The sequence below is a fragment of the Hyalella azteca genome, unplaced genomic scaffold, assembly GCF_000764305.2.
Source record: "Hyalella azteca isolate HAZT.00-mixed unplaced genomic scaffold, Hazt_2.0.2 contig16078, whole genome shotgun sequence".
Classification (NCBI taxonomy): domain Eukaryota; kingdom Metazoa; phylum Arthropoda; class Malacostraca; order Amphipoda; family Hyalellidae; genus Hyalella; species Hyalella azteca.
Window position 1 is genome coordinate 322,736 of NW_025945905.1, and position 71,615 is coordinate 394,350.

The 71,615-nt window shown below is 37.4% G+C and overlaps 6 protein-coding genes across 8 annotated transcripts; 1 reads left to right on the forward strand and 5 right to left on the reverse strand.

Annotated features, from left to right (window-relative positions):
* The first annotated feature begins 3,554 nt into the window (after positions 1-3,554).
* LOC108667707 lies at positions 3,555-20,234 on the forward strand. Its single transcript, XM_018154761.2, has 20 exons — positions 3,555-3,754; positions 5,593-5,722; positions 5,883-6,054; positions 7,326-7,444; positions 7,966-8,080; positions 9,098-9,211; positions 9,526-9,775; positions 10,291-10,406; positions 10,629-10,769; positions 11,066-11,248; positions 12,203-12,472; positions 12,725-13,142; positions 13,313-13,512; positions 13,951-14,103; positions 14,315-14,869; positions 15,280-15,432; positions 15,786-15,893; positions 16,831-17,041; positions 18,957-19,095; positions 19,445-20,234. Exons 1-20 carry the CDS (start codon positions 3,679-3,681, stop codon positions 19,623-19,625), a joined length of 3,804 nt encoding a protein of 1,267 aa, XP_018010250.2. The 5' UTR covers positions 3,555-3,678; the 3' UTR covers positions 19,626-20,234.
* Positions 20,235-21,719: 1,485 nt separating this feature from the next.
* On the reverse strand, positions 21,720-26,923 carry LOC108667737. Of its 3 annotated transcripts, none has more exons than XM_018154800.2 (6): positions 26,719-26,923; positions 24,772-24,896; positions 24,202-24,308; positions 23,383-23,515; positions 22,623-22,717; positions 21,720-22,040 (listed from the first exon to the last, which is right to left on the reverse strand). In XM_018154800.2, exons 2-6 carry the CDS (start codon positions 24,893-24,895, stop codon positions 21,897-21,899), a joined length of 603 nt encoding a protein of 200 aa, XP_018010289.1. In that variant the 5' UTR covers position 24,896; positions 26,719-26,923; the 3' UTR covers positions 21,720-21,896. The 3 variants fall into 3 exon arrangements, with proteins under 3 accessions (XP_018010289.1, XP_018010288.1, XP_047740710.1); XM_018154799.2 differs by lacking the exon at positions 26,719-26,923 and adding an exon at positions 25,477-25,899; XM_047884754.1 differs by lacking the exon at positions 26,719-26,923 and adding an exon at positions 25,403-25,455.
* Positions 26,924-28,075: 1,152 nt separating this feature from the next.
* Positions 28,076-34,762, reverse strand: LOC108667708 (serine/arginine repetitive matrix protein 1-like). Its single transcript, XM_018154762.1, has 5 exons — positions 34,722-34,762; positions 34,427-34,561; positions 34,018-34,184; positions 32,515-32,610; positions 28,076-31,482 (listed from the first exon to the last, which is right to left on the reverse strand). The coding sequence occupies exons 1-5, from the start codon at positions 34,760-34,762 to the stop codon at positions 30,824-30,826; spliced, it is 1,098 nt and encodes a 365-aa protein (XP_018010251.1). The 3' UTR covers positions 28,076-30,823.
* Positions 34,763-34,900: 138 nt separating this feature from the next.
* LOC108667709 lies at positions 34,901-36,669 on the reverse strand. Its single transcript, XM_018154763.2, has 4 exons — positions 36,371-36,669; positions 36,020-36,110; positions 35,367-35,479; positions 34,901-34,921 (listed from the first exon to the last, which is right to left on the reverse strand). Exons 1-4 carry the CDS (start codon positions 36,452-36,454, stop codon positions 34,901-34,903), a joined length of 309 nt encoding a protein of 102 aa, XP_018010252.1. The 5' UTR covers positions 36,455-36,669.
* Positions 36,670-39,451: 2,782 nt separating this feature from the next.
* Positions 39,452-47,616, reverse strand: LOC108667734 (ninjurin-1-like). Its single transcript, XM_018154795.2, has 6 exons — positions 47,442-47,616; positions 45,990-46,075; positions 45,431-45,635; positions 44,072-44,254; positions 43,184-43,252; positions 39,452-42,572 (listed from the first exon to the last, which is right to left on the reverse strand). Exons 1-6 carry the CDS (start codon positions 47,478-47,480, stop codon positions 42,405-42,407), a joined length of 750 nt encoding a protein of 249 aa, XP_018010284.1. The 5' UTR covers positions 47,481-47,616; the 3' UTR covers positions 39,452-42,404.
* A 6,121-nt stretch (positions 47,617-53,737) lies between these two features.
* On the reverse strand, positions 53,738-63,186 carry LOC108667704 (integrator complex subunit 10). Its single transcript, XM_018154756.2, has 14 exons — positions 62,868-63,186; positions 62,432-62,499; positions 61,608-61,819; positions 61,109-61,224; positions 60,877-60,952; positions 60,407-60,555; positions 59,737-60,037; positions 59,089-59,270; positions 58,455-58,548; positions 56,957-57,192; positions 56,143-56,293; positions 55,687-55,838; positions 54,736-54,929; positions 53,738-54,192 (listed from the first exon to the last, which is right to left on the reverse strand). Exons 1-14 carry the CDS (start codon positions 63,012-63,014, stop codon positions 54,030-54,032), a joined length of 2,241 nt encoding a protein of 746 aa, XP_018010245.1. The 5' UTR covers positions 63,015-63,186; the 3' UTR covers positions 53,738-54,029.
* Between the last annotated feature and the right edge of the window lie 8,429 nt (positions 63,187-71,615).

The window sequence follows — 71,615 nt, forward strand, 5'->3', positions numbered from 1 at the left end:
TTGAGATGCAAATTGCAAGCATAGGCTAAACAATTTTCTTTACCTACTTTTTAAGAATAATTTTAACGTTCAAGAAGCATTTTAGAGAATAAATAAGTTAACAAGAATCTTTCATCTGAAAAAATCAAAGATGCCTACCTAAAATGAATTACGGTAGGAGGGTAGGTTAATAACCATTTTGGAATTTGCATAGCCTACTTGGGAAGTTGGGTCCGTGTTGGGATTCATTTTTTAATGAATGAAATTTTAATTATCCTTAACCTTAAGTAGGTTAGAACTTTGAAGATCAAATCATTCAAATGCATTAAATTTGCTGGATAAATTCAGGTCCACTCTTCTCAAATTCTCAATCCAGGCTCTCAGCTCCTCCAACCACTTCACTAAAAAGATTTGAGATAGCCTAATTCATCTATAACAGTAGTACAGTACTAGGCTACTAGGTATTTTCATTCGTCTATTAACAGTACAACTAGCCTAATTCATCTATTAACTCACAAGTTACCTATTTTAACCCCTAACTAAGTGTGAATCCAAACAAATTCACAAACGTACCTTAGTACCTAACCTACGTCCTACAAGCTACAATTAATAACTATGCTGGTATACTCAAATAACTCGATAGGCTAGCAGAGCTGTAACTTAGACTGTAAGTGTAGCCTATATGCAAGGTAAAGAATGAAAGATTAGAGGCACTAAGTGACTAAGACGATGAGTTCAATAACCTATATTTTACAATTTTTCTCATTCATATTAAAATGGTTTCAATCGTTATAGTTCGAACAGTTTCTCTAACATTATAGTACCGGTAAAGGAATATTGTCACAAATTTACTCACAATATATTAAATTGAATGCGACCGGCCGTTTTCGCTGGATGAGAGACCCTGATTTCGTGTAGCAATGTAAGTTCGCCATGAGAACAAAAATTACCCTTAAAACAGAAACGAATATTGGGTGAAATATGTATGGTATTCACTCCGACTACTCTGTGAATATTTCTGTTCCGTTGTAGTATCACAAATGGATTTATTCCCATAAAAGCACTGAGAAACCTGGACTTAGATTCCATGCTGATGACGATCTCATGAAGATTTAAAAAGTTACTTCATTTGATGTCAAGTTCTCAAATAATTACCATGCACTTAACTTTAGATGATGTTACACAGCTTTGAAACCACTCCAACACTGTTACTCCTCCTTACAGCTCGGTGCAAATAAAAATATTTGTTTCAATTAGGTTTTCGGTGTTAATTTGATTAACTAAGATAATACATTGTACGCCGTCAGTCTAATGAAAGTGTGCAAATATAGTGAGCAACTGCTTTGTCAATTTCCAATGCTAAGCTATCAATAATTATGGAGATATTATTTCTGTTATTATGTAAGGATTAGATGTGACTACATAGTGATAGTAGACTTTAGGTGAGGGGTTACTGAATAGTGTGAAAAGGTTGATAATGAAAGCCCCAGGTGGACTCCGGTGGACACATTGATAGGTTAATGGGTTGGATTGCATACATTCGAGGAGAAAAGAATTACAAGAACCTTGACGTAAATATTAGACTAGACAAATGGCTGATGAAAGTTAGTCATGAAAGACATAAATGTGGAGTGGTTGTGGAGGGATTGTGCGTAGTGGTTAGCGGTAAGTTGCTCCGCTGTAAGCGCATGTGACGTGCCGGCGGCACCGAAATGGAGGAGCTAGGCGTGGATTCGAGCTCCGGGAAGCTCAGTTAATGTCTCTGTGTCGCTTGGACGGCGCTTAGTCGCCGTCGGGAGGTGGTGCTTTCAGCATGGCCTTGGGTGTATGTCCCTAAACACTCTGGGTGATTACCGGGGGGATCTTAAAGGCCTATCCAGTTGTCGTGCAAGGGTGCTTAAAGGCGGGTTGCGCCAGAATATCAGACATGTGTAGGCCAAAGGCCCGTTAGGCTAAGAAACGTTTGGGGGGCGAAAATGCGGTGTGTTTGCTGAAATTGAATGGGATGAAAAAGAGCGGCAAAAGAAACATATACGTGAGTAGAATGATATGAATTGGAGGTGAGGAAACAAAGAGTGAGAGAAAGAATACTCTTTAGTTGCCCGAGAAAAATGCATTTGCAAAGTATGTACTATGTATGCATGATGGTAGCAAAGATGGATATATACTGTTTTGTGTGAGAGCGTTAAGAGAGAGACACCGAATGTAAGAGGTGATTCTGTATGTTGGGGTAAGAGAACAAGGGAGAGGTGGACTGATTGTGGGTTTGTGGATTGCAACAGTGGCTGTTATTGAGAGTGTAAATAGATATTTGGAGATCATAAGGAGACCGAGAGGCAGGTGAATTTCCGGTGAATGGAGGAGGAAAAGGGAATAGGGAAGACACAAAGAACGTACAAAACGATTAAGCCCGAAAATGCAAAAACGGCTCGTTGGACTAACGACCGCTCACTTCAACTCGACTTGCTGAGTTGTCGTACCTAATTTCCTACCCTCGTCGGGAGTAAAACCTCTTTCCCTCACCTAAGTGAGGAAAACTGACATTTGTCTCAGTAATTAGTGACCCAGTGGTTACTGTTCAGAGTACCATGATTGGCACAGAGAGGCGCGGGTTCGATCCTAGCTCTGTGTGCCAGTTTCTGTCAGAATCGGCGAGGAGGCCGGGCGGTAAAGCACAGCAGAATTTGGAACAGTGAGTTGTGAGTTTGAGACCGCAACAAGCTGTGAATGTTCTGCGATGTTAAGAATCGGCGATAAGCCTAGGACCTAATGAATGCTGAAACTGCTATGCTATGCTTAAGTGTAAAGGTGAAGGGCCTTAGCGTTTAAATTGCCGAATAGTCTCATTTACGATCTTGTTGGTTAATTAGCGATTACGATCTATGTCGTTCAACAAGTTGGAAGCCTGGAGGATTGGTAGTTTAATTACTGAAACTTATCCAAAAGAGATTTGACTTTGCGGATTAGAGCTCTTTAAGGCATAAAGACTTAATTCTCCGAAAGTTACATGAAATTCGCGTTGATTATCGTTTAACGGCTAACATGCAGTGTAGTTTTAGGTTGTGGTACGTAGCGCCTGTACCAATAAGTACGGCGGAGATTGGGCTCCCTTGCTCGAGCCATTATCTTCAATAATTCCTTTATTGTTGGACTTAGTGACGCAGAACATATAAGCACCAAGTGAATAGTGAAATAATGACGCAAGAAAATACAGGTATGAATTCATTTATTAACAAGAAACAATTGCAATGAAAAATGAAAATTTCAATCCCATTATTGGTAATAAGCCAATGACCTTAATTGCTGACAAAATAACTGGCATCACCTATAGATTTCCTAATTTTATACTAAATTCATCAATTCCGCACTGCAATATTAAATAATGTAAAAATAACGACACAGTAGTCGAGTTCTGGTGCTTAAACTTTCAACGCGACGATTTGATGAGGACTGAGTGTTTTTCGCAGGCTTATAAATGTAAGACCGCGCAGACCGCCGGTTACCATGGCCACGTCCACATCCATGTACTAACAAACTACGCTTCTTTGCGAGCAGTACAAGTGAGACACTTACGGTGGTAGGTGCGTACTTACAATACTCTAGTAATGTGTGAGGGTAAAGTGGCTACTAGGTCAAAACACTGCAGCGGCAACAAAGGTGCAAAATAAATTTTTTGATTTTAAGCAATAAATCTGAGAAATGAGAGATGATGAGAAAATCGAAAACGATAGATTCAATCTTGATTCCGTTGAACGGATGCCCCTTCGTCTCGCAGGTATATATGATGTTTTCCTCTCTATGAATGGATCGAAATAATTATGTAAACGAGTCGAATGCGACGAAATGAAAATAGATAAATTATTCATTAAAACGACGATAAGCCCTTCTAACAAGTAGGGAATGAAAGTAAAGAAAAATGTTTTGAAAATTTCAGTACACTATTTACGAAACTTGTTAATAAAACCGAATAGTGAATGATACTATAAATAGTTACTTCCATTGATTGCACATAATAGAAATGATTCACACCTGAAATTATTTTCTCCGGAAAGTAACAGCATGTCGACGTAGAAGCGCAGCTAATAACTTTTAGCTCCATAACCGAAACTCATGACGTTATTCCAAAAAAATCAGAGTCAAAGGAACCGAGTTTTAAGAATTGAGTGAGTTTTTAAGCGAAACTTGGAAATAGCGCACGAACAGCTGTCAAAAATTGTTATCTAAACGAAGAGTTCATGAAAATTTGATGTATTTGGTTAGATAAGAGAACGTATTAATTAAGTGATGTCTTAAACAATTAGGACAAAATGATGTTTTTTGTTTGTCAGCGATGTCGTCTGGGTGGTGAGTCCATGACATCTTCTTGTAACCGGTCTAGTTTACTGCTATTTATTATCACCGTAAAGCAGTATCTGGGAAAGAGCCTTTCAGCAGGACGATTGGCTTTTTGACAATTTTATGTAAGCTTGCTTTGCTTGGCACAGTTACTTGGTACGGATTTTATCGTCTTGATTTAAAAAGACCCGTTTAGTAATTCGGCATTCGCAATAATTTTATATGCTTTATTTTCCAAATTATTGTTTAAATTAAGTTTTATAGTTTGTTCAACAATTTAGTAGCTTCCTTATCATAATCATCCTAAGTTCATTCAATGTAGATTTAAACTGTGATGACAAGTGTCAATTGACATGATACTGTCATGTTAAGATAAACCTACTTACCTCCTCATGCTGATCGCTATTCAATGGAATATAGAAGAGGTGCCGAAAAGATCTACGTCCCAGCGGCATCGTTTTAGTCTTTCTTGTTTAAACTGAGGCAGCTTATATATAGTCTGTTTTACGTAGAGCTTCTTTGAGGAGACTTGTCTTTTTTCAATTGTCGAAATTTAATTATTTTTCTTGTAATTACAGTGCTTTTGTAATTAATCTTATTTCATGAGACGCCAACAACTCTCGTGATAATTAATATTTTATTCGCATTGTAAATATCGGCTTGTGATCTTACCTTTAAATTTAGTTCAAATATTAGGAAATATAGAGTAGTAACAGGCCGCATATAGTTCGGCAACAGGCCATGGGCCTATTTCTTCAGTGCCGACACTTCTATTCTATTCGATTCTAATAAAAATAATCTTAAATGATTAATGTCGAATTTTCTGATAATGAGTACATGTCTCTCAAATTTCGAATGCTGCTAAAAACATGCTGATTAAAACAGAATTATTTCCCAATTACCGTTCTATAGCGTTCTTAATATTGTAAAACTGTTTCAACAATTTCTCCTCGTAAGCAAATATTTTCAATGCTCTGTTTGATAATTTATTCTTACGTTCTTTTGATGCCCAGAAATTCCGTTCACCTGAATTGCGGAAAATAACAAAAATTTCCTGACAAAACATTAGCTTTAGTTATTCATTGTTTGTTGATTTGAGCCACGAGTCACGATGGAAGAAATTGTTGAATAATAATAATAAATTTAAAATATTGATATTTTTCTTGCATATAAGCGCAAAAAATAGGATTGTGCAATATAGTCTTCGTACGAACCACGTGAATTTCTTTTCCACGACGCACGAAGCTAGAGTTTTATAACATTTGTTTGACGCGCCAGGGGGACCCGAGGAAGCTATCACCCTGAGCAAGATGCATCCTCAGGAGCTGCGGGACCGCTACCTCCAGATCCAGGACGAGTTCTTCAGATTCAAGAAAACCTCGTTCGATCAGTCCAATGAGTTGAAAAGGTAAACATGCTTCTTTCATGTCATTGATTTTAAATTAAGCTTAATTTCAATAACTTTCTCTGCGCCTGATATCATGTAGGTGAGCAATGAGTTATATAATGAAATATTCAAGTGGACTAAATGCTATGAACCCAATTAATTTTAATTCATCGTAAACAAGGGCTCAGACCAGAGTGCGGAAGCTCGAACACGACCTCAAGAAGGAAGAGCGTCTTCGTTCGTCCGTCCCGGCAGCCACCAGCGTAGAACAAAGGCTACAGGAGCAGAAGGAACTAAACGACTTTCAGGCAGCGACAATAAGTCAACTCGCGTACAGGAACGAGGCTCTTGAGGTATGTGTTACGTTACAAACGTTATTTCTATGTGCCTTTGAAAATAAAACCAATAATACCAGTTTATCTATGGATAATATGCCAGCTTCCGTGCTCGGCGTCTACTGGGTGGGGTTAAGTGTCATTTACTTACAGCTGACTGGTGATATTGACTGATATCTGCGATAATGACTTGATGCGGGTTCTTTGCCGCCTGATGTTTCTGGATGTTAATGCTAAGAATTTCAGGGTTACTGGCGGCCGATCAAAATTTCGGACGATGGGACGTTCCTGAAATTAATACCGTTCTTTGGTGCCTTCCTTGGTAATGAGGCGGTCGAGAGACCGCCTCATAACCGAGTTGTCTTTAAGACGTTTTTGTTCTATTTGCCTCTTCTCAAATGACATTATGAACTTAAAGATGATTTGGTGAATTTTTACCATCAAACCTCATACCGATTGCGTGTAATAAACGAAGAAAGCCTTGTGATCGTAGCTTATTTAACGTCTGCACGGGGACAACTTGTCTTCTGTTTCAACCCTGCAAGTCGCAGGAGGACGTCAGTTTCCATATGGCACGTACGTGGAGTCACTTGGCATGATCATCTATGTGGTCTATGTAGCCTCGATTTAAGCTTCAAAAAAATCTGATTTTCTCGATTGAATAAATGGTAAAGGTAAAGAAGCTATTTTTCCATATGATGAATTTTTTATTACATTAATATATTTGCTTAACTTTGCAGTTTGACCCCCAGACTAAATGATCACTTTACATGCGTAGGCTTCATTGTTCATCGATTCCGAGTTATTACGCGACTTACCTAGATTATACGAACCTCAATTCTAAATTTCACGATTCTTCATGATATTTTTGCGAGCCTGCAAGATAGGAAGTGATGCCCATGAAAATCATATTATAGAAATTTAGCACTTACCAGGGCTTCGATATCTTCTGAAGAGCATCATTGTGTAGAAAAATAAGTAATTTAAAAGTAGTTGGCACCGTTGTAGAGCGGATGTAAGATCCTTAATTATCATGTAATGCTATACAAGCGAATCTTAATGCAATGTCCAGTGGCACTTTCATCTGGGACGAGGTCAACCTTAGTCTTCATTGACAGTCTCATGGGATCTTTGAAAGATTAACCATGATGGATGCCCTGATACTATTTAGCGTGAGCTGCAGTTGGTACGCATTCATGCGTGAAGTGAGCCGTAAAGACAAGAGTAAATAGTTATAGATTTGTCGTAAAGAGTAATAATTTAGTCTGCGTCTGCCATGTGCCGCCCAGCGTAAACTGAAATCGGCGAGCATCCAAGTTCTTGCAGCCCGCAACAACACTCCTGTGATGTACCGCGACGTGGGGCCTCGCGTCGACACGTGGCTCAGAGGTCCTCCAGCTCGTCGTAGGTAAATTTTTGGAACATGGAATAGAAATGAAGTGTCGGGACTGAAGAAATAGGCCCATGGTATGTGAACATTTCATACATTTATCTAAATATTTCTTATAAGAAACTATATTCAATTAGCCTATAATGATGCTTTCCATTTCATCCAGTCAAACACGGTAGTGATTTGAAGCTCAAGTCTTCGAAAAACTCAGTTCACAGGTAATTCATTTTAACATTTTATCTCGTACAATAAAAATATGTAGCTAATGTTGACTTGACTTATGTGTTGCATAAGTTGCATCGTTATATCACTTCAACTGTTTTTAGCGCATTTTCTCATTTATGGAAAAAATGCTCTATTATGCTCGCCATATCCGTCCGTCTGTCTGTCCGTCCGTGACTTCACGTTTTCGTCGACGAGAAAATGCGCTCTCTGTCACTCACTGCAGTGAGTACTGGGTTATATTTTTTCTTCGTTGTATATGTAGTATAAATAGTACATTTTATATATTGGCTATTGTAAGTTGTGTGTATGGACAGATACCGCACACCGCCCCCCTCTCGGCCCCACACCCCCGCGTCGCCCTACACCGCAAGACGCAGTCGCGCTCGGTCCCTCTCCCCTACTCGGCGCTCGCTGGACACTCCGGATGAGGTAGCAATATTGCCGCCAATTAACATGGCATTGCCATATTATTGCAACATTTGCATAGTAATGGCATACAATCTACTCATTCTAAATTTTCTGCAAGGAGAGTTAATTTTTCCGCAATGATCCGTACAGCCTTCTAGTTGTTATCATGTAATTAATAATCGTCATTTATGTATTGAAAAAATAACTATGCTAACTGCGGTAAAATGTGATGTCAGTCATTAAGAGTCCAATTTTAGGAGGACGTGACGAATGTTAAGTAGACTTTTTCATAAGTGGAGGCGCCAGTGTTTCTTCTCTGTAGTCGGGCTAATATGACGAGCTAGCTGCCGTTCGCGAGCCAAACTGTTGAGCGTTCTTACCAGAATAACATGTTTTTATAATTGATTAGCGCATATTACTGTTGCAATATAGGTCATTCTGCCGTAGATGAACATTTGCTCAATCATCACTGAGAGATAATTTAAGGATTTATGCCCAACTATTTTTTCACATCAACAATAGTCGTAACAACATGCATGATATTTAAATGTTTCGCTTGCAATATAATTCGTCTCTTATGTCAGAATCATAGAATAAAATCACTCCGCATTATGCTGCAATGCATTAACATCGAGTTATATCAATACTATATGTATAGCATGCATCATCATTGAATAAAATCATTACAATACTTGGGCTCAGTAAAAACAACGTGGGGGTTCAGAAGAGAATATTTTGCTCTTGCTAAGATGCCGTAGAATATTTTGTTAATAACGTTGCATTTACTGGCTAGTGAATCTCTCAAAATCAAAAGTTTTTGCGCTTCCTAGTCGGGATTACAACTCATTCAAACGACGGCTGAACGCCAGTCCGATAAATGTATCCCACAAGTTAGTATAACAATAAGTGCAGTAACAATGAGAGCAGAAAGCACGTGAGAGTTTTTTTTAAACTTCAAACGTTTTTGACTCAATTTAAATATTATCTTAGCATATAATGTATTTAATATCACCCAATTGTAAGGGCTAGTTCTCACAGGCTCTGGTGGTACCGGCAAGCATTCGCAGTATTCTTGAGGAGGCCAAAGAAAGAATACAAAACCTCGAGGCTGAGAAGGCAACCTTGCAGAAAAGCTGCAATAGAACACAACAGGTAATTGGCAATGTTGTCTGAATACTGCATATCCGTCCAATTAATTAAGGGTAGCTGATCACAGAAACATTCCGGAGCATTTTTTTTTTGGCAGACATGCACATCCTCTAGCTGCTGCTGATCACATTATTGAATGCACGATTTTCACAGCTTGGCTGTTGTAGATTCTGAAACTTGAATCAATAATAATTTTGAATCAATGAATCAATCAATAAAATCAATGATTTTAATTACAATATTACACAAAATTTCTTATAAATACTAATTTGCATGAAGTAAAATAAATAATTCGTGGCTAAAATGAAAATTTTCAGGAGCTGCAGGAGTGCGAAGAGGACCATCAAGCGAAGCTCTCGATCCTGGAGGCGGCGCTGCAGCAGCTGCGACAGCGACTGCGCGATGCCGGCACGAGGGTCGAGGAAGAAGCTACAGACGCCGTCATGGCGACTCGTGAGGTGCAGTCGCTCAAAATACAAATTCAGGGCTTCCAGGAACGCTGCAAGACGGCCGAGGACATGTTGGTGGTGGAGCGAAAACGGCGTATGGAATTCATCACAGAGATCGGTGAGAAAATGAGAACACCATGCTACGAAAATCAGGAAAATCATTTGAAAAGATAACAAACGTTTAAACAAAAAAATGTAACAAACAAAAAACGTAACGTTTTTCGTGTACGAATACCAAGTTAGACGTGTTCAGGTGACTTCGTTTTTAAGGACATTATCGAGGAAAATATGCTGAATTCTTATAGGCTGTTCCTAGTTTGAGTATAATGGAAAAAATATTTTGAAATAATAAAATTAAAAAAACATGAAAAATTTGCGATCCAAATTTTCGCTTCACCGAGTGGGTGTCTTAAAAACAAATTTGATTGTATTTTTGGCCCCTAGTTACATGGCGTCTATACTTTGCAAGTAGCCAAACGTGAGTGCGATGCGGTATCTGAACACTGATTGTTGATGGATGACTGTGTGCGTACAACTCTTTAAAAATAGCATATCACGCCTAGATATGAAGGGCGCATTGTTAATGTTATATATACATTTTACAATAAAATTATTTATGTTTTATCTGCGCAGATGAGCTTCGCACACAGCTGCAGACGACAAACGACCTGTTGCGCACCAGCCAGCAGGAGTATCGTCGGCTCACCAGAGATGTTGAAGAGACTACCATCAAGCTGGACGTGCTCGCGGTCAGTCAGAAGTCTTCGCCGAGCCTCGCCACACCAGTTTATATTTTGAATCATCATAATTATGATATAATAGTTGAGCAATTGAGATAAAGGGTCATCACTTGAAAAAGTTAACGGGAAAGTTTAAATTTCGTAGAATTTAAATTCATCCAAAGCTACAGATGAAGTTTGTATATGCATGATATGTTTACAAAAAATTCACTTTTTATTCATATTCCACAGCAACAGCAAAGACAAGATCATCAACAGACACGCAGTGCTCCTGAGCCGTTACAGGAGCCGCAACGAGCGCCCCTCCAGGCAGCGGAGGCCTCGGCTGCTCCATTACGAAGGCGCATTGCAGATCTCGAGCGCGCCGTGCAAGTGAGCAATTACTCGTTACATGGACGGTCTTCCAAACGGCCAAATACTTGACTGCCGAAATAGTTGTGTCCTCATTAAACTACTTTAAATAAGATTTATATTTAACCGATAAATCAGAGACCGAAGTAGAAGTCATGTTTTTATAGATTTAAATTGTGAAACACAACCCTCATCAGAATATTGGGAAGATGATAATTTTGATCGAAGTGTGGTTCACTACGGCAGAACTCAATTTAATCAGCGACATGTTGGTTATAAATAAGTTTAAATATGGATCTTTATCTGCTATCAAACAGTCAGAACTGGCAGAGAAGCAGGATCTGCTGAAGAAGCTCAGTGAGAGCGTGATACGTGAAGAAGGTTCAGCCGAACAACTGTCGAACAGTCGCAAAGAAGTCGACCAATTGAGGTTGTTGGTAACTGAGGCACGAAAGCGAACAGCTGCTGCCGAGGCTGCGCTCTCTAACAAAAGACATCAGGTGATAAATGTAAAACTATTAATAATAAATTTAAAATATGTAATCGTGAAACTCGTTTTTACTTTAACGAGGATGAATGAAATCTCTTCTTGCGGTTAACTCATGCCGAAAAAATATTATCTATTTTGATGTGACAGCGAGTGTCGTAGACTCTAAAACAGATTTGAAGGTTTTTATAGAAGAAAAGTATACGGGTGTTACATCCAACATTTAGCTATCAATCAGGATTAGAAACACTATATATATCTTGAATGTATATCTGCTGTTAAATTCACGTAAAATAACTATCGTGCACATGGATGCTTACTTGAGCTCATGCAAGCATAATAACGGAAGCACGAGATTGTTAGCATTAGATCAGGATATTACTGGTTCCCCATCATGATCGAACTGTGTAGCAGTATTAAAGTTCGATTTTTTAAAGGAGCCATAAGCGACACAGAAAGCTATTTCGTTCTAAAGTAAAAATGAGTAATTTGTGACTGTCTAGAGCTATCGACGAAATTATTCGTAAATCTCTTTTCAATGTTTACTTGAACAACTCGAAAATTAATGACTGTATGAGCCTTAAGAGTTGATTGAACTAAGCAGTAAGTAATAAGGACAATGAAATTACATTTACAGAAGAAAATATAATTTCAAACGTTTTGATATGCAAAACTTCCCCAACACCTTCAGACACAATTATTCGTACAGTTGGAAAATATTAAATAATTGCAATATGCAATAACATAGTTGCAACATATGTCTGATGGTGCCGGAAAAATTTTTATGTTAAAACTTTTTGAAATTTAATTTTGTTCTGAAAATGTAGTGTTATTATACCTATTACACACAGCTTAGTTCAATCAAATCTTAGGCTCATACATTCATTAATTTTCGATTTATTCAAAAAAATATTGAAAAGAAAGGGGTGTACGAATAATTCCGTTGTTAACTATAAACGTCTTCCAGATGATGCCCTCAAGCAAGACAGTGGCGGACCGCTCAACTCAGTGCGCTGTGGTTCCTACAACAAACTCGTTGGTATCTCCACAACACCTTCAGGAGGGACTTCCTATACGAGCTGCAGGAGACGTTCAAGCAGCAGCATCGCTGACAGCAACAGAGAGAGAAAAGTTGGCCAAATTAGAAGCCTCGTATCAACAGAAATGTCGGGACTTGGACGAGGCCAATGGGTTCCTGGCGGAACATGCACGCGCCTATAGCGACCTCGTTGCAAAGGCAAAAATCAATTATTCACAGTGAATCATAATTAATCACAGCGTTTTCAAGAAATGTTTATATTAATTTTCTTCAACCGCTTTCTACGAGTCATGTTTTCTCATGCATAGAATCCGGCACTAGCAAGCATTACTTTACATTAAGTGCAGACATGAAACATTATTTTGAATACAATAAAGTAACGTTGGCAATTTTAAATTATATTTAAAAAAATAGGAAACAAAGCCAAAAATAACCTTTTCGTTTCTACAGAGTGAGGCCAGCGCCAAGGAGAACGCTGCTCGCGAAAAGGAGATGTTGGAGAGGGTGGCGCTGCTGGAAAGCGCTCTCCGGGAACACGAAAAGAGTCCTACCATGAATTACTTGCCGACTGCAGATGCAGAAAAAGTTCAAAAAAATTCTGCAGATGTAAAAATGTCAGATTCTAACTCGCAATCTCTCAAACTAAACAAAAAAGATTGCATGCTTGAGTTTCACATAGAGAAAGCAATATTCGATTCTTCAGCTTACGATAAACAGAAGACTTTCGTGTCGTGGATAATGCCCTTCAGCGTGGAGGACCCTCTTCAGCACACCGACCTGGCCATTGGGTCTATTGCAGCATACAGACATACGTCGCTCTATAAAATACCATTAAAATCCTTGAAGCAGATCGAAGGAAATATAGCTCGTAAGTACTGCTGAAACCCACATCAACAGACAATAAACTTAGTTGATTTTCCGACTTTGAACGCATGCCAAAATGCAAAAATATACTCCTCAATCTATGCGGTGACTTTTCAGCAGCGTTACCTGTTATAAAAGTACTGAAACATCGAATATGCATGTCCTGCCTTTCAGTGGAAGTTTACGTTCTTCTGGGCGACGGTTACCCGGGCAAAGTTGGTGATGCAATCATTCCGTTGACGCCCGTGCTGGCCGAGAAAACGAATAACGTCATCGACGGCACCTGCGTGGTAGTACCAGCGCAACCCACACAACCAAGCGTCTCAGCAGAACTGTGTACCGTACCAAACCAGCTACTAATGTGTGAAAGTCAGGTGTGTTTAGCATGTGTACTCCATGTACAAATATTATGATTTCATCCCAGTATAATTTATATGTTCTATCTGTGACGGATGCAATGCAAGTTTTTAACGCTTGATCGTTCTCTCATGAAGTCGTTCTACTTTCGAATGCTTTCGAATACTTCAACAAGGACGACCAAAAGATCCGTGTCCTTTCAAAGCAGTAAGCTGAAAATTTACAATTCATTCTTGCTATTTACAAAAGTGTTATTTATCTACAAATAGAATTAAAAATTGATAAAATGAACATCATTCCTAGAGTGAGCCCGGCAAGTTAAACAATTTAACAAATAAATCCTCATGCATAAATTTTATTTCAGCACGATCGTGTAGTAGGACCAAATTAAAAAATTTATTTAATTGTAAATAAAAAACTAGGTTTATGGGGATTTTCGTGTTACAATCCATCAGCTAGGCACTCTAAGCTACAAACTGCGCCTGCAAAAACCGATCTCCTTGGATATTGGCGGTTCTTCCTCCGCATCAGCGTCGGGTGCTGTCATGCAGGGGCAGGAAGAAAATCAGACTCCAGCCTACACAGCCCCGCCTGCTGAAGTTGACCAGGTCAGATCTCCTATGAAATAAACTGTTTAGTCAACATAACATCATTCGATTCAAATTTTAAGCTTTGCGGGGAGATCAGTTTACCCAATTTCAGCTAATATCAGTTTTCAACATCATGCAGGAGTGAATTTTTTAAGAATTAAATTCGGAAGTAAAAGGTATTTTTCAAATTGACACGAACAATTCAATATTTAAATACATGACTCATTAGTTGCAGGGTCAAATCCCAATCCCGTCAGCACGTACGTTTCCGCAACCTCGCAATGACCACAAACGTAAAACTTCGTTGCGACGTAAAATGCAGGATTACAAGCACCGGAACGACAGCATACACGAGACCGAAGACGAAGAAGACGAACAAGACTCATACTACGCCGTCCCAAATTCTGAATCCGAAACGGAGGGAATTTACGAGCGGAATGCATCTCTCTTAATGAGCAACGTGAGGCAGCGAGGTCAGCTGACTGTTGAACGTGAGTCTGTTCGTGGCCAGAAAGATTCGTCGAGCAGACCATCCAGCAGTAAAAGACCAGAAAAGAACAGTGGGCATGAAGATTCAAGAAGAACGTTAGCGGTAAAAGACCGTCCTACATCTTCGAAATCCTATAAAAATAGAAGAAAGGCATCTGCATCTTCAAGATCAATCCACAGATCATTGGAACATATTCCTAAGAAAGGAGAAGAGATTAACTCCGAAGATCGCTCCCGCACAACGCTGAGGAAGAAATCATCGTCCAACCGACCTCGCTCAGCTCCAAAGAAAGACGTGAGATCAACTATGGTTTTCACTAAAAACGAATATTTTTATAATGTTGGAAATTTTCGAACGCTAAAATCGAAATTTTTAATTTCGTGTATAAGGAAAACCTGACAATATTGCAACTGGAATGACTACAATTGACCAGCTGCTAATTTTGAGCTTTTAAAATGTATTAAAAGTCGTGCAGGAAGTGATTAGAGAATAATTACTGACTTTTATTCAAAGATCAAATTGAGCACACTATTTCTCACAATATTTAATTTTGATGTTAAATATGAAAAAAAATTTAACGATGTTTCATTGAAATGAGATTCTCCATCATGAACGGGGTTCAAGTCTTCATCGTGGGAGGAACGTGACCAATGATAACTTTCACACTGTCATGTAAAATAACAATCGAACTGTTCTGACGGCAGAGAGAAGTTTACCACAGTTCTTCGACATCGACGGAAAGTGATGAAGAAACTACATCCATCGAAGGTCCAGCAGATCCACTGAAGGATGATGGCACACTTTCATCCGGAGATCCTTCTCCTAAAATCAGGAGCAAACGAGCAGCGGAAGAAGAGGTTCCTAAATTGAATGTACCCACACATTATTGATCCTATTATGTTGTCTTCAGCGTTCGAGTCGGAATATCGTACTTAGAAAAACAGCCGCTTAGATTGTCATAATGTAGAAATAAAACTACCGATAAAATTTAAACCACAGACAAGATATTATGAAATAAAAAAAGGTGAAACAACCGATAAAATACCGAACTATCTTGGGTCTCGTATGGCGATTACGAAACAATTGGGACCATGCAACAGATTGGACAATACTAAGTAGAGTTTTCCATCTCTCTAATTGCCAGATTTTTTGAAATTATATTTATGAACTCTCGTAATTGAACAAATTTTCTAATACGATGAACATTTAGGGATGTGGGTCGTCACTCTCCAGCTCCAGCCTAACCTCCGACGCCTCCATGTCGGAACATAGAATCTCTACCGACTCTGAGGGGGTGGTGGCGTGCGTACCGAGGAAGGTAAATAAATACTTATTATTACCTTAATTAGTATCTGTACTCTAACAAAATTCGGGGTATGCATCAGCCTCCGCCCCAGAGTTGCTATATTCGCGTTAGAGTTATTCTGGGTCAGTTGGCCAACTGATCGCAATCAGCGACTAGCCAGAACCAACTTGCCAACTTTACAGTCTCCTGAGAGTAGGGCAAGAGTTGGCAGCATACGGACCAGGCGCTTGTAGCAGTCTGATTCGGGGACCGGAATGTAGACCAAAAAGAGGACATATATAGAGTAGCTAATTTACGTTCGGTCCGAGTCCTAGGCGGTTCCTAATTCAGGGTCGCCACCAACTCAAAATTTTGATTGGGATAGTATTTGTTTCGGGCGTCACAGTAACAGGCCAAAATGGATCGCCGACTCTATCACTATAAATACGACATTGGAGAATGTTACATGACTTAGTAATGTCTTTTACTGGACATAAGTAGATTGCTTTTCTTCGCATTAATGGCTGAACTCAAATAGGTTAAATTGTTGAAAAGAAAGTGTAAGAATCGAGATTTTGTGTACGAAATCGTGTAGATTTATACACGGAAACAGCTGCATTCATATATTGTTTCGCTAGAAGAAATATTTTAACCCTTGGTAACCGACATTGCTATTCACATCTAAATGGCTTGCAACTTCTGTCAGTAAACAAAAGATTAAACAGGTAATGTAAGCACGCTATTCAAACGAGGATGAACCACATTATTTGCTAAGCTAATACGAGTTACTAGTACACCAGTAAGAAATTTCGTTCGGCTTGTTGAAAAAAACAAAAAGAAAATTGTTAATAAAAAGTATGCTCTAGTCTTCAATCAAACCTGCATATACGAAGAACTTCTGCCCAACTACACTATGAGCTAATAACATAACATAACGTTCAGCAACAAGTTTTTCTACCCAACTCTTTAGAGGTCAGGAGGGTCGAACACCGCTGACACTGTGGTGGTGAGCATCAGGCAGCTAACGGTGATGTCAGACGAGCTCCTCACACGAAAACCAAACTACAAATTCTTCGTAAGCTTCCATGGCTTCCTTCCTGTGCCAGACCAAGACCTCGAGACTCCTAATTCCGTCGGCGTGAATTCGTTAGGAAAATCCGCAGACTTCCATTTCCGGAGAGGTAAATACGCATTCAGAATGACTTGCCTTCAATTAATTTAGAAGTGGGCCCTTATATCAAACAAAATTGAGAATATTTTTGCAAATTCACAATTGGAATATTTTAAAAATTGTCAATGCAAAAGATCTAATCCACATCTACATGAACGATGGGAATGCTCAAAAAATAAAACATTACAACGTTATTAAGAAGTAATTTGCATGAAAACATATTGTGTCTATTGTTAGAAGTTTACAGTTAATAAGGTTTCGAGAATTTTTTTCATAATTTTTATTCTTCTTTTTTTCTTCTTATTCTTTTATTTTCATTTCAAGGTTGTTAATTTCTTCATTTTTACTTTTAATTAACCTTAAAAATGTATTGCCTGCTTACCTGTCATGCGCTCTAATCATGAGAATGAATTGGCAATTTAAGGGGATCGACCTGGCTAAAATCGATCAATTTTGGCTTTTCCGGTTTTTCTACTCATCTTAAAGCTGGAATTCTGCTCTTTCAAATGGTACCACTGCCATCTCTCTACGTGAATATTTACGTTCATGACGGCTCTTTAAACGGAGGCGGGTGGGAGAGTTCTTTAAGAAATTAGATACAAAGTAAATAAATGCTGAAATCTTTGAATATAGTTTCTACCTGAGTTGTGCTGCAGTTACTTGCTTAGTTTCATCCTAAAGCTGACATTCTGAGCTTTAAAATGATACTACTGCGATGTATGTAGGCCAAAATTGACGCACATGGCCGCCCTTTAAGGGGGGGTGGGGGGTGGTGTTCCTTAACATTATAGCCCTGCTAAAATTACGGCGCCATGACTACTACATAAATAGCAGTATCTGGCTGTTCTGGGCTTCTGGCAACTGGCTTCAGTCACCCTCCTAACTTCGTACGGAGAGGTGCGCTACAAGTTGCTGCTGGCTTCCTTGAGTGGACTAAGCTTCAGAAGCCAGCAGTTCGGAAGCCTTGCTACATTGAGTGCCTATTTCGAGGCGCGCGGGACTTTGTCGCGCTCTCCTCAACATTCACACTTATTGTCACGGAAAACCTATCTCCTCCTAGAGTTTTCAAGCTACAGCAATGCGACATATACCGTTCGATTCGTAAAGACCAGGCCTATCGACTCCATCATTCCTTTTTTTTTTTGAATTTCGGTCTGGTTCGTTTTTTATATGGGGAAGAAGGGGGCGGGGAGGGGTGAAAAATGTAAAAATGTGTAAAAATGGGAAAAAACGTCATAAAAAAAACTAGGTGGAAAATGAAAAAAAGGAATGATAGAGTCGATAGATATGGTCTTTACGAATCGAATGATACGTGTCTCGATGTTGTAGGATGATATTTGTGGGAGGAGATAGATTTTCTGAAGTACTCTGAAGTACCCCTTTTTAGCCGTTTTCTATGAATTTCACGTTTTCTATCAATTTTTTCGAAAAATTCATAAGAGCAAAATGTTTTTATTTTCACATTTTACGTATGTATGTGAAGTTTCATGACAATCGGATAATAACTGTAGAAGTTTTCAAAATGCCAGGTCGATCCCCTTAAATGTTGACAAAGGCCTTGAGTCTCGAATCTCGGGTAGAGAAACCTTAGAATGTCTGTTTAATTTGTTGTTTCTCAGCCAATATATATGAGAATGCATTCCTCAATCTTAAAAAAATGGAGCAGTTATTCTTTACGCTGTACAACAGCATTGAGATCGAAAGCATTTGCAAATATGCTGCATATTCTTTTTAGCCTTTTGTATATGCAAATTACCCGTCATCAATGTATTCATATATAAAGCCCCGGTAGTAGATATGGTTAGTAGATAAATAGTTATAGAAACTTTGCAGATCTTTCACTCGATCAATGGATGAATTTCTGCGGAATACAGTACTTAGGTACTTCTGAAATTCGGTGGTAGAACTTGACCTTATACCTGCAGAGTACAACGTTTCATCGGAGCGTCACCCCGGGCGGAGAGAAGCGCTCAGGAAACTCGTACAAGGAAAAGATGCCAACATCAACTTTTATCTCAACGCTGAGCCTCCAGTTGGGAAAGACGCTATCTGCGAAAACCTCGGGTATGGCTTCGGTCGAGACGGATCTTTGATTAACTGTGGTTTATCTGCACGTTTTTACTCGGGATATTTAATTTCATTCAAGGTTATTCGCGTCTCGAACTTTCTGGTGATTATTAATAATAGAGCGAATGTGGATAACATGTAGTTGAGAATGTAGGTAACAGATAACACCTATTTTCATGTTATTCAGGAATCCGAAGTTTTTTTTCAGTATCCTCTACATTATTGTGATATATCGGGAACTTATTTTCAGTTTTGTAAGTAACCCGCAGTTACTTCGCACAAAGGTAATGAACTTTAACATATTTTCCCCGATAATTTTAGCATTCCCACTATATCGTGTTTACAGGGTCGGGAGCCTGAATCTCCTACAAGTTGCTGATGGCGGTTTTGATGGCAAGTTGGTAAAAGTGGAACTCGAGAGCCGCCCTGGCTGCACCATCGCAACCATCAACGTCGCTGTGACCATCAAAGCAGTTCTTGACGAGCTCAGAACAGCCGGGTCATCCGTTGTAAAAAGACGTGTGTAGGAGATCCATTTGAAGTGGTCATCACGAGTGTCTAGAGAATGAAGCAAGCTTTGGATCGTGATCTGGTTACATGATGAATATGAGAATCGAAATCACGATGCTCTACTGATCTGCAACTCACCCGCAGGGATAGCTTGAGATCAAAGGAGCCTCCAGAGCCTTAAGTAATTCATATTGTCCGTGCGCACTGGTTTCTCATCGAGTGATAGCGCTTAAGAACTGAAATTGTATACGAAACGATCAGGCCTTAGTGGCTTGCAAGTGGTGTATCACAACGTTTATAACAAGTCAGCAGAGCAAAGTTACTAGTACATGCACTTCAGTGGAACTTTAAAGAAGAATATAACCGCGAGTCACACATAGAATTTTTTTACTTTCTATTGAGCGAAGTGCAAATGAGCGATATGAAGGCATTTGAAAAATTCTACTTCATGTAGATATATTAACGTAACTTGTCAATATGGGCGTTGAAGAATAGGCCTAGTTTGTTTTTCGTCGAATAATATTACTTTTACAAAAAAATGAACTTCAACAGATAGCACATGAAGTCCTACATGCAATCATAGCTGAAATTAAAATATGGGGGGGGGGGTGAGAGACGAAGCAACACGTCTACGTCTACTCCGAGCGACTTCTCGCATTCACTTTTTTCGACGACCAGAATTTGTTTGTGTGTTTTCTTCAGAGGAATTTTTACTAATTCTCTACTTGAATTTATCATTAATATCCTACTTTATCCTACTATCAAACCCTGTAACCTAGGAAAATAGTTCTGCAAAGAGAGCAGGGCGCATAAATTCTTAAACAAAATACACGAATTCCCAGCGGAACCGTTGTTACCGATATTCTGCCGGTCTTAGTTGAAAAATTAGTTATTTTCTGCCTGCTACCAAATAACTACTCGTACCTGGTTAATCTCCAAGTAAGGTTTAGTACTTGGAATTATGGAAAAATATTATGATTTTACGTATTGGATCATGGAAAAATAACGATGAAATTTCATACTTTTATTGAATCAAACATTCATAATTTGAAAAAAATCTTTTGAAGAGTGCATATTACGTACTTCTAGTTAATATAAATCTACACAATACGTTAAGCAAACACTAAATATAAATCTACACAAGACATTAAGCAAACACTAAATTTCATAAGCAATTGAACCCTGCTAAGAGTGGCCGCGAAATAGAATAACAGAAACAATTTCTCATAGGACAGCGACACTGTTCACCGGGTTGCTATAGCTGTGAATGACGTACGAACAATTATTGCACTTTAACGTTCGAAACGTCTATCCTGATGGCCAGAATACAAGCATGTTTCAAACTAATAGTTTTCACCAATAAGTTTTCAAATAAGTCGTCACCAATAAGTTTTCATGAACAGTATTCCAGGTATTTTATGGACCGTCAATCCATACGGAAAGATTGAGAATCAGGCAATCACGGGTAATGACAAAAATAGAAAATAAATGGCGAACAAAACGGGAGACATGTAGGACAGTGGTTCAAAAGATCAGTAACAAAAATTTATGTTACAGCGCCTCACAATCATGTATTGATGTTTCAGTGCGACACATTAACTGAAATTTGTTTGAAGCAACATTAGATTAGTAGAACAAATGTTATATAATTTCAGAATTGTTAAGAAAAGCGATAAAAATACAAAGTTACGAACAATTTGGTCCAGGAAAAGACGATAAAAAAATGTTGCAAAACAGAGCTATGTTTGATTTAAGCCAAAATAATTTGGACTAGGGCAACATCCGAAGACCGATGAAGGTATTTTTTAAAATTAGTTAATATGCTTTATATAGAAACGAATTGGTATTTCGAGCACCATCATATAAAAGGGCGAATTCAGCATTTTCTCATAAATAACTACTGTCATTCACACGATGGAACCAGTCACCGAGGCAACAATTAATGATCTACAGAAAAAATAAAGCAACAGTAGAAGATGAATGATGAAGCAACAGTAGAAGATGAATGATGAAGCAACAGTTGAAGTTGAACGATAAAGAAACGGTAGAAGATGAATGATGCAGCAACGGTAGAAGATGAATGATGAAGCAACAGTAGAAGCTGAATGATGAAGCAACAGTAGAAGATGAATGATGAAGCAACAGTAGAAGATGAATGATGAAGCAACAGTAGAAGATGAACGATGCAGCAAAAGATGAATGATGAAACAACAACAAGTATCTACTGAAGTTACGTTAACGTGCTGAATAATTGCCATAAGAGGCCGTCAGGTTGACCGCACGCGCGGTTACTGTTTGGGCGGCGGTGGGACGGTAGCGGCGTAGGCGTTGAGGGCGTTAGCGTACCACGTCATCTCCCTGACGAGGGCGTCAGCGCTGACACTCACGCGCTCCTCCAGACACGTGCCATCCTCTGACAACTTCTGCGGCACCTGCACGAGGATCATCAATGCTGTTGTTTGTGGACAAGAATTTAAAGCAAATAAAACTCTAAGTAAATTCACCTTATCTTCATGAAAACTAGCAAACAAGAATTTAAAAGCAAAGAAAACACTAAGTAAATTCACCTTATCTTCATGAGAACGATTCACAGACCAGTTCCATCATTAGTTCAAAACACAATCGTTCGCCACTCATCACATAACAAGCAAAAACGCAAACACATATATAAATCAGAGTTTAAAAAAAATACATCATTAGAAATATTCGCGTTGAAAGATATTAAAATAGGGAATTTAATGATGTCAGTTTCACAGGAACCGCATACAGGCCAGCACTTAAATTGTTACAACCTTTATATCCTGCAATTAGCCAAGTACATAAAAGTGCAAATATTGATAAGACTAAGACGCTCTAGTTAGCTATGTACATATTTTGTTACAACCTTTAAATAGTACTATAAGTAGCCAAGTACTTACAAGTGCAAATATTGATAGGACTAAGACGCTCTAGTTAGCTATGCACATATATTTGGGGTCTGAGGCGGCTCTAGAATAACAACAGATGGTAATTACGTTGGGGATTACGACGCTCTTGGGGAGAGGAACGAGACCGAGTTCGTTGAAGAACGGCAGAACCAGCGCCGCGGCGCGTAGCCCGCCGAACTGACCTATGAGACGGCACTGATGTTAGCGCGGCAGTAATTAATGATGATTAGCGTATTGTCAACAATGATTATAATTATCATGTTAGCGCGGCCGTAATGTAAGATAATTCGAGTATAGTCAATAATGAGTCTAATTATCACATTTTTATTATTTTATATTCTAATCAGTGTAATTATCTCGAAAAATAAATCTGAATCCACGAAATGTACTGTACACTATCCTGGTGATATGTAAATGATCAAATAACAAGAAGGCGAGAATATAGTTTTGCATGGAAGGTATATTGAAAATAAGTAGCGCAACGAACCTAATATTTGGGCAGTCAAATTGTTATAGAGAATTTAAAATACATATTCATCAGCCACCTCGAAAATTACTACCAATGATGGCATCGATAAATAAATTTTTTAAAATAAGAAATAATCAGAATTAATAATTGACTAAGGTAACTGCATTCACAAAATAAAACTTGCATAACTAGTCAGTAGCATAGCATGCATCTGATCACTACAAGCTGTCTTCACGTTAACACGAAGAAAATCAACGGGCACACGCTTTCAGTAGAGACCGGGTAAGCGTATCAGATAATTTCGTCCATTTTTAGATACGCATCAGTTTTTAGCGTTAATTATCTAGCTTCATTTTATCCAAAATTTAATTTGCTTACCTATCGAGTAGCAGACGATGGACACAGGCTTGTGCCGGAATGAAGCGGGAGGAAAGTTGTTAAAGACAGCGAGAAGAGCAGGAGGAGGCGCACAGTTGTACTCCGGCGTCACAACAATCACGCAATCGCTGCCCTGAAATAAACACATCAATCCAGATGATTGTCCCTGTTTGACATTCACATCTGGGAACTTACACTGTAACAAAATTAGATCAGTACTACTCACTGCAGTGAGTGACAGAGATTAGTCAGTATCATGCCACATGACGAGCACAACGTCACGGACAGACGGACATGACGAGCACAATAGCGCCTTTTTTCCATGAATGAGAAAATGCGCAAAAAAGTAATTTGTGTGGTAGTAGGTAGGTTCCGGCTGAAGCCTTGACAAGTTATCAGATGGTTCAATATTAGAATGCGATAGCAAAATTATTGAAAGTAAAACCATAACAATAGTATAGTAAGGGGAGAATAGAAATTTTAAGAAAACAATAAATAAATCAAATGCGTGCTAATTTGGAAAAATGAGCGAAAAAATTCGTGCGACGCCCGCAGGAGCATAGTATAGTTAATAAATAGCAATATCTCTAATTAGAACCACATCGTTCGAGATTTGATAATGTGGTGCGTGAAAAGGTTAAAGGTACCGCATAAGTGCGGTAGAAAATTTAAGGCCTAAATCCAGGCCAGATTCTAGGCTGAAAGTGTAGATGTTGTTCAATAAAGCTAATAAGTTAGTATTCCAAACCAGTAAGCTATGATAGCAAGCAAGACAGAAACTAGTGGACCAAAACATCGTTTCTAGTGAGAGGTACAAACCTTAATTATCTCATTGGTATCGGTCATCCACTGAGGAATTTTCGAAGGGTCTCGGTGAAAATGAAGAGGACAAACGACCGTGCCCTCATTTGGCAACGCCTCAGGGTCTGAGTCAGATAAAAGAAAATTACATTATTACGATACTGTTCATCCGAGCAGCACCCGGTACAGAAGGATGGCGGATAATTCTAAGAACTCTAGTCACTTAATTTCATAGATTCATAAGACTACTATCGTTATATGATCAGAATGAAGCATAAATAAAAAAACAATGTGAGACTAACAATGTAAACCACGACAAAAAGGACTGGAAGTTCCCCAGCTTCATTCCTTTACGATGCCGATTACGACTATAGGTATGTGACATGAACTTCGAATGTCCAAAGCTGCTATCAAGTCATTGAATTTGACATCACCCTGAATCCAATTTGGCGAAAGGTGTTCGAAAATGACGACTTGTTTGAAAATTAATTAGCATATTTGGACTGAACTTATTCATTGTAGAAATAAAGACTTACGTTATTATATTACAACCACAAACGGCATTATCATCACATTGAACCTAATTACCTAGGACCGTGGGTGAGTGACCAGCTTGCTTGACTTTATTTTGGATGAACTTGGAGACACGGTCGGCCATCCTGCCCTCCCTCATGCTGCCCAGCACCACCAGCACTTTCAGCGAGGACGTCATCCTAAACAGTGGACGCATAAGTTAAGTTAGGCCAAGAATTCTATAGTCATTTTACGCGCAATGCTTAAATGATGAAACCGCTACAGTGGTCCATGGAAAGCGAACTTCACGAGTTTTACCGCAACGTTTGGAATGAGCACGTTACGTTAAGTTAGGCTAAGTTTAACTCCAGAACTGTCTGATTCTCCGAAGCGTTAGAAAACACGCGCATTAACTATATTATTTCACGTTGGTTAAGGGAAATATAGGAAAACTCTTCTTACCGCTTTAACTCTGCTAAAAAAATAATGAACATAACGAGCGTTTCCTGCCTGCCACACGGCGGAGAACTTGGACTACTCAAGTTGCTTTTTGCAAGTCATTCCTCGTCCTCGGTGCCGCGTTTCAGTGAGTAGCGTCAATACACGCTTATTGATCACTGGATGAACCTACATCTGACTATAAGAGCAGAGCAGCTCTAGGCACAATTTGAGATCAATAATTCTTCTCGCAGACACTTAGTCTTACCAGTACAAGAAATAATTCCCTCAAAACGGGACTCTGCAACAAATACTGCTGAAGGAACGACACAGGCGACTTACTTTTCCCGATCGCAGTTAGGGTCTCGCAAGCCTCTTAATTAATCAATGATCAGTCTTGTCACCTTCTTCAGTATGCTTTAGTGACCGCTTTACTAGTTTCAAATCCTTGATCAAGAAACTGTACCTATATCTTTCACGGCAATATTAAGACAATTCTGGAAAAGTGAAACATGAAGTATGTTAAAAGGCAAGAATTTGTTAGCGTAATCTAAAATGATAGAAGACACTGAAATTATATAAATAAAGAAATGTCTTTAGCGCAGATTAAGCCGCACAGTAGTCTCGTTTTTTTTTCTTTCTCATCATTTTTGAGCAGCTATTTGAAGTTTACGTCGTTAATTGGATTTAGTTTAAACTTTTTGGTCGAAAATTCCTTCAGTCTGAATCAAACTCAGATCAAATAATATACGTTTAAAAAATACTTTCTAAAGACAACACTTCTAAAGAATCCAGTGTCTGCAATGTTAAAGATGTACAATAAATTTCTCATTTTTTTTTCGAATATTACAAAATTAATTTTTACATTTTTTTTCAATTTTTTTTTCGCAAAAATATTTATTCTGTCAATTGATTCAAGCATTACCTCCGACTTCACACAAGTGTGCAAATTTTCCGATAAAATTGGACAGGTAAAAGTGTGTCCAACATCAGTTAGCCTATAAGATTTGCAGCAGACAAAATTATTTTTTAATTTTTTTAATATTGAATTTTTTTAATTTTTAAAATAATTTATGTTGTCATTTGATTCGTGCATTGTCTCCAACTTTACGCAAGTGTGCAAAATTTCAGGTCGATAGGATAAGTAGAAGTGTGTTAAATTTCGATGCAAGTTGCAGTCAAGAGCAATACATCGAATACAGCAGAAGTGTTATGTAGCACATAAAGCAGTTTTACCGCAAGACGAATTGTATCATCTGGTACCCGATACTTCCAGCTAGCCTGCACAGTAATTGAATGTCCCATCATACATCATTACGTAAGACTGATAAGGTCAGTTTTTCGGTACTGATAGCAAGACTCGGCTCTATATCATAACGATCACTAATATAAAGAACGAACGCAATTCTAAGCCAAAAGTTGTATAATATCTCCGGTTATTCTCAATTGTTTTCCAAACATGTACTTCCAGCCTCTGATCGTAGCTGCGGAGCTTCCCACGCACAACACTTCACCGACGTCGAGCAGAGCCTCACTGATCTTCCTATAGAGTACACTCAGTACAGAACCAGGAACGCTGCTCACCTCCAATCTCATTTGTAACTGACGCTACATTTTTAACCGGCATTCTTGAAGGTCACGCTAAAGTCGCGTCAATTGTGCCATTTCATCTCAACCGTCGGTTACACCACATTTTCCATTCGCCTCCGACTCTTCCAGAACACAACATGTGTATATAAAAATTAAGTCATTGATCGCGGTTAAGTGGCAGCGAAATGCTAGACGCGAACGTTACTCAACAAGTCAAACTGTCATCCAAACTGACGAGATAATTTTTTCACGTGAAATATATTAAAACTTTTCTAAAAGAATATCGATGTGAATATATACGATTCCTAATATCCAAAGAGTTCTAATATATATAGGTTTTAGTGAACATCGCGTATGCAATTTTTAGTAGCACAATTGCAAAACTACCTCGAGTTGATTACAGTTCTCGCTCGTTCCTTACGTTTCCCTAATTTCGGAATTGTTGATCATGCTGCTGGCAAATCATTTATATATTTTGAAGTGAAGCGCATTGTAGTTTCAAAATACCCACACAATTTGTTTCAATAGTACATCACTGATAAGTCATTCAAATACACGCACCAACTGTCATAAATGTGAATGATTCCTGCCGAAGAGTAGTTTGGTTGGGATCTATAATGTAGGCAAGAATCATTTACTATACATCATAACTAAACAATTGCTATGATGAAAATTGAATATTTACGGTGACATTACAATTACGATGACTTTCTCCACTCCATACGTATATTAAAAAAATCGATATGATTCATTATCAAGTTATTTCAAAAGTTGCGCTTAAAGGGCTTCAGTTGCGTCTGCTCCAACTAGAAGTTATCAGAAGTGAACATCAGACGTAATATTTCACATGAATAACCATTCGTTGGAGATTAAATACTATGGTATTTTTGTACACTATGAGATTATGCAACCAACAGAAGTTCACAAATATTTGTAACTTATTTGATGAACCCTAAACTCTTGAGTTCTGAAATTTATTAATAGTTTTACTCGGGATACCCGAGGAACGTGGATTCCCCTAACGATGAGGTTCGAGAACATAGAGTCATGATAAAATGTTCTCAAGCCGACCATCGTTCCCGTGAGGTCTGTAATATCACGACACTAAACAAAGCTTTGTATCTACTGCTGCTTCAGCTAAGAATTTCATTGATCTGCACTTCAATTCACTTAATATTATTGTTTTATTTGTGCGTTTATGCATTATTTTATTTGCGCGTTAACGCTGGAAAAGTTTTTCTGCAACGACGAGAAATTTAAATTCATTCAGAACAAATTGTCTGAGGAAGGGAGAGCTTCATCCTCGCAACATCATGTTTTGAAGTTATTAAAAGGAAATGAAACTACACCCTCAACAATAAAATTTCTTCCATGTTTTCAAAACAAATTTATCCCGGGGCGTAGATCTAAAAAAGATCCTTTTCCCACGTATTCCTGTATATCTGGTAACGCACAGCAGTAATTTTGAAAACATATGTAGCATTCACAAAGCTCATTGGCGCTTCCGAATATGTTATAACGCAACGTTAGTCACAAATTCTACATTGCCAACAAGTGGCGAAAAGTCTCGTGGAGGAGGAGTGCTGCCGCTGACAACAGAGTTGTAACGACAAGGGTTACGGAGAGACAAGAACAAAGATAAGATGAGAGAACATCAACATAAACGGCGTCCATCTAACAGAGGTCAGATGAGGGAACAGCAACATAAACGAAGTCCATCTTTTTAAAGTCATACGAGAGAATAGCAACATGAACGGAGTCCTCGTAAAGAGGCCAGACGACAGAACAGCAACATAAACGGAATCAATCTTAAAGGTAAACGCTTGAAAGAGTCTTCAGTTGCGTGCACGAGTGACTGAGAACATAAGTTCAGGAAATCCTGCCTAAGCAAAAAAAAAAAAAAAAAAAAAAAATAGGTAAGCTGTTCAGGCAACGCAGAGCCTCGCAGGATTTCTGGCTGTCCAATGAACAGGTCACACGTGCGGCTAATGGAAAAAATCGTATAAATGTCTGCCTTAAATAAAAGTCGTCCGCCGCCTACTAGCATTAAACCATAGACACAGAGAATTACTAATGGTAGAACTAGCATTTAGTACCTATAGGTTCTTTAACGAGGATAAATTTAAGTGAGCAATGGTTTTATTCACTTCTTATCATATTTACTGTTGAGAAGTTCATGAATGTACCGGGTCGCTATTTTTTTTTAATATGGAGTCTTATAAAATAGGAAAATTTGACGGGAAATCCATCAGAAAAAGAGATGTATTAAAAAAAGTCAGGTAGAAGCACGGTTTCTGGATTGAACAAAGCTTGCAACAACAAAGAATAATTTTAGGTTACGTTATATATCCAAATTAATCAAAATGTTAAGTTAACACCATTCATCTACAATTACTCTCATTTCAGCTACGATATTGAAAAATTGTGTTTCAAGAGCGAATCATAATTATTCTAATTGCATTGTATCATTTGTCTAGCTTCAAAAATCTTTTGAAGATAATGTAACGAGGACTGAAATTTAGAACGGTCAATGTGCAATTTTGAGACGCTCTATTGAGATACTCCGACGATAGGTAGGTCAATGCGCACAATAGGTTAATTACGATGATAAAAAATAATAACGCAAATGATGGCAATAACACCTACAGGTTTACGTCAATTAATGTATGAATAGTCGTATAAGCAATCTCAGCGTCAACTGTCATTCGACTCAGTGGCAGTGCAGGCTTTTGGCGCTGGGAGCTAACATCCTCGCCGAGTGTAACAATGCAAGTCATGGAGTCTAATACGATGATAAACAATTTATTTCCATAATCCAGGAATCAGAAACATCAGGGTTCATTTCAAGGTCATGAAGTACTTGATATGAGTCCAAGGTATCCAAGATTTCAACTTATGTCGAAACAGCGCCAATGTTTGGAACATTTTAGGAGTAGCAACATTACCAGTTTCAGCTAAATTTTGACAAAACTACTAACAACGAACTACGATCGATTAAAAACTTTACAAATCAAAACACATCTGAAATATGGGAAGTAAACATAAATAAAATAATATCGCAGTATAATGCCGTTCAGGAACTTAAGGTGACAATGTAAATCATAAGTGACCCATTCAAAAATATGTTTTTAGAATATAAAGCTACATCTTAGAGAGGATTTAAACGCATAATTTTACAGTACTTATTGTGCAGGTCCTTAAACGTTAATTTAGGAGCTGAATAAATCAGACATGAGAAGTAGGACATCTGATGAAATTAATGCACTCTTAAAAATTTTGTTCAAAGCCCGAGGAAGAACATGCAAGGAGCCGACAATGATGAATAGCGAAGAATGTATATGATGGTCAATATCAAAGAATGCATGACGATATAGACAAAATTATTTACAATAAATAGTATACAGAACAAACATGTCAAAATCGGACTAAATTGACTAGGCTCCTTCCTATTCCAGCCCCAATACGTGGGCTGTAGCAGCTTTCGAAGATTTCTCTGCAAAAAAATAATAATGATAAATAAAAAAGCCTCTTTCTATCCTAGCAAAACACCACGGAGCAAACGCATAACATTAGAGAGCTAAGGATGAGTAACACTGAAATGCCGAGACATTATTAACGAGACATCACGTCAAGTCAGAACTGCGAGAGAATGCTTTTTAAAAATAAATCGGGTTTCAGAACCCATTATACTGGCGAAATGAAAGGAGCAAAAAATACTGGTATTGTTTCATAAGTAAAATTAAAATCATAAAACTCCAATAGAGATTAAACAAGATGCAAAATCCATTGCTATAATAAACCACATATTTCCATTTCAGATTTTTTCACGTGACTTTTCTGAATGAATTCATAACGGGCAACATCAAAAATGTAGAAACGCTGTTCAAAAAATATTCGTGGCTTTTAAAAAGCAGTCCAATAGCAACATAGCCGTAAGACAGGCTATACAAACGAACAAGAACAAAACACTACTACGAACTGACTAAAGGCAAAATGCACTGACACAAACTTCATTAAACAACCGCTTCATTGACCTAAAGGTTCCTTTGAGCACAAGATAGCAGAGCTATAAAAACATTTTAGAAAGCCTAGATGAACTCTACGATCTCCAAGCCTGTTTGACTGGAGACTCTGAAGAGCTGCGAGATGATTTAGACGGGGAACCAGAATCGAGTCTACGTTTGGCCTTAGCTGCAGGTTCTAGAGGAGAGTTGGTTTCAGGCCCTAGAGAGTTTGTCGCCGGATTCTCTTCAGTAACAGTCTCAGGCATAGACTGCGTCCCTGTAGAGACCTTACAAGCCGATCCCGGCCGTGGCTTTGGTCTTGGAGAGCAACGAGGCGCCGGGGAATTGCCAGTTCTTGGCGTGATGGAGCGAGGAGCCGGTGAGCGGCTTTTGCTGGGAGACCCTCGGCTGCCACGACTCGCTGGTCGCAGAGGAGAAGACTTTGTAGAGCCGTTCTTATTTCCTATGCCGTTTTTCACAGCGAGTCTGGTGAGAGATTTCTGCAAGCCATCTATTGCATTATTGTCGCCGTCGTTGTCAGCTTGCAAAGAAGGATCTGCTATAGTAGCTGATTCTTCAGTAGCAGATTTAGTTGCATCAATGGCAGGAGTGGCTGTAGAAGCTTTAGAATGAGGCTTCAGTTTGGTTCTCTTGTTGGGGTTGCGGCGAGTTGTGATATTCTGGCTACCATTCTTCGTACCGACCACCTGCGCTGCTGCTGCTACAACGGCGTTGGTGATGTCGAGTGGCGCTTCTGATGAATAAATTGTTCATGTATAGTATAGCCAAAAATTATTAAAGACTAAACTTTAATAACTTCAGCACAAACGTAACATGAAAACCCTATACGTAAACCAAAAGCCTTTGCATAAACATTCCACGGTCTTTGTATTCCAACAATTATTTTTCTCAACAAATTAGAATGGAAGTGGCCAGAACTATGTTTCTTGCCAGAGAAAAGACAAAGTATATCAACACTAGGGAGTCCTGTTCAAAGTTTTTGAAATCCAATTACATGATGCCTTGATCTCATGCTAGGCAATACAGAGATTAGGAGACGATCATTTTCCATCGAGGTTTAGAGTCACCTTAACGTGACCTCGTTTAGTCATACTGTTTAGTGATTTATAATGGGAGATGTACTGTGGTTTTAAAAACTCGGTTTTAAAATTTTTTTTGGTGCTGATTTTGTGCGTGTCAATAGAGTTGTGCTTTAAGAAATAGTTAAAATTGTAAAAGGGGATAGTTCTTCATCAACTTGAAATTGTGATTTGGTGTCATTTTCCGAATTTCATTTAAACAAACTTTAAATTAGTTTTGTTAACACTTTACAGAAATGCTGACAGAGTAAGAAATAGATTAAAGGAATATGAATCAAAGACTTTACTATAAAAGATGTCGAACTCAAAAGTACCTCTAGGAATTGACTCGAATGGGAAATAGGCACAGTATATACCGTAATCAAACTATATTTTCAAGTTTTATTGCATTAATCAAACCTTCATTCTATCAGCTGATAGTTTATATGTTTGCCTGGCGATTCCAAGTCTTATGTCTGGAAACACTGAAGGTTTCATTTTCATATTCACTAACTAAATAGGCTCAGCAATCAAGTGGCAACGAACTTGGCACGTTCGCTACAAAACAAACAGACGATCTACAAACTATCCTGCGCATCTTACTAAGCTTGCAGCTCCTATTTTACGCATGAAAGGTACCATAAATATGGCAATAACGTATCAGTATTATTTAATTTGAGTTCATTGATATAATTTTGTAAACGTACCTTGGGATGGGACAGGTTTAGAAGCGTTGTCGTGTGGCTTCTTGGCTGCGGACTCTTCCTTCTTCTTGAGTCCCAGGCGACTGGGCCACTCGATGTCTGAAAAGCCTAGTCGTTAAATGGGCACTCACACAAATAATTTATTCAATTCATTACATGTGCAATATATAAACAATGGTAGTAATGAAATGTATTAGAATACATCAAGTTTACACTGTACTACAAACATTAAAAAATTAAGTGACAAAATGTCAAATACTTATAATTTTCACATTCAATGTTTTTATTGTTTTAAAATTAATGTTAAGAAAGTAAATCATAGACGTCTTAGATTTTCCGTATCCAAATTTCTCAAATATGAGGCTATATTTTTGATACCGGAATGTTTATTCAGAATGTGCCTAGCGAACCCTAGGCCGAAGATTGATAGTAATGGAAGCAATAATTAGTCAGAGAGAACATCATTAATAACTGCTCTTTAAACCAAATGTTTTTCCCACTTTAAACGCTTTGAAACTCATAAATTGAGAAAAGGAGAAGTTTTAATCACAGCACCTTCGAGGAATCCAGATTTGTAAAAACTGATTTGAGTGATCATTCCCACACAACCTATTCCTATAGCGTACTTCCCACAATCCTCTTTCACTATTAGATTTAAATTCGGATGGTTTCTCTCACAAAAATCACCCATTTAGCACTTAAACATAGCCAAGGACGATTTTCCTTCGTCGCATGATAGTCATTACGTTTGGTATGTGGCACTTTTTGCAACGCCAGCAAGTCAGTCAGTTTCTATTACATCTGCCAAACGAGCACCAACAATTGAGCAGTTTTCAAGTTTGCGGGGTTTTAAAGTTCAGTGAATAACATTGCTTATATATTGACCTAGAGGGTAGGGATAATACTATACATGATAAAATAGTAAAATATATCAGGTTTAAATTTAATACAGCATAAAAGAATTATGATGAGAACATGTACGGCATTTCTACTATAGAGTCCAACCAACGTATGTAATTGGCGACGAGATTAAGTTTATACACAACGAGATTAATTTGATGGTCCCAATTGAATAATTTTACCACGTGTCACGAGATGATTTAAAATATTTAAACGATACGATAAAAATTAAAGATAAATGAATCTAATAAAGCTCGTTAATCCAATCTTTGAAGTAAAAATGAATTGTGAACATTCAATTTCCTGTTTTGAAAAATTATGAGCATCCTTATTGACTATGAATTTTTGATTATGGTTATTGTGAAAATTAATTTGATCATCACAAGTATAAAAGAGTAGGCAGAAATCATTTAGAGTCGAAATAAATACCAAATCATATATATTATAAATAATAAATCATTAATCGTATACATAATAAAACGAACGTTCTGAGATAGAAGGGCCCATGTGCAACCTATGGAAAAGAAGTTGAATGAATATATAACCTTGAAACTTATTAAGCAAGACAAGCGGTAACACAAGACAGCAGCACTCGTGAGACAGTACCAGGGATGATGCCATTCTGATAGCAGATGGAGCGCAGCATTTGTAGCTGCTGCACCTTCTTGCTACGCTGCACCTGCGCCTCTGACAACAGTGACAGCTGCTCCTGCAATAGATGCTCCAAGCTCGCGTGTAGCTCCTTGGACTCCTGCACTCCGGGTTCTAGGCACCTGCAATACATCCATCGTCATGGTAAGAAGCTGCATTTTCCTGCACTGGAGATGGAGGTAGTTGGTAACACAGCGGCTACATGGAAAGCTTGACAGTAATCTTAAAGTAAAATAATCAATTTCGCAATCAAATTACAATAACTAAAACAAGTACGTACGACAAAAAAACATCCAAATTATTTAAGAGTTCATGAATGAAAAAAGCTAAAGACGTAACAAATGAGACGTTAGGAATTACGCACTGCAGACGCTGCTGCAGTACAGGAGCGAGCACCGAGGAGGTGTAGAGCGCAGGGTTGCCAGGCTCCAGCTTGTAGTCGCTGCTCGACGTGTTGCCCAAGTTGCTCAACTGCAGCGGCAGCCTCACCAAGTCACCACTACAAATTATATGCTGGTTTAAGTGAGGTTATAGAAATGGTGTTAGTGTATCCGATACAAAACAACCCGCGCGTCATTTAGCCATGGCACGAGGCAACAGAAACGCTTATTGAGGCACCACTCACGCGTCGTTGAGGCACTGTAGGAGGCATCACTCACGCGTCATTGAGGCACTGCAGGAGGCACCACTCACGGGTCATTGAGGCACTGCAGAAGGCACCACTCACGCGCCATTGAGGCACTGCAGGAGGCACCACTCACGCATCATTGAGGCACTGCAGGAGGCACCACTCACGCNACCACGCTCTGCAGGAACAGCGCCATGATTACGACCACCATCAGCACCAGCCCACCACGCTCTGCAGGAACAGCGTCAGGATTACGACCGCCATCAATAGTAGTAGTAGGGGAGAAAATTCTATTGCTTCAGGTCAGCTTCGTCTATTTCGCGCCGAAGGTGCAATATTCGGTTTTGCAGGATATTGCACCTTCGGCGCGAAATAGGAACATACAGGCAGGCCGCAAAATCGGAACAGCGTCATGATTACGTGCCTGTGCCAAAGTTCCCTTCCCTATAATTGGTTTGATAAAGACGGTTATAAGGAAAGGCAAAAGTAGAAGGTAAAAGGTGGAAGGTAAAAGATAGAAAGTAAACGATAGAAAATAAAAGGTAGAAAGTGAAAGGTAGAAGGGAAAAGTAGAAGGTAAAGGTAGTAGAAAATAATGGAAGAAGGTAAATGTAGAAGACTAGAAGGTAAAGGTAAAAGGAAAGGTGAAGGCAGCTGTAAAAATAAGGAGTCTCACCAAATGGTTGGCATGGGCGAACTCTGTGACCCTAGCGAGCGTGTCGTCTCTAACGGCGCCGCTGCCGCTGTACATCTCACCTAGCCCGTCCATTGGCAGGTACGATGAAATGTCTGTGTAAGAATGGAAATGCTTAACTATTATTATTCTGGTAATGACTTGATTTAACAATCATGTGGCTTGAGGAATGCAGCAGTGAGTAAAATATTTATTTCATTTGATAAAATTAAGATAGTACTAGCGTATTTTCAAGATATCAGTTCACGCGCGGTCATGTATGAAGTAAATGTGATGAAGTATATAATCGAGATGCGAGAGAAATAAAAATTAGAATATCGAACATACAATCCTGATAGAATGAAGAATTAAATAATACAAACTTGGAAGCATACATTCATAGAATAAAATCCACACTACGTGACAAAACATATCGAATAATCCAAACTTGGCAGCAAGGATTGCGCTTTATAGAAAATAAATGTACATGCACTCCTAGAATAAAATCCACACTACGTGACAGACCACATCGAATAATCCAAACTTGGAAGCAAATATTGCACTTCACAGAAAATAAATGTACATGCACTCCTAGAATAAAATCCACACTACATGACATAGACATCGCTCATACCAGACAAGAGCCTGAAACTCACGCCGCGTCGTGTGGCTAGTCTGCGCGCCCATGTCGGCGTCGGTGATCTGCGTGCGCGTGTGATCCGTCGACGACCCAAGCAGAAAGCCTTCCTGTCGAACGCGTGCGATAAACTTTATTGACGTCCATTTAATCTAGAGACGATATTTCTTACTTGTAATCTAAACGGTGAACTGATCTTTTATTATACTCACTTTACTTTAACAGCCTCAAGTTATTTCAATGTGCCTAAAACTCACTTTACTTAACCAGCTTCAAGTTATTTCAAGATGCCAACACTCAACCCTTGAGATGAACGACGAAATTATATTAAAACAAGCGAATAATTGAGTTCATTACAACTGAAACTAACCTGAATGTCAGGGCAGCAGATGAGCTCAGAGAGCATGGAAGCGTACACCACCGAGGGACACACCACCGACACGTTAGTGCACATCTCGCTGATTGTTTCAGTTCCACGAATTCGATGGGCCACAATATTTGACGGATAAAAAAGTTATACCGAAAATTAGGTTTTGTAAATTGACATTTCAAGCAGCCACTGTTATTTGGAACGAGCGATTACAATGTGTTAGATTTTAAATTCGTTCGCAAATATGCTTATATTTCGGAAAGCATTTCGATGGTAGAGTCGGGATAATGTGGATAATTCTATAAGAAACAGAATAGAATTTCAATTAAAATGCACGCGAAAAATTTGACGGTTTAATTGAAGAAGTAATCGAAACTGCTAAAAAGATTATGTAGCTAAGTTGCGTGATAATCCAAGAAGTATTTTGAACAGTATGGTAATGACCTAGGGAGTGTTGTGGCAAAAGAGAGACTTATTCCACAGTCTAAAATAAAAACTTTCTAGCTATGATTAACAAATTCACATTATTAGGATCGTTATTAATCATCTTTGCAGTAAATTGACTAGAACTAAAAACATAGAAATATAAGTCAGATAAAAGAATTGGCTTGAGTACGTATGTAAGTCGCTGACGTACGAGTAAGTTAGATGAATAATTTTGTGCCTGAACTTTACTATTATTCTTCTGCTATTTTGAAACATCACGAAACAGATATAAAATAAAACACGTCATTACGATTCAAGACATTCCGATCGCATAAAGCTTTAATAAATTAATCCTTCAATAGGCTACCAGACTAATTAGTAGTGTCATTAATGGGCAGCCTTGGGAATAAATGTTTGGCAGAATAATATCAGAATATATAATATTTATACACTTCAAATAGTCACGTCTAACGAGAGTCTCGTGTGTTCAACAAGTTGTCCGAATGTCGTAATGGCGTCAGCGCATCAATCTGCAGCTCAGGACAGGGAGAATTACATTGGTTCTTCATATATGTTTAAATTTATAATATGGCTACTTATTTTACACAAAAGAGGGTTGGAAATGCCGAAAACTGCATGACAAAGTGCTGTTCAAACATTTCTAAAAAAAAAAATCATTACGGACATTTCAAGTTTCGGATTGACTTGTATGACTCGTAATGATCCGCTGATAGGAAGATCCAAGGAAATTATTAACTGCAACTTCATCCGGGATATCTCGTCTCGGTATTGTCCCGTACTTCCGCTGAAAGTTTAAAATTGTCCTGATTTTTGTCGCAAATATGAACCAAGCTTTTAGGATCATCTTGATTTGAATAAAAACAACGTAAAACGCACGTGATTAACGCTATAGGGTCGAGTAAATCTGGCGGCGGGCAGTAGAGGACAGCAGTAAGGAACGAAGGAATGTTTCAACTATATGGGGAATAGACCAAAAAACGGTCGCTTCAACTGAGCGGTCCACAAAGCAGAAACAGGGAGGGAAGAAACTGTCTCATGGAGCTAAGCATAGGCCTGTTCGGATCTGATGACTTCCACATTGAATGCCAGAAAGTCTAGATTCCACAGGTTACGCATTTCTCACGGAAAAGCAAAAATACAGGAGGATTGGCCGCCGTAAAGATGCCAACGTAAATCTAAACGATATTGGTTTGAAGCGACAAAGGAACTGGTTATAACCCAGACCTCTTACGTGAAAGAGCCTATCTCGGCCATCAGTATTCAGGAGAGAGGCTGCTACTGAGAGCAACCATGCGGTCTCGGCCAGCGATCTCCTCGCGGATGGACAAAGGGAGACAACTTATATTTTGGAGCCTCCGCGGTAAACAATCACTTCACTTCTCTTGGTGAACATGAAAGTTCGACTGCGGCAGGTTCAGGAGAAGGGGGGGGGGAGAGGCGCAGATTACAGTGCAGACACCAGGCAAGAAGGACAGGCCTAGGCAGCGGAGTAGAGGTGAAGGGGAGCAGGCAGTAGAGAAGGCCTAGACATCATCCGTGCATTCAGGTGTAGGCATAGCACTGACAGTACATAGTAGAATATCCAGGTGACTGAAAAGAAACTAACTGAGCATGGGTTGAGGTCAGCGTTGGGATGAAACTCTTCAGACTTTATACGTACAGAGAACAAAAAGAAACGGGTGGAAAGGACAGACTAAGCAGAGGAGAGGTAAAATAAACGTTGCTTAAATAATTTGACGGATGGCAAAAGACGGCAGGAGAAAAATTAGGGCAGGGAACTGAAGTTCTCAAAATTTAAAAGAGTCTGACGGGCATTAAGAGCATTTCGCCCCATACCAGCTTCACCAGAATATTAACATTGAGAGGCTTCACTGCATTTATCATGCGTTAATAGTGCCCGCAGAACGCCAGCAAGGGAGAGGGCAACATAATAATACTAATAGCGGTTTCATCGTTTATTAGGCCGTAGGCCTGTCGCCGATTCTTAACATCGCAGAACATTCACAGCATTTTGCGGTCTCGAACTCGCAACTTACTGTTACAATTCTGCTGTGCTTAACCGCCCGGCCTCCTCGCAGCTTCTGACCAGAAACTGGCGCACAGAGCTGGGATCGAACCCACGCCTCTCTGCGCCAGTCTTGGTACTCTGAACTTTAGCCACTGGGCCACATATGTTTAGTCCGACCCGCGATGCCGACGCAGTGCAAACTGATGACATCATGACCCACCTTTAGAAATCATGCAGGATTTTAGTAAATTTTACCTATGAAATGATAGATTACTGCGTTCGGTTTAGCTTTAGGATGATAAGGCAAGCAAGTACACTGTTAACATTCATCATAACGCTGGCATTACTAGATGCAGGATACAAAATCTGTTTAAAGGCTCGTAATTAACTAATGATATGATGAACAATGGCTTAGGGAGCCGGGGGATCGCCGGCCCCTAGTGGAGACTTAGTCCACCCCTTGCGGCAGCAGGCTAGTTCACCGAGCACACAGCACCTCGTAGCAAGACAAAAATATATATCTTGGAATACACGAGTGTTAAGAAAGGACGTTTAACAATATTCTTGTTTAACTGATAGGTCGAGATAACAGGGATGAAAAATGCAGGAATGGAAGCAAAGCGTCATATTCCTGAACAGTTTTCCTCGAGCAATCTAGGAAATAGTGAATGAAACACATTCTTATGCAAATAGCTTATAATATTCAGGTATAAATTCGTAGGTAAAATGCACAAAATAATTATGTAACATCATTTAAACGAGATGTTGAGGCAGGTTCAAGACACTTGAAAGCATCACATTTATTACCCTGTTTATGTTGTGCCAGAGGTTAATTACATGACAAATTTCATGCCCTGTATAGGGAATGTCTTGGACAGAAGGCTAAAGGAGAAATGCGTCCTAATACAAGCAAGAAAAATTATTGCCTCTATTGGAAGGATAAGTCACTGAAACGTGAGCAAGAGATCAAACAATCCAAAAATAAGAGTAACGATCGTTTGATCGTTGACAAGGAAAGAGATAAAACTATAAAGGAGATACTGGTTAACGCATGCGTATAGGAACTAGGAACTGCGGTCAAAATAAGCATTACAAAATGCAAGTGAAACAAAACACAGTAATGCCTCATTACAACAAACAAGTCAAACATAAAAACCGATTTGAAAAATACAATTAATTTGTATTTCATTCAACACATCGCGCCTTCTCAGAGAATTAACCATGAAAAAATACGTTGATTTGGCCACTCAGCTGTTATTGTCTTTTCCAACTTTATTTAAAGCGTACATGCGTGAATAAACTTCTTAGCGACCAAATTTTTAAGACCGATGGAAGAGAGAATGTTTTGGATTAGAGAACTAGAGAGAGAATCTCGGGGCTACAGAGCTAGAGATAATATTTTACGGTTACAGAGCTAGAGAGAACGTTTTCGGGGTTACAGAGCTATAGACCACATTAGAGAACGCAATAAGTAAGGATATACAGCGTAGTTGGACGTCCAGGAAACGTGTCTCCTGACCTGATCTTGTGGCCAAAGCTAAAACTGGACAGAGCATGCACGATATGGCGTTCTCTGTTGCCCATCAGAATTGTGAATAATGAGTAAATTCAATAAAATAATTGTAATCACTATGAAAATTGTCACGCACTTATTAGGAAGTTGAACCAGTCTAATCCTAGCGACTTTCCAAGGCAATAATATCCACAAGCAAAGAATCTTAAACTAAAATGGTAACAAAACATTAAATTTGGCTCGGCCTCTAGCATTACAAATTTAATTTTCTAATTAGGTTGACCACATCAAAGCTAATTTTATCGTCACAATTGAAATAACAATCAAGATCTACAACACATGGTTGTAGATCTTGAGGCTCGCGTTCAGTAATGAACCCACAGCCCAGGCTAAGAACGCAAATTATAGCGACGTCTCTTGACCGATTACAAACGAATTCCTACCAGACGCATTGCATCAAATTGATTACAGGAATTTAATCTCAATCTCTGAGCACAGGTACAGATAATAAGTTACTTTCAGGACATAAATCCTAATATCTTAACACTTTCTAGGAAATTAGACTACTACTCAATATAAATTCAGATGAATAATCACAGTGAAGATTCATCATGTCTTTAGACTCGTGGAAAGAAGTTTTAGAGCAAGCAGCGACTTCCATAACAGGGCGGAGGAAGCATCAATAGCAAGCGTCCCCCGAGACTGTGGAGAGTTTGTTCGTTCATCATAATGTTCACTTATCAATTGTGTTTCTTTATTGTCAGAACAAACCACGATGGAAAGAGCGGGGGGTGGAGTTAGAGACATGTTCTTTTTCACATCCTAAAATGAGATACATCACAAATATTCCAATTGAATTATGATAATATTTCACGCTTAATACTATTACTATTATGCTTCAGCTTAAAATCAAAACCGCTTTACAATTTTTATCTCAACTTCAATTTGTAATCATAAATTTTTGCATGATAGTGATAATTACCTAATTCATCAAGGAATTCCCAATCTCGGCTTAAACCAACACTTAAGCTATTTAATTTCTGCCTAAAAAACGTGTAACTTTCATTGAAAGTTTCAAGACAAGCAGCCATTCTAAATACATTACTTACTGAGATTCGAAGAAAATAACAAGTTAACTAAACACGAGACAAATTTTGATATATTCCAAGTTTATTCATAATTTTCTGGTGGTAATATAAACAGATTTCTACTTAGGAGATGGTTAGATTCTATGGCACAATATCAGAAAGTTTCCAAAACGCACACAAAATGATGGGCCAAAGAACTATTAAATCCACGCATAAATAAATGAGTTGAATTCCACTAAAACAACAGAACCTTAAACTTACCAAGAAATACCATAGGCACAGCACAGCTGATGTATCACCGAGAACACTTTTAGTTTCTAGACCTACAACCAGTCAATTGTGAGAAGCACTTCAACCTAAAACCAATCGCTTTCTTTGCCTCGTCTAAACTGGTATAAATATGTTGATATACGAACACAGTGCAATTTTTAACTACAATCTACCAGCATGCAAGGACGCGTAGTCCCGTGCGGATAATAATGACTTATAACTGGCGAATCGTTGACGTTGCATGCTTGCTATGGCAAGAATATGGTAAGAAGGGCGATTGTGGGGATAATAGAAATTAATTGCCCATGCATTTCAAGTCGTCAAGAAGAAATGAAACCTGCTTATAGAAATATACTCTATTTTGTGTATTTCGTCAATGTGATAGGAGAATGTGTAATTATTTTAGTTAAATTATGTTAAAAATCAACATGAATCCCACAATAAATTGAGCATAATAATAAAAACGGAAATTTATATTTGTTAAAATCAACATGAATCCTATAATAAATTGAGCATATCAATAAAAACAGAAATGGCTATCATATAAATACATTTCATAAAAATGGAAACATGTCTAGTCAGATCTAATTCCAATCATTGGTCTTCCACAATAAATCAATAAAAACATAAATGGCTATCATATAAATAGATTTATTAAAAATGGAAACATTTCTAGTCAGATCTAATTCCAGGCATTGGTCGTGGTCTTTATCCCAATATCTGTCTGGGGTTAGCCTCAGCTGCAGTCTCCACCGCAGCCCTGACCAGCTCAGGGTTCAGTCCGTCCAGAGGTTCAATACCGAAGGCGGAGATGAACACGTTCACCACAGTGATCAGGAACACGCCCAGCACAATCCAGTTGTTCAAGATGTCAGCCTTCAAAATAAGAACTTTGCTCGTCACTCGCACATTTGGGCAGTGATTCCGAAAGTTTAGGATACTTGTATTAGTGCCCGAGATCCATTGATTTATTTTTGCTTGGCTAATTGAGTCAGCTGTGACATTGAAAACCTTTAGAGGTTTCACTAGTCCAAATATATCAATCATAATACCATTAATACCATTATATTTCGGCCTTTAAATACAGTAATAAGGTTAAAGATAAGATCGAAGGACCATGATCATTGATAAGTTCATTTCAAAAATTTTATTTAATATCTGCAAGGTTTTTGAAAGTAACAATCGTGACGCAATTCAAATTAGTAGTGACAGTGAACAATAGTGATGCAATTCAAATTACAATAAAGTAGGTGTGCTGGCGACAGAGTTAATAAGAATGATGAAGAATATTTAAATGCTAAAATAGAATACGCAAAGTTACTAAAAAGAGTAATTATTTGCGCGTTTTCTAGTTTTTGGAATAAAGGCGCTATTGTGCTCGTCATGTCCGTCCGTCCATGATTTCGGGGGTGAGAGAGCACGAGAAAACGTGCTCTCAGTCACTCACTGCAGTGAGCACTGGTTTATTATATTAATATTGCACTTACTTTCCTGGCATGCAGCTCGTGTGACACATCGTACCGGCCCAGGAAGATGAGGGCCACGCCAATTACCACCTGCATGATCGGCCAACATCAACATCAGTGCATTATGTCACACTGAATGCCATAAAGAACATATTGAGGGCAACGCTTAAAAATTACTATTAAAAGTAATATTACACTAAAGACCAGTTTCATAATCACAACAACTCGTTTGGATTCATTTTCATACTTGCTAGTCATATTTGCCTGTGCAATATTTTCCAAAAACAAGATAGTCAACTGAAATTATGGTGAAAAGCTCAAATAAAGCTAGGCTTCACAGACCTAAACCGTGTACGTGCAGGAGTCTTAGTATATCCTGTTGCACTTTGGTTTCAGAATTCAACTCATTAAGTGCGGCACGAGCCGCCGGTGGGTCGGACCACAGGCATGAAATACCTACGCCCTGAATACAACATAGCCGCCCTTAATGTGTTAATACAAGTTAAGATGTACGCTCTAGGATCATCCTAACTAATGTCCATTGCATGATGTGCTGCTGTATCTGTGGCGCTGTCATTTTGTATGTAAGCACTAAATATTTACCAACATAGCGTCCTCAGAAGTGCCCAGGCAGTTCAAGTTACCTAACCTGCCAGCAGTGACTGAGATCAAACCGTGAACTTTTTTAATATGAATATTCAACTTTTGGAGACCATACGCTTAACTACATCAGTATGACCTGGTAACCGGCGGGCAGTTGAAACCATAATGATTAATGTGATTAATTGAATCGCAAATTAACTAAAAATTTAAATAAGCTATGAAAATTTCAAAAAAATTCACATCTTTTTAGAAAACGTTTTGGCTTTAAAAATATAATATTGGGATGGGGAGCTACTGCACACATACCTGAAAAATAATGCTGATGCAGATGAGGGAGACGTTGAGGTTGTAGTACAAACCACCAACAGAGCCTGACTCGAGCACATAACGCAGCTGGTTAGCGTTGGCAGTGAGCAGAGCCAAGTCCATCATGCCCTGTGCCACGGTCTTCTTGGTGGCATACAGGTTTACATCTAGAGGCCTCCTGCCCTGCAGTCAAGAAAATAAATCATTTATTAGCTTCTTTATTTAGTATAAGGAATTAAAAATTAAGAAGCCTTCTGTAATGTAACACAACTTAAGCTTTTTGAATGAAGAATAAATAAGAATTATATGTTATCCAATTAGAAACAAATTATAATGTGGTTTATTTCCAAATTTAGTCCAAAAAACCCCAGGTAAGTGCCAAACAATGTGAAAGAAAAACAATTCCAAGTACCTGTAACAGGAGTCTAAACAAATGATCATCAGTAATTAAAGCAACAACCTTTGATGATCAAGTCATAGAACAAGTTTTTATACAAGAACAAGGAGTGTAAATGCCTTATTAGACCAGTAAATGCTCACAATAACGACAATGATATGAAGCATACACATGAGTTATTAGCATGAAGCGCGAGGTTTAGTTACTTACGTGATAGTAAAAGTAGGAGTGCATTGCTCAGAGAGATTTAGTGCAAGCTAGGTTAGAACCAGGACAGCACACCAAAGCTTTAGTAACAGCAAATACTCCTGCAACACTGCCAATTCAACAGTGTCAAGTTAAATGCTCATCAAGCTGTTAGAATACATAAACAAAAAATATCTGAATAATATTTTCACCTTAGAGTGGATATAATAATTTTTTCTTTCTTATAACAACACCATCAGTGAAATCATGAATCATCATGCACAAAATAAGAAGTGCAACCAAAGATAGAATAGAAGCAAATGCTGAAAAATGCAGATACTATTATATAGTTAAAGGCAAAAGCAGATGAGATGATAAACAACAATTCCCAAAGTTGATCCAGGCTTTATAAAATTGAGGTACCACCTGCATACACTTCAATGTGTACAATGAATAAACGCTTTAAAATGAAAAAAAAACATGTTTCTTAGCTCCATTGTCAATTTGTTTCAAGATGAATCTTGGAAGGTACTCAAGACTTCAAATAGATTACACTACATAATTGCAATTGATCAGATAAGAGCTTTTCAATGATTATCTTTTAATATGTATTAAATCTAAATTGAACAAGAAATATACAATGACAGAATATAAATATTAGTGATCAAATTATCAATTCCAGTGATGTAATTAGTATAAGCCCATCATTAGCTTGAAATGTTGGCCCTTAGCATATATTAGTATTTATATGTATTATAGGGTAGGAAGTTATTTACCTTGTTTATAGGTACATCCGGTTCATTTGCAGGATTGTGTACAGGAAAATACCCACGTCTGCGGCTGGTACCATCATCACGAGTGCCAGGTGATGAGGGGCGGTCCCCACCAGCGGTGGGAGGACCAAATCCTGGATCATTGTGCCCTCCCTCCTCAGCCAGTCCATCATCAACTCCTCCCATATTATTGGTGAAGCCCTCATCACTGCACCAACAAAACTTCGTTATTTTATATAATTTTATATGTTTGTATCAAATTATTAATTGGGAAAAGCCAATAAAACTAAAATCTCTACATTGATATGCCCCATTTCATAAGTTTCCACACTCATAAAACATTTCTTAAATCCACATTGCGAACATTTGTTACATTCAGGAAGGCCAGAATTCAACAATGCTATTCACACAACCCAAAAAATCCTAAAAAGTTTATGTGACAGCTGTTTAAATAAATAAGTGTATTCAACTGCAAAATTTATTTTTGTAGCTCCATTAGAGGAAAATTGTCCATCAAAATGACTTTTACTAGACATCACTTGACAATAACAGTGTTACTCACAGGCCAGCATCAAGATAAGTCTCTCTGAGATCAGCAAGAGGTATAGCTGTTGTGCCTGACATTTTGGCTCCACGGTGAGTTAATACCTGAAAATTTGGTGTCCTATTTAATTGAATAAGTAATTCAGTATTTGAAACAGAATAAATACAAAAATACTTGGTAAAATTAACAAATTTATGTAATAATTTTGCTATAATAATTATTAGAAGATAAGTTTGTTCTAACTCTTTACCGTTGGACTAGCAATATATAATATACCGTATACATTTTGGTAAGATGGAAGCTCCAAAAATCTAAACATTCTCTATCTATGGAACCTAAAATTATGACATGCAGACCTATTTGCACATTTAGAAGAATAGTAAAACTTGTTGATGGATAAAATTTATTTATTACTTTCTAACATTGTTGAAGTTCAATTTACTGTCATTCAACTAGCTCCATAGAAAGAAATATATTTCCAGATACGGTATGTCATTAGAGAATAATTTAAAAATTGAACATAATGTGAAACGAAAAATTCATGCATTTTCAACTTCACAGTTGAATCAAAAATACAGAATAATAACACAATAACCATAATGAATATGACAGTTTATGTAAATTGTAGCACATGAAGAATAGATAATAAAGATAATAGCCCCAAAAAATCAAATCGACAGGCCAGAATCATAAGGGAAAATGCAGCTCCATAGCAAGAAGCTCACAAAAAAAATGTTGATACCAGTTCATCACCTAATTAAACCAATTTTTCCCCCAAGTGCTCTAAAGGTTGGCAAAAGTTAGTCATGCAAGCAATGTAAGGAAGAGATAAAATGAAAAAGATTTACTCAGGAAGTTCTTTGGTATCTTTCAATATTGGAACAAATGGAATTACAATTTTATCCTTTCTTCTGTAACATTTTTTATTCACTCTCCAATGTTTTTGTTCATGCAAAAATTTTTCAAATGAGATGCAGTACATATCTTGCTTTTAGAAACAACCCAAACTACTACCACTTGAATTACTCCAGCAAGCACTCTAGTAACTAAACAGAAATCAATTCAGGAAACAACTGATGGCAATTAAAAGAATGAAAAGCCAGTGATTTAATCATTTAAACCAAATAATATGAAAATTTTGGACAAAAATGTGTCAAAAAAATAATAAGCAACCCAATTTAAACCTGAATTTTAAAAAGCACCTAGGAAATGCAAATGCAAATATAGTAAACCCATTCATTTTATGACAGGAATCAATGTTAATATTTTGTATAAACATATTGTTTCCCATTACCCATTTTCCCATTTCCCAAAATATCATTTCACATATTCAAAGGAAAGACAAATTAAAACAAAAAATTACGAATCTATAAAATTCCATGAAATTGACACACACATTATTTGAATAGTATAATTGAAAACTACACACAAAAAGCTATAGAAATGAATATTTAGTTTACAAAATCATACCATATCAGGATTTTGATTGCTGATGGAATTATTTAGCATTTTTTATCTACTCCGGTACGATGAGAAATAGACAAGGTTTCAAATAAACTTGGTTAGTTAAGTTGAAATTAACTTTAAAACCTTCCAGATAGCAAAAGTAAACAGTTTTGGTTTCAAGAAAGAAGGGAATTATAACAATAAATATTAGTGGTTCCTATAGACAGTTTCTAAATTGTCTTTTAGCTGTAAGCATTGTTTAAATTCAAAAAATATTCTCATATTTTCTCTCACATTCAAAAAATATTCTCATACAAACAAATCTGACAGGTATTCTAAATTGGCATTTAATAAAAACATTATATAGCACAGAACCAAATTGTTCTGTACATGTGCAGGGGCAATTAGCTATCTGTAGCCCATATCAGCCACTAAATTAAAAAGCAACATCTGCCTAAGCATTTGTTTTGACCTGAAGTTATTGAAGCTCAAACATCTTACATCTTATACCACAATAAAAAAGTTGGCACATGACTTCATTAAGAACTTTTACTCCTAGTACACTGACTCAGCCTAAATTGAAAACAATATCTACATAATTATGACCTCATTGTGGACTAAGTGTGAGGTGCTTTGCTGATTCCTGCATCAAGTCTTGCCACTTGCCAGTATTATTGAGGACTTGTTACCAAAACAGTCTCAGCCTCTTTAATTTGTCACCAATAATATTTGTCAAGACACATTTCTTTCAGCAGGCAAATTACCATATGTGGTCACCCAAAATCTAAAAAATAGACCCACCCTATCACCATGTTGTGTTGGTGGATGCATCATTGTGCATTGTCCAATCACCAATCAACTGCTGATTCTTCCATACATAACATCACCCACCAGCTTGGCCATGAATTAAAACATGAGCATTTAAATGAATGTTTTGTTTTGCATCAACATTGATGGCTTTCCAGAATTAAAAAAACTGGAAGTAGTAATATCTATTCAGTTTTTCAGAGTACCGTAAAATGGGGTAACTTAGACCGGCAGGGTAACTTAGACCACTTTTTGTTTTTTTAACCAAAACCCCCACAACTCAAAAACTATTTGAAATAGAAAATTTTGTCAATGGGCATTAAAGGCCTAATACTGAGGCTATATAACACAATAAAAAGATTTGAAAAGTTTGCATATCTAATAGGTTAAAAAATTAAAAATGTGACCCACAAAAAAAAGCTATTATTTAAAGCCTGTCAGAGTACCCCCTCCAATTTTTTTATTTTTTGTTCAAATAACTCCAGGTTTTGATGCATTGTAGTAGAACTCTTCTAGTTACACATGCAAATGACAAATTTTAGGAAAGTGTCATAGTTTGCAAATGGGGGGCGCCGCCCCCAAATGGGGTAACTTAGACCACCTAATGTCAGCCCTGACGGGGTAACATAGACCGGCTTGGAAGTTAATATAAAATTACCTTATATAACATATTTTATGTTTGACAGCCTATTTATGTTTTTTCTTTATGTTTCAGACTCAAGTTATTTGGAGTTATTTTACCAAAAAATATAATTGATTTTACCACCCGGTCTAAGTTACCCCAAGAGCTGGGGTAACATAGACCATCACTTTTTTTGAAATTACATCATAACTATGAGAGGCAAGAGCCAGCAATTTATGGTAAGTGAAGCTAGAGTATGGACCTGTATTTTGCATGTTTCAATTCAAGTTTAATTTAGCTAGTAAAAAAATGGCATCATTTATAAAAAAAAGTGGTCTAAGTTACCCCATTTTACGGTAATGCAGTGAAATTTTTTAAACCAAAGTTAGATACTTACTCTCTACATTTGTTTTTTGATTTAAATGAAATAACTATCTACAGCATGTTAACCATTTTGAATAGATTCTTCAATTGCAATTTGCTGCTTCAATATACTTAGTTTTTGGAATTTGTAGGAGTAAATATATTTTATAATTGTTATTCATACATTAAAGAACTGGTTTCAGAAATTTTAATTTCTGCACATTTCTATGCTTGACTGCCAGACTGCAAATTGAAAAACAACATGGATCTAAGAGGCCAAATGCATTGCCTGTGCAAATCTTTATAGATACATAGAAATTTACTTAATAATAATAATACCAACAATTTGTTTGGTACTGCACAAAATGATGAGATAATATCCAATCACTTTATGGCAAGTGACAGTGGCACATCATTAACTACCGTGAACACCTGGAGATGTCACACTTGCTGTTTGGGCTATGTCAAATTCCATTTCACAATAAATAGATTTGATCCTCAATGAGATTCACTTAAGGGGACCATCTCCCTCTTTTGTAAACTTTTTCAGTTACAAATGAATTGTTTTGAAACTTGGTACACATATGTAAAACAGAAATTGAAGACTTTTTTATTTGTGTGAATTTTTTGAAAAAATGAAAGAAAACGTAAATTATTAGAAAACCAATGGTTTTTTAAAGGCAACTTGGAAGTCCGATTTGGCAGTAAATTGTTAACTCAAATTTTTGAACTGAAAAACCTGCCACGGTAGATTGAAAATAATTTTTTAACCATAATTTCTAGAATTTCATACACTGTATAATCAGGCACAATTTTCACCATATTGGAGATAAAAAATATAATCTTACTGTAGTAGTAGTAGAATGATTTACTAGCGCTTCAGCTATCAAGCTATTTATCTCCAGAGGTCAAAAGATTACATTCATTACCAGCAAGGTAGATCTCAAGGCAGCAAGGCAGATCTCAATTATTTGAAGTCTCAAATTAATCATCACCCACAACCCATAAGGGACAGGAGATCTCAGATGTCCAGCCCCCTGATGCTGGCTCAAAAGAAGCAGCATTAGCATCTAAAAGAGACAAAGTGACAAGGAAGGACAGGTGAAAAACAACAGTAAATAAGACACTCAAACAAGAGGTTGCTTACTCAGTACATTGGCCACCCACACATGAGACATAGAAGGAAATTGCAAGGTATCCTACCAACCTAATAACTTGACCCCAGTGATGGAATTTTAGGAAATGCTTGGTCATTTAGATCCACCAGGATGGCCAAAGAGCTCCAGCGCAACTCACTTGATTTGAGAAGCACAGGGGGAGTGGGCCGGCAGCATGCTCCAATACAAGCGGGCTGGCAGGAGCAGCAGTGCATTTGGACTGCTACAATTGGAGCGGGCCAGCAGCTCCGGCAGCGCGCTCAAATTTGAGTGAGCACTTGTCCCGCTCCAATTATAGCGGGACAAGCATGCTGCCGCAAATGCCGGCCCCCTTGTATTGGAGCATCCGGCCTTCCTGCTCCTATTTTTGCCCACCGCACTCAATTACATAGGTACATGGTCATTTAGAAGGAATTTAGAATGCTACCAGCCTACCAACTCTACCAAGGGCCCCACAACTTAGAAGACCTGCAGTTTGACTCTGCAAGCAGGAACGAAAAATCTCATGTTAGGCCTTCTGACGAGCACAGATGCACAATGCACATCAGAATACCTCCTGACTCTGAGGGGATTGTCATGCAGCCAATTGTCACAAATTTCATGGCAAAATATGCTGTTTTTCTTTTTTTCAACAAATAAATAAAGCAAGAGCCATAAAAATAACTAAAACTTATAGAAAGATGGATGTTTATGTCTTTTTTGCAGGTAAATTTGCACAATTAGTATACAAAATTAATCAGTACCCAAAGTCCCAAACTGGATTAGGTTAAGCAAAACTTTCTGAAAATAGCTTAGACTTCTAGTGGTATTACTGCAGATTAACTACATCCAAAAAAAAGGGTGTTTTTTTTTTTTTAATTATATGTTTTTTGGGGTGTAGATTACGAATCTGAAATCCATTTTTGGCGGTCGGCATCGGAAAACCGATTTTTTGCAATAATACCGATCACACGTAGCGCACGACATCTTGAATGAAACTCACCCGTTGCACTGCAACGGGTAAAGAAGACGAAAATGTTACCCGTTGCACTGCAACGGGTAACATTTTCGTCTTCTTTGTCCATAAATCTGGAGATACATTGCCACATCGAGAGATCACAACCTAACGCAGTAACGTAAGTTACGTAACCCCCATGTTAGTAAGTCGCGAAAAAAATCGGTTTTCCGATGCCGACCGCCAAAAATGGATTTCAGATTCGTAATCTACACCCCAAAAAACATATAATTAAAAAAAAAACACCCTTTTTTTGGATGTAGTTAATCTGCAATAATACCCTTCTAGTAATCATCACTTGACAAGTTGACAGGCAATTTAAAAATAACATGCAAAAATGAACCTTTTCCCATATTTTGTGGAAAGAGCCAAAGGTGAAATTGTTTGCAGAGAGAGAAAAGAGAATCATGCACTTTGAAAAACTTTTTGTCTCATTGGCAGAGCCTGTTAGGCTAGCCTGTTGCTATGATGCTATCTAGTGTGAATTTGGAAACTATGATTTGTCAATTTGGAGGTTCCATAGCTACCTACCCTACCATAACATCCATAACTATAAGGCATATGATATATTAAAAATAGTTTTGATTGCACACTGACTGTCTGATAGACTGATACTACACTGACAGAGTGACAGACAGTCTGACACTACCTAGAATGATTTTTTTTTAATTTATCAATTATATTGAAGGCTGCCAGGATGGTTAGGTAGGTACCTAAACTAGCTAAAAGGCTAAATGATGAGGAAAAACGACCTTTCTTAACCACAATTTTTTAAAATCTCCCAAGTCCCAACTCCCATGAAACAATCAACAATCATTTTTAACCACAATTTTATGAACCTTTAGTCTTTAGAAAAATAGGCCCTATCCTAGATTAGTACCTATCTAGATCAATATTTAAAATGACCACTACAAATTGAAACTACATAAACATGGTAGGCCTATGTTCATTACATTGCATCGAAGGTAATTAAAGAAGTAGCAACAAAAAGTAAAAAATGTGCGCCTAGATATTGCAGCTTACACCAAGTTAGGTACGGCCCTCAGGCTCATGTCAGTTATGTGCACAGATTGGGCTTTTTATCATTGCAAACACTTCAAATTATGTTAATAGTTAATCATCTTGAATTTTGAGAAGGGAAAATCTTTTAACGACATAGCTACTACCAACTACCCTATTAGTAATTGCAAGAACCTAAAACAATTTACACAAATTCAATTGAATATGAAGAGCCCAGATGTTAGTTAGGTCATCAATTCATTCGAATGTGTACAGCGTAACTGCCTAACTGGACAAGCTTAGTGAGCCTAAACGTTTTGTAGAAGAACCATCTTGCATCAATATCGAGGGTTCGCAGTCGGGGGACTATCCCGCCAATAATAATCCCGGTCTACCAGTAGCGCCGTTGGGGAATGGGGAGTCCCCTAGAGCCAAGGCCGTGAGCCCGTGGCCGTGACGACCCGGGAATCGGAACTAGATCAGAGGAATTCTGTCAGGTAACGGGGAATCGGAGAACGTAAGAATCTCCAGAAATAGTTCAACTTGTAGCGATTGTACTTAAAGGCATCGTATTCAACTCGTAAGAAAATATTTACATTCATCAATGTATCAGTTGAATTCGGTCACTATATGAGATTTATAGCACAGGTTTTCCCATAGTTGCAAGCTTGAAATTCATTATAGAGACTATCCGTAGAGAAACATCAGATTTTTATTGTAAATTTGATTTATTTGTTGGCATTAAAATATGCAAACAAAATAATGAGGTATTTTGCAACAATGCGTTTGACATTTCCTCCTCAACAAACTGGAAGCAAACAAGATAATGAAGATGGGCCTACATGTATTATTGGCACTCAACTTCGTTGTTGTTGGCAGCTTGAAGGTGAGGAAGTAGCCGCACGATCACCACTTGTTACATGTGGACTCAGCAAAATTTACTTTGAAAGTTTCAGTATTATTTCACTGATTCTTGGAGATTTTCTCCTGTATGAACACTCAATTTTGAAAGTGTTTACGCTGGCAAAAATTCCAGTATAATTAACGGACTTGAAAAGTAACGATTACTGCATATAAGACACTGTTCATATTGTCCTGAACCGAACGTAGATCTCAATGAACTTTTTCCTCGTCGTGGGCAAATTATAACTTTCTCTGGCATACTTTTTAGGACACACAGGTCAATTGTTTTAGCTCAAAACAAATTTAGATTTCATATAACCTGAATTACATATAATGGAATACGAGTAACATTCACAATTTACCACTTTTTCAAATCGACGTCAAGTGCGTGACTTCTTCCTATACCTATAAGCACTTAACCTAGGGAGTAGTTCAGAACGAGTGACATGAAAACAAGAAATTTGCATTGACCTTAGTTCGCGGTAGACGGCGTAATAATTTTATTGTAGCATCATACAGTGCCAGTAGGAAGATCAAACGCTCCCAAACTTTGGTAAACTTTACTCAGTCTTTTCATCCATTGATTTGGAAAGAAATATCTCCTACAAGTTAAGAGTCGTTGAATTAGAGTAAAAGCGATCTGCTACTAATTTTCCCAACAGATAGATGGAATGATCCAAATACATCACCACGAAATGCAAAACGAATTCTAGATCTAGCCTGCATATTTAAATTTTCAGTAGTTTTTTCACAATATTTTTCGAACTTTACATAAAATTTTGATGCAAGCTTTGACCCTCATTTTCAAGAAAAGTAATAATATTTTGCGCAACTGATTCATCGCATCGCTGCATTTGCTTCCGCATGGCCTGTTTGAAGTCGTGTTTGGAGCCTCGGTCTGCACCTCGCGTCGACACCGTGCGCTGCATTCTGCACACCACCAAACAAGTTGAAATAATTAAAAAAAAAACTCAGTACTCACTGCAGTGAGTGACAGAGAGCGCATTTTCTCGCCGACTAAAAAGTGAAGTCACGGACGGACGGACAGACAGACGGACGGACGGACGGTCATGGCGAGCACAATGGCGCTTTTTTTTTCCATAAATGAAAAAATGTGCTAAAAACAACTGCTCGGTATGAAAAAGTATCATGAATATGATAGGAACAGAACATGAGTAAGTAAACAACATTTGTTGCTTAATAATCAAGGTTGTCAATTGTTTGGTGACGAGCTCCAGTGTAATAAAAAGTAAAAAATTAAAATAGTTTTAATGTGTTTTCTGTTCAACTATGTTTGCATTTAACATGGCATATTTTCTCAGCAATTCAAATATCTTTTGAATTTGTGCTGGAAAAATGGCGTTTTAAGCGCATTTATTAACAAGGTAACAATGGACTGCAGGCAATAAACGGTAGGGAGTTATAAAATGAGACTGGAATATATATAATAAATTGAGAGAGAAGTATTCATACTTGCTGATGTGAGGTGGAGGAGGTACGATGTCGAGATGAAGCCCACCGCCGTCGCGGGTGTGGAGGTAGACGAGCTCCTCGATAATCTCGGGCGTGGTGACGTACAAAGAGAACTGCTCGTAGTTCAGGCTCCCTTGTTTGATCAGCAGGCCTACCAGCTCCATGAAGACCAGCTCGTGCTTTGGCCACTCAAACTGAACAGGCGTTATTATAATGAAAAGATGAGTCATCTGCCGCGCTGCAGCCACTCAAACTGAACAGGTGTTATTAAGGCGTTAACATAAAATATGAGTTATCCGCCGTGCTGCAGCCACTCAAACTGACCAGGTGTCAGCCTAATGGAAACTTTAGTCTTTCATGATGACAACGACGGTGTGCTCATCAATACCTACATTTTGCTTGTATTTTAGTTCTTAAAGAAAATAAAAGTTAATTAAATGCTACTATGAAGTTCTTATACATTTTTTTTACATGACTGAACGTTACATTAATGGCGACTTAATTACAACATCAGTTGACTTTCACAAGGGCAGAAAGCAGGGAAAAATAGTTAACATTATTTCAGCTGCAGAATGCAAATTAGCAGGAGGAACGCAAGGTTCATGCTTAACACCAGCTCTGAATAGATTTTTGAGGGTCTTTTGCGCGTTAAAAATCCACACTAAATTAACTACCATGATTAGTACGTGGATTATGACCCCACAACAACATATCTTATTATGAAATATGAATGCATGATAATTCACTTTAACCAGCGTATAAGCATAGACTCTATTATCATAAGAGGTATTCTTTTTATGAGTTCTATAATTTACTAATACTACATTTACTTTTCTTAGAAGTGTAGCATTAAATTCGCACACCAAATTTTGAAGGCACGAAAGATTTTGATGTTTTTTTTTTGTAAACCAAATGTTAAAGAAGGTAAGCACCACATGAAAAATAGGTTACCTGAACGAGAGTGAGAAGGTGGCCAATGCTGAGATCGTCATGGAATTTGTGCTGGAAAACTCGTGTTTTAAGCGCATTTATTAACAAGGTAACAATGAACTGCAGGCAGTGCGCTCGCGACAGCGGTAACAGATGCAGGTGTCGCTCTGACCCTGCGAAAATGAGATCAGCTGTCACGTGGAGAGGTTGGCATCAAAAGGATTAGTGACAAATTAACTATTAAATACATTCTCTAAAAAAAATTATCCAAATAACCAATAGTTGAGAACATTTATTATTATCGGTTTCAAATTGTTAATAGGTAATATATAATACAACAGTTGAGAGATTATATTAAAATTTTACCCTTTTTCTACTGAGGGTAGCTCTCGTTATCAGGCTTCAGGTACGGCTAGTATAGACGTCAGTTAATGCATCAGTAAACCAATGGTATAAATACAGGATCTGGGCACATACCGGCAGTGATGGTGATACTGGAAGAGGAGGAGGAGGCTGTGGTGGAGTGAGCAGGAGGCAGAAGCGCAGCAGAGGAGCCGGGGAGTGTTGGGGCGGTGGCTGAGGGAGGGGGCAGGAGTCGGATCGCCTCCAGGGCAGCTTCAGTGGCACCCTGAACATTTTAGCGCCATGACAACATGAGAAACATGCATCGTGCATATGAATTAAATAGAAATTTGGACAATTAGAAAATATCATTAACACTTACACTATTATTAAACGGGTGATTACACTACTATTCCTATTAAATGCAAACTATAAGTAAACTATGAACAAAAACTATAAGTATTGAGGTTGCTAACGGGTAGTTTTGGTGAGAGAGGCTGAACTCGCAATGGGCGGGTAAATGAGGGATGGATGCCGTTCCTTAGGGATGCCGCTTTAAGGAACGGACGTCTACAAGGAGTGAATTTGATAGGAGTGGGGGAAAATAAGCCGACCGTGTCTCCATAATCTCTGTATTACGTCTCCTCAGAAATTTAGGGAATGGTTAATTCAAAATCGGCGATTTATGTTCACCTGTATTTGCTGTTTTTCCTCGTAGTGTTAGTAAATACAGAGGTTATTTAATAGAAATTTCTACATAATCATTGTATGTCTTCCGGGAGTCAGTCCTTACCAGCTACTGTAGGACAAATGGATACTCCTGGTATCACGTTGGTGCATAATTGGACATTCTGCTGACCTCATCAAAGCATGACTATGCTTACCTGTTAATGATTAAAACATAATAAAAAATGATTGGGGTCACAATTATTTATTAGGTAAAACTCACCGAGAAATTATTTAGTGCGTAATTGATAGAAGCAAGTTTAAGCCGGAGTTCGAGGGGCGAGAAAGGGACGGCAGGTTTGGGTGAGGCGGGCGAGTCGACGTCGAGGCTGGACGCGGCGAGCATGGCTCGCACTTCTCTGTTGGCTTCGGTGAGACGGAAGTCGTGCAGCAACATGTCCACCCTGAACGCCCGCAACGGCGACCCCACCTTCAGACGCTCCAGTAGCGCCGTGAACTCTGCAGTAAATGCGATACTTTTACAAATGTGACTTAAATTTAATGAAATTTAAATAAATAACAAGCCTAACAATATAACAAGGCAAAATAGATTTCGAAGTTTCCCTCTTCCAAATTTTTTAAGTAGCTGCAATGAATAGCTGCAGTTTAAATGCATAACGATAGGAAGTTGGCAACCTAATGATAGCTCAATTTTTTGATATTGCATAACCTAGAATCTGGTACGAGACACACTCTAACTAATGATGATTCTTTATTATACAATGATAAAATATACTGGAAAATCATTAACACAAAAAATATGAATCAATGAGAACCTACTTTTGCACTAGCGATTCATAAAAATGTTTATTTCATCATTAGTTTAGTTTAGTGGCCAAATGTTTTTTGTCCCCTTTTTATATTATCGATCACTTGACTGCTCACCATCTCATATCAGATTGTCAACATAGGAAAAGAATCGGCGACAGGCCACATCAGGCCTACATTTCAGCGCCTACATCATTATGTTATGTTTTATGTTATGTTATTATCTAAACATGAAGCTTGTATAAAAGGCAGAGTACACTCGAATGCTTTATGACTATTGACTTCAGATTTCTGCGCATGCTGCAGTACGAGCACTTTACATGATAATTACATAGATTTCATTGCCGTTCAAAGCTGAGTTCTAAGTGCACATTTCATTTGAGCAACGCTGATACAAAAGACCTCTGGTAAAGCCCAACTGCGTTTGCAGGTTGGCTCTAACCTCGGCTGGACCAATAATGTCGGTATCTAACACCACAGTACAATTAGATACAATTAAGCTTTGTTCTTAATTATATACTTCTAAGAAAAAAGTTTGAACTTTGTTCTTAATTACACCACGGAAATAAGGACCATTATTTATAAATACAACAAACTGATGATTTCATTTTAGTGCAGTCAGATTTAGTATGTGAATGTTGATAAATACATTTGAATAATTTAATTAGTTTCCTTATTTACTCAACTCAACGTTGATAACTTAGAAAATAATATAATCAAAACAAATAATGACAATTTTTTTCTATTTCCGTGGAGAGCAAAAGTTTTGAACTGAATATAGTCTAAGGCTCTAAGCTTTTGAGTTACCTCCTAAAAACCTAATGACTTCAAAAAATTCGATCTGATCAAGATTAAAATTCTCTTACAATTCCTACAGAAATAAAAACACAATACTAAGACAAATTTTCCCGAATGAGTGAATATTTGGATGGAATAAGGGCATGACGGCTTACCAGATCTGAGCTTGGAGTGCGAGTGCAGCAAGTCCCAGCACTTGATGGCCGTGGTCAAGGCCTGGGGCAGACCTCCACTGCATACACCCTCGCCCTATATCGCAACCGTTAACACTTAACACATTGTAGAAGACACATTGTATTGGGCACATTGTAGTGGACACATTGTATTGGACACATTGTATTGAACACATTGTAGTGGACAAATTGTATTGAACACATTGTAGTGGACAAATTGTAGTGGACAAATTGTATTGAACACTTTGTATTGAACACATAGTATTGAACACAGTGTATTAAACACGTTATATTGAAGACATTGTATTAAACACGTTGTATTGAAGACATTGCATTGAACACGTTGTATTAGACACTATCTATTCAATGAGACATAGCAGTACCTTGCTATATTATTACCATATCAAGATTATGAGAATGGATTACACACATTTTATAGGGCTTGAATTTAATAATCTCATTTTGTACATACAGTACATACACTATTTTATATCATTTTGCATATACCCTAGACTTGAAATTATTGTGCACGAGGAAAGAGCAACTAAGTCATAGTTGATGTTGTTCAAAATAATTTTACACTATTGACTCTCCTGAGAGGCTCTGAACAACCCACCTGCCCAACGCTGATGTGGGGCACCAGAGTGTCAATGTCCTGTGAGGTTCTATGCCGTTTAGGTCGTGGTGGCGACAGGACATCCAAGTCGTCACTGCACACGGAGCTGCTGCGACTGTTAGCTGCCGACGCCGTGAATGCCTCGACCAGCGTCAGCCCCACGCTTGAGCTCATTTGTGCCTCTAGGATATTAGTTAAACATATTAAAATAAACATCAAATGTGGATAAGATGAAACATGGAAATAATGTGATGATTTGTATACAGCAAGAACGAGCTGTGATAATGAAATATGGCAAATGGAATAAACACAAGTTTTTGCCTAAAATACTCCAAAAATATTTGTAACATCATTATTTATCCGAAAATATTGACAGGTATCTCTTTTCTTTTCTAGCCATTAAACTCTATCTAAGAAGTAGAATTGACAGTCAAAGTAACCAAAAATAGATCTTCAGGCTAAAATGACAAATTGCTGATGGCTAACAGTTAAAGTGTTAAATAGTTAGAAGCAGTTAATTTTGTAATTAAAATTTTACAGAGAATATTTTAAAAATCGATGAAGTAAGTGCAAAATAAGAATTCATGTCCCAAATAAGAACAAAAGATAATGTAACACAACCACACCTTTATGCCCTATCATACAAACCTTGTTTGATGTTGGTAGTGTACTCATGAAGAGCATGAAGAAATAAGATTGTAATGACATACAGAAGCTCCATCCTACTCTTCTCATTATCCAGAGGAGGCCCAGTTGAAATGGTCTTCATTACAGCCTGAACGTGTTGTAAAATCCCCTCTCTGTTGGCATCAGGAGTAAAGTGTTTGGCCAAGACCCAGTCAAATCTTGCACCAAGTTGTCGGATGCACAAGAAGACTTGACTCCACAGTTGTGCGCATCCTGGGCTGCTGTTCTCACTGCCACAGCCGGTGCTCACTGAGCCTGAGCTCTGGAATCAATGACATCAGAAACATGAAAATGTGTGATGAGATGAAGTAGGCTATAAGAATGAATAATTATAATGGCTAAGTGACTATATAAACACAAGTATTTTTTTCTGTTTTTCTTAGAACATGGTAACCAAATTTCTAGAGAGAAAATGTCTTGCAAATGAAATAAGTAAATAGCATGAAATTTAGATACACATTAAATTAAAGATTAATCATATTCCTCTGCAGTAATGACATCAAAACAGATCAAAACTTGAATTATTGAAACTGATTTGAAGTATATTCCAGATAATACCCAAACAAAGAAAAAATTAAAAAATTTTGACATTTCAATAAAAAATTTAAATTTATGGTTACACTTCACTTACTTTGGGAGCAGCCAGCAAGCGCACAGGGCTGGAGTACAGAAGTGCAGTGTAGTACTCAAGAGCTAAACACAGAAGGTGAAGTAGAAGCTGGAAAGACACCTGCACTCCACTCGCTTCACCCCCCACCAGCACAGGTAGGACCGAGCATACTACCAAGTACAATTCGAAACAAATAGTTGCACAGGTAATACAAGAAAGAACTCAAAATAACTTGCATGCTAATCACTAACTTTGTATCAACATTACCACAAAGATAGATATGGTAATTTCTTCAATATCTATATGGTAATTTCTTGCCACCAAAATTGTTAAAAAAAATAAAAACAATGAAAGTTGATCTGAAATAACAGGCAACAAAAAACGTTCTCACAAAACATAAGACGGGATAAAGCACAAGCCTAAAATGACAAGTAGATGTCACAAACTGCAACACCCCCTGCCATGGTATTAAAATACTAAGCAACACTCACCAAGTTTCTTCCGGTATGGGTTCAGAGGGCTGGGACACATTTTCTCAGCAGACAGTAGAGTCTCAACAAGGTTGGGCTGAGGTAAAATCCTTCAAATAAATATCACATGCAAAGGTAATGCTATGTAAAAATGTAAAATCATTGAATACAGACTATATATGTATTCATAAACACAGCAAAAAAGCATGTTAAAACTAAGTAGAACTTTTGAAAACTATGCATATGAACTTACAGCTTGAAGATGTGTTGTTTCAGGAAAATGAGAAGTGAGCAATAGCAGAAGAGAGCAGTGACTCATAGTATCAGTGCAACGCTCAGCGGCATTCAGCACAAGGCCTCGCTGAATATCTGAAATATATAATTGACCTCCCATGACGATAATCAAAAAACAACCTAGTGATACATACCAATCAAAACGAAAATCAATTAATATACAAGTACATTAAAAAAAATAAAAAATTAGGTTTCTCCAATCCTTGACTTCTGAAAAAAAAATTGTGAAAATGATAAGTAATGTCATTGCCTTGCCAATCATTGATATCCTACATACATAGATCACTAACATCATATCACTGATGATCACTAAATAGATCACTGATATCCTAAACATGGTACTTCAGCCATAAATCATTGATTACAAATATCATAACAATAAGAAAATTACACAAGGCTTAATAGTAGATATATCATGATGTATGGAATCTATTTGATTATGTAGTGTTATTTCTCACGCTTGGGAAGTGCATAGAAAATCTGGGTGTGGAAATGTGTTTTTTCATCTGCTGGAGAAACATCAGGCCCAGGTATTGATGGGCTTCCAATATCAGCGGGAGGCATAAAATCCAGTTCATTGTCATTAGAAAAGCTGTTGCTTGCTTGAACAGCAAGCATTATTGCATCAATTTCCAGGAATAAGAGTGATTCTTGTGGGAAGTCCTGAATTCTGTAGAGAAAAAATACAATATCATGTTAGATTCAAACTGTACTATTTAAGTCCAGAAATAATTTAGGGATAAAACAATAGAAAAAAATTTATGAGATAACCACTAAAATCTAAATTTAATAAAACAAATGCCCATACCAGTATATGCAATTGTTGCAGAAATTTGACTTCAGAGGAATATTATATAGTCCATTGTTCATTTTATGCTCATCATAAAACAACCCTAAAAATTAAGGTTTAAGCTCAATTTCCATTACAACTAAATTTAACCTCCTTCAAATCATTTCCATCATCATATATCTATATATAAACAAATCAAAACTAGCCACATCCTGGACCAAGAGAGTAAAGCTTGCTGCAATGATAGAATCTAGCACACTCAATGAAGTCCAATAATTTTGTGAGATACAGCACATAAATTTAATGTGTATACAAAATCATATGTACGGTGAATGATTCTCATTGACAATGGCTATGGTATATAAAAATTTTACTTTATATACAATATACATACACTTGTTTTGCACTCTTTAACATATGGGTCCATTGACCATAATGGAAGGAAACCAAGTTTAATCTATTGAATATATACTGAACATATAGATAACTTACAGTGAACTGAGACATCTTGCTGCTCCACTGACATTTTTGGCAGCTTTTTCAATAAGGTAAACCTCAAACTGTTGGATGAAAAAAATGTATTATTGAAATTAGTTATACCAATTATTTGAATGAAAGAAATTTACTATAAATTCCAGGAATATCAGATCACTAATATTTTTCTTGGACAAACCAAGAAACTCTATCTTATGAAACAGTCCATTAAAGAAATACATACATCAAAGACAAATGAAAAATGGTATCCAAATAAAAATAATACCTCTAGTTTAAGAGACTCATCCTATAGTATCTACAAATGAAAGTGAAGTCTATAAGAACAATTCATATTAAGTTAAATGTAAATTAAATATCCTGATTAAAATAACAAGTTCATGGTGACAATAAACAAAAAGAAAGGTATTCATTAGAGAACTGAGGAAATATTTACCTGGATTTTGAATGTGCTTGGATAAAGAACCTGGGCCGTGATCAACCAAGCTTTAGAAGCACTTTGATCTGAAGCTTGGAACTCTTTTGCTCTGTGAATCAAGAATTCTTCATCCGTAAGATGAACAAGCTCTATATCAGGAACCATTGTGAAGCTGGATAACTGAATAAAAAATTTATGCTTTCTCTCTGAAGAAGATCAAGATCAAGTCGATCATTAAACTGACTTTTTCAGCTTGCTGTATAGTATTTAGATAATTCATCCATACAAATTGTGAGCACAGTGACAAGCAAATTTTTTGTGTCCTTCCTATTTTTAGCCATGCAATTGAAAATTATGGAAAAAAATAAAATCTCAACATTACATTATCATCTGTTAATGTCATTAAAATAATTTTACTAGTTGATAATCTCTTGTCAAGAGTTGAGATCATGAATTGTTTGCAAAATCAGACTGAATTATCTTAACCTTGAAACTGTGCAGACCATGGTAGAGCAAAAATAGGGGTTTTTTAAACTTTTTATTCAAAATTTATATCCAACAGTGAAATTTTGGTGATGTGATGCCACGAAATACCATTATTGAAATTTTAGCTTATATTATCAGTATCTTCTGTTGCAGCCAACACATTAAACTTATGATTAAATGTAAAATATATTACTGCAGAAATATATACTTAAAACAATCAATAATTTAAATGCAATAGCAGCATATTTACAGATTGATGCTTCAGAACTAGCATACTTAACTTATTTAACAAGAGCAATGTATTTTGAGGTACAACCAGACTGTTGAGAGATGTGCAAAAATGAATAAAATATTCACCTCACAGTAGATATACAAGATGATAAAATTGATAAAACCAAACTATTAGGTCAATAAATTTAGTTGGGTACTCAGTTCAGCTCAAACATAGAAAAGTTTATACCGCAATCAATTGGGCTAACCTCGACAGCATAGATTGACCAAAGATTTTTTTTAATCAGTTCATTTTCAATTTCCTTATCTACTCAATATTTTAATAAATTTTTTATGTATGATAATGCTGGTATCCAAGATAGGTACGTACCTACTGAATATTGTTCCATTATCATGGAGTCAGGGTTGGTGATTTTTTTGATTTAAAAAAAATCAAAAAAATCAAAAATCAAAAAAATCAAAAATCAATGATATTTTTATTTTTTCATGATTTTTTTTATTTATTTGATCTTTTTTATTTTTTCAACTTTTTTGTCTTTTTGAAGTGTCATTTTTTATTTTGCAATTAGCCTACTAACAATAACAGTATATGGATCATAATGGATGGCTAAAAAGGGCACTTATTGCCTTCAATAATGGCCAACAGGCCAAGGTGGTGTTTACCACTAAGGGATTTTTGGGTAAACAATTATTGATAAGTCTATTCACTAGCTTTGTAAAGTTTGTATGGAGCAAGGTAATGAGCTAAATATTGCCCATTTAACTGGCTTCAATATACAAATGCAGATCTTCTAAACATTGAAGAGTCACACAACAGATAGATACCGTCAACCGGGGCTACTCGGGACGGTTTTGAGCGTTTTTTGTTAATAACTTCTTACGATGAAACATTTCATAAACAAGTTTAGGCTCATTTTATAGCTCTTTGCGAGGGCTATCGAATGGCATCTTAAAAAAAAATCCATATGCTATTCGTAAGGTGCCAGAAGCAAAAAAAGAGTGTCCTGAGTAGCCCCGTCGAACGGGGCTACTCGGGACACTGGGAATAAAACTTCATTTTAAAATATTTGAAGCATGCAGAGCCTACTCATCCATTACTAACAGTACTCTGAAGTCCTCCTCTTTCATTGTAGACAATGTAGAGGTAGAATAAATGACATTTTCTGTGACTTTTACTAGTTTTTCCTTCATTGATATGATATTACCATAAACATTAATTACCCTCAACTGGGGTGACTTTGGCTGTGTTTTTGATTCATGCTGGGGTCGTAAACGCGGGGTCGTAAACGTCGGGGTCGTAAACGTCGGGGTCGTAAACGTCGGGGTCATAAACGCCGGGGTCATAAACGCCAGGGTTGTAAACCAGGTCATAAACGCCTGAGTGACTTTGGCCACTGTTTACGACCATTTATTACCCCACTTTGGCCATCATTATGAACACGGCCGAATCACCCAGTTGACGGTACCGTATTATTGATGGGATATTACTGTATTATTGATGGGATATTATGGTATCCATGAACATGCCATTGAGCATTTACAGCAACCTTGTCCACTGCAAGCTTCATATCAGCAGCATCATAGCATTTTTTCTGTATCTGTAAGCTTACAGGATGGCTTGTAATTTGTGAGACGATAAGTGAACTTTTTTTTTAGATACAATATTACCATAAAAATGTTCTTCTTTTAAATAAAACAGGTTTCAACTTCATAACGTTCTTAGTTTTTTATGTATGAACAAATTAAAAGGGTTACTTAATTCTGAAACACCCTGTATTAGGGTGGAAAATCTTTCTAATTGCCTAAAAGGTCAACACAATCTCAACCTCTCAATATACAGGGTGGGGCAGAACCAATTGAGCAGTTTTGAGGTAAAATAAAAGAGTAATGGAGGTACATAAAGAAGAAAGTTTATTTTCCTAGAGGTTAGCATAACATACCATTTAGAATACTTATGTTTTGAAAACAATATCTGGAAGATGGGGGCTGTTAGCTGCAACACACTGTTGGAGTCGTTCCCAGAGGAGCAGGGTTGGCAATGATTAAATCAAAATGATTAAATCATGTGATTAAATTACTTGATTTTTTTTATAAAAAAATCATGATTTTTTTCTATTTTTTTGATTTTTTGATTTTTTTGATTTTTTCATATATTTAAAAATATTGAGTGGCAGTCTATAATTTATATTGAGGTATTGTTATTCATGTTTTAGTATAAATGTAAAATGACAAATGTAAATGACAAATGTAAATGACAAATTGGTATATAAATTGTTGCCTTTAGGGTGTATTAGGTTCCAACAAATGGAATGTTTTTGGTACAGAGGCATCAAGAGTGCAATACATTGTACGTAGCTAGCAGCTTAGCTAATTCTTATAAGGCTATAAGTAGTCTACTATTTGACTATTTGTAAAATGCTCAAATCAGGTGACCTTGCAGGCCACTGTTAAATCATCCCTCAGAGACACCAGACGTCCGGGAAACATGCGTCTCAAAACATTGAGTGACATTCGGGCTGTGCGAGCTGTAGCCCCATCCTGCTGGAACCACACGTCTCCCAATGTTTCATTTTCAACAATTTCCCATCCTGGGCTGCAAGAAATTTTGCAACATTGCAGCATAGCAATCAGAATTCACTGTCATGGTTACTCCCTCCTCTGAGAACGACTCCAACAGTGTGTTGCAGCTAAAAGCCCCCATCTTCCAGATATTGTTTTCAAAACATAAGTATCCTAAATGGTATGTTATGCTAACCTCTAGGAAAATAAACATTCTTCTTTATGTACCTCCATTACTCTTTTATTTTACCTCAAAACTGCTCAATCGGTTCTGCTCCACCCTGTATATTGAGAGGTTGAGATTGTATTGACCTTTTAGGCAATTAGAAAGATTTTCCACCCTAATATGAGGACGTATTCTAATTAAAATATTTAAATTCAATCTTTATATATGTGAATTTAAAACTAGAAACAAAACAATTACAATTACAATACTATATTACTATATATAAAATAATTAAATGCAGTGAATGGATATAAAATACGTATTTGAATTGTGCACATGTTTATTTCAAACAGTGTTAGCTTTTCTCATAACATAAGTCTTGTTGCAAGTCGTATGAGGTTTGTTTGGTTATCGTTCAGTTTATGTTTAGTATTGGTTTATTGGTCTGAATTAAATGGGAACACTGCAGTCAGTCACTACTAGTTGGTGTGTATAGAAGGTAGAGTCTGGTAGATTTATAGGACATAAAACTAGTAGATCTATTGATACCTAGTGCTGTGCACTGTACTATCAGCTACCTATCTGTTATGTGACTCTTCAATGTTTAGAAGATCTGCATTCCTGAAGTGTTTTTTTATATTGAAGCCAGTTAAATGATCAATATTTTGCTCATTACCTTGCTCCATACAAACTTTACAAAGCTAATGAATAGACTTATCAATAATTGTTTACCCAAAAATCCCTAAGTGGTAAACATCACCTCGGTCTGTTGGCCATTATTGAAGGCAATAAGTGCCCTTTTTAGCCATCCATTATGATCCATATACTGTTATTGTTAGTAGGCTAATTGCAACATAAAAAATAACACCTCAAAAAGACAAAAAAGCTGAAAAAATCAAAAAATCAAATAAATAAAAAAAATCATGAAAAAATAAAAAAAATCATTGATTTTTTATTTTTTTTATTTAAAAAAAATCAAAAAAATCACCAACCCTGCAGAGGAGGGAATAACCGTAACAGTGAATTCCGATCCGATCGCTATGCTGCAATGTTGCAAAATTTCTTGCAACCCATGATGGAAAACATTGTTGAAAATGAAGCAGGATGGGGCTGCAGCTCACACAGCCTGAATGTCACTCAATGTTTTGAAACACATTTTCCCAAACTCTGAGGGGTGATTTACAGTTGCCTGCGAGGTCACCTGATTTGAGCATTTGCAATTTCTTTCTTTGGGGACATCTAAAAGAGAAGGTGTTCAGAAGTCGCCCTCACACCCTACCACAGCTAAGGGAATGGATTATTGCAGCAGAGGTTATGACCATACCTCGCCATATGTGTGAACGTGCTGTAGAAAATTTACGAGAATGACTCCAACAGTGTGATGCAGCTAACAAACCCAATCTTCCTGATTTTGTTTTCAAAACATACCCAAGTATTTTAAATTGTATGTTATGCTAATCTTGAGGAAAATAAACTTTCTCCTTTATGTACCTCCATTACTCTTTTACTTTGCCTTAAAACTGTTCAATCAGTTCTGCCCCACCCTGTATAAGCTAGCGAACACATTTAAATTGAATATTGTAATCAATATATAACAAATAGTCAAATAGTTAAAGACTACTTATAGCCCTATAAGAATTAGCTAAGCTGCTAGCTATGACTGCTATGTACAATGTATTGTACACTTGATGCCTCTGTACCAAAAACATTCAATTTATGGAACCTAATACACACTAAAGGCAACAAGTTTATATACCAATTTATCATTCATAGTACACTTATACTAAACCATGAATAACAATACCTCAATATAAATTAAAGACTGCCACTCAATATATTCAAATATATTAAAAAATAAAAAAAAATAAAAAAAATCATGATTTTTTTATAAAAAAATCAAGTGATTTAATCACATGATTTAATCATTGCCAACCCTGCATGGAGTGACTTTAGATGTCCCGAGACTGCACTGGGGAGCACACATAAAGGCTCTTAGAATTTCATGCATTCCTATTGTAAACTTGCTCAAATGTATAGCTCACAGACAAGCACGGAAAAATTGGAAATGTTGTACCTACTAAATTAGTCTACTATAATACTCAAAAATGAACTTGAGGAAAGGTATAACAAAAAATGTTCTCCTTTGCTACTATGCTTGACAGTGTAGCTCCACTTTGGTCATCATCCAAGCCCAACCTTTCCTTAAGAGCAAATAAATATAATGTAAAATGGAACCTTATGTTTTCTACAGAAACTTTTACTCTTTTCTGAAGTTAATTTTCAGAGGAATAGAATCCTTATCACAATTCATGTATGGAGGATAAAGCTTGAGTGACTAGTTTAATGTCCCTTTCTTCTGCTTTAGGCAAACTTAGAATACATATTCTTCATTTCAAATAAATCAATAAGCTCAGATCACATCTGCACAAAATCAGAGAACTTGTGCAGCTGCTGTTTTTGCATCTGATGCTACAAGTGAGATGAACATATCCTTTGCTTTCAATTATCTATGGCAACAACTAAATATTTGGTGGGATATTGAAGCTGAGCTTTTCTATTTTTTCAACAAGTCAAGGTTAAAAAGTTGAAACAAGTTACATGGTTTATTTTTACAAAGGATCACTCTAAGACAATTAATGATTGAGTTGATACAAGCTAACCAGAGTAAGGTAATGAAATATGCTTGGGGAATCAGGTGAAATGAGTAATGAACCAAGAGTTAAGGGGAGCATCTACCTTAAAAGTAAAAATTTGCAGCTTTTCCGCTTTTTAGGCTCATCTTTAAGCTTACTTTCTGCCGCATCGAATGGTACTAGAACCATGTCTGTACGTTGATTAATGCATTCAGGACAGATCCCAAAAGGGGGGAGGGTGGTGGGGTCCCTACACAGAAGTCCATGGAGATGATTATGGCCAAGCCCTATAAAATGTGTTATAGCTGGACCTACAGCTCAGTTACCCGACAGATATCATGTGGGTAGGTGTTGATGCAGTCGTTCTATGCACTGCTGACTGACTTTGCAGTGAGCAATGCTTAATTTCGGTTACATGCCTTTACATAGCGCGCTGCAGTTTTTCGCCTCTACTGAACAATTTGAAAACATGAAAACCTCTCTCACAGCAAACCTATCTCCTCCTACAGTTATCAAGCTACCACAATGAGACATATACCATTTGATGTGCAAAGAAATATCTACAAAGTGATGTAGGCGTTTTTCTAATTTCATTATAGTTTGAATTTTATTCTGAAAAAAAGTGGGGTGGCAGGGGAAAAATTGAAAAATTTCCAAAAAATGCCCCCACTTCCACAAAAATTGGAATTTCAAAAATGCCTACATAATTTTATAGGGAAAGACTTTATGCATCCAATGATACGTGTTTCAATGTTGTAGCTTGAAAATCCTAGGAGATAAATTTCAAAAGCAACTCCTTTTTGGCTGTTTTCTAAGAATTTCATGTTTTCTTTCATTTTTTGAAAAATTCACATGAACAAAATGCAAGTTATCTTCCATTTTACATATGTGTACAAAGCTTCAGAGTTATCTGTCTGTAAATAGCCAAGATAAATTTTAGGGTAGACGCTCCCCTTAACGTTTGATTGATCATTTGTGATAGAGACTGTGAGACATATCCACTATCAATGTATCATAGGGTTTTTGGGTTCTTGCAATTTCTTTATTTATTGTGTTTCATCCATTTTCATTCCAGTGTACGGTATGTATCACCCATTAAACTAACCCTTCATTATCATATATATCATTCAACTGTAAATAATGTGGGCCAACTAGACTCCTGCATCTCGGAATAATTTTCTCGAAATGAACCAGGACAAATTGGATGAGACGAGAAATTGCAGGGACAAAAATAACGGGACAGAGGGTAAAATTTGTCCCAGAATGAACGTATGAACCAGGACAAGACTTGTGTCACAGACTTTTAAAACATGTATCCCAGTAATTTTGAAACAATACAAGAAAGGTAGGAATGAAATGAGAATTAATGTTGAGATAAGACATACAATACCTTGAATTTTTGAGATAAAACGAGACGTTCTGAGCAAGCTGTTAAGGAATAACATATAGCTCCTGATTGTTAATGAGCAGTTGCCAGTCATGGGCAGATGTGGCAACATTTGGCTGCCAAACTAATTCGACAGTTAAATTAGTGGTCAGATTTGGCAATGTATAGCTGAATATTGAGTAAATGTTCTAGCCTCTCTTTATGCGAGAACTGTACAAGTTCAGTAAACGTTTGGTATGAGTTCAAGCGCGCATCGTGAGTTAGTGACACATTGTCACTAAGTCAGACAGTTAGAAGACAATGGAATGGTTCAATTTTCTCCGGTCATGTTAGATGCCAAGAGTCAGAGGCAATATTAGTCTATCAAGTCAACAGATGTCATCAGCCAGTACAGCCTCTTCCAGAACCTGTAAAACTATAAAATGCCATATTATTATATATTCTAAAACTATATATGTAATATATATCATAAATAAATCCATTGCAAGGACTGTCACTTGAGACCATGTTGTGGACCATCTAGTGCTCTAACTGATGGACATTAACTACCGGAAACTTAATTAAATTATAGAATTTATCACTGAAGATTTTGTTGACTTTTCATCCTGAAAAAATATACTTAATGTGCATTACAGTACCGTCAACCAGGGCTACTCGGGACGGGTGGGGTAACTCGGGACAGTCCGACACGGCGTAAAACTGTTTTAGTAGCAAAACTAATTGGAATATTGCAAACTAAATATAGTGGCATAAACGTCATCATTTTTCCTATCTATGTAGTATAAAGGAAGTTCAAAAATACTACATTTACTAGCTTTGGAAAATTCCTGAAAAAATGGTGAAAACCAATATTTTGAAAAGTTACTTCTGCTAAGGTCTGTAGTAAAAAAAATGTTTGCCATATTAAAAAATTTTGCTTAGAAAAAAGTGGCAGACAAGTGTCAGCATGAAAACTTTATTTGAGGAATTTACATACTTCAATCCAAAAAAATGGCAGCCATTTCCGCACGGCGGGGCTACTCGGGACTCCCCGTCTCCCCGCCTTTTTTCACCGACTGCAGTGCATTTGCGGCAATGCAGTGTGGTCAGCAGACACTTAGCATAACAGCATTTGTAAGAAGTGATGGTATGGGCTATAAAGCATTGGAGAGAAAAACGTATTGACCGTTAACCATGTGGAATAGCAGCTTGTGTGTTGAAGCAGTGTTGGTTTGAAGTTTGTGTGGTGATAGGTCAATTGACTACAGCTGCTTAGGTGCCAGGATGACAATATCTATAGCATTTAGATGGTTGATGTTGGCTAC

Coding starts and splice junctions, on each gene's coding strand:
- LOC108667707 (XM_018154761.2), top strand. CDS start 3,679: ATGAGAGATGATGAGAAAATCGAAAACGATAGATTCAATCTTGATTCC. Junction 5,723..5,882: donor CAGTCCAATGAGTTGAAAAG/GTAAACATGCTT, acceptor ATCGTAAACAAG/GGCTCAGACCAGAGTGCGGA. Junction 13,143..13,312: donor GATCGAAGGAAATATAGCTC/GTAAGTACTGCT, acceptor CCTGCCTTTCAG/TGGAAGTTTACGTTCTTCTG.
- LOC108667737 (XM_018154800.2), bottom strand. CDS start 24,895: ATGACGTCCTCGCTGAAAGTGCTGGTGGTGCTGGGCAGCATGAGGGAG. Junction 23,516..24,201: donor ATACCAATGAGATAATTAAG/GTTTGTACCTCT, acceptor TGTTTATTTCAG/GGCAGCGATTGCGTGATTGT. Junction 22,041..22,622: donor AGAGCGTCGTAATCCCCAAC/GTAATTACCATC, acceptor ATCCTCGTGCAG/GTGCCGCAGAAGTTGTCAGA.
- LOC108667708 (XM_018154762.1), bottom strand. CDS start 34,762: ATGACCCGTGAGTGGTGCCTCCTGCAGTGCCTCAATGACGC. Junction 34,185..34,426: donor GTACTGCAGCAGCGTCTGCA/GTGCGTAATTCC, acceptor GATGTATTGCAG/GTGCCTAGAACCCGGAGTGC. Junction 31,483..32,514: donor TAAACCTGTCCCATCCCAAG/GTACGTTTACAA, acceptor TTTATTCATCAG/AAGCGCCACTCGACATCACC.
- LOC108667709 (XM_018154763.2), bottom strand. CDS start 36,454: ATGTGCACTAACGTGTCGGTGGTGTGTCCCTCGGTGGTGTACGCTTCC. Junction 36,111..36,370: donor TCTGCTGCCCTGACATTCAG/GTTAGTTTCAGT, acceptor CGCGTTCGACAG/GAAGGCTTTCTGCTTGGGTC. Junction 34,922..35,366: donor TCGCCCATGCCAACCATTTG/GTGAGACTCCTT, acceptor CTGTTCCTGCAG/AGCGTGGTGGGCTGGTGCTG.
- LOC108667734 (XM_018154795.2), bottom strand. CDS start 47,480: ATGCTAAATAATTCCATCAGCAATCAAAATCCTGATATG. Junction 44,255..45,430: donor CGGATGTACCTATAAACAAG/GTAAATAACTTC, acceptor TCTTGACTGCAG/GGCAGGAGGCCTCTAGATGT. Junction 43,253..44,071: donor GCATCAGCATTATTTTTCAG/GTATGTGTGCAG, acceptor CCGATCATGCAG/GTGGTAATTGGCGTGGCCCT.
- LOC108667704 (XM_018154756.2), bottom strand. CDS start 63,014: ATGGTTCCTGATATAGAGCTTGTTCATCTTACGGATGAAGAATTCTTG. Junction 60,953..61,108: donor AAACAACACATCTTCAAGCT/GTAAGTTCATAT, acceptor ATTTTACCTCAG/CCCAACCTTGTTGAGACTCT. Junction 55,839..56,142: donor CAGTATCACCATCACTGCCG/GTATGTGCCCAG, acceptor TCATTTTCGCAG/GGTCAGAGCGACACCTGCAT.